General features: G+C 44.3%; 1 protein-coding gene across 3 annotated transcripts; it reads right to left on the bottom strand.

Moving 5' to 3' along the window:
* Positions 1-20105: 20105 nt before the first annotated feature.
* On the bottom strand, positions 20106-52486 carry Ercc4 (ERCC excision repair 4, endonuclease catalytic subunit). 3 transcript variants are annotated; one of them, XM_076937447.1, is made up of 13 exons: positions 52017-52486; positions 50413-50593; positions 40248-40443; positions 39139-39346; positions 37236-37416; positions 36115-36243; positions 34965-35075; positions 32186-32783; positions 30247-30339; positions 24941-25053; positions 22081-22591; positions 21459-21591; positions 20106-20292 (listed from the first exon to the last, which is right to left on the bottom strand). In XM_076937447.1, the coding sequence occupies exons 1-13, from the start codon at positions 52221-52223 to the stop codon at positions 20287-20289; spliced, it is 2667 nt and encodes an 888-aa protein (XP_076793562.1). In that variant the 5' UTR covers positions 52224-52486; the 3' UTR covers positions 20106-20286. The 3 variants fall into 3 exon arrangements, with proteins under 3 accessions (XP_076793562.1, XP_076793561.1, XP_034362361.1); XM_076937446.1 differs by having other exon boundaries at positions 20106-21591; positions 52017-52485; XM_034506470.2 differs by lacking the exon at positions 20106-20292 and having other exon boundaries at positions 21355-22591; positions 52017-52481.
* Positions 52487-72089: the final 19603 nt, after the last annotated feature.

Genomic DNA, 72089 nt, shown 5'->3' with positions numbered 1-72089 from the left:
CATCTGTCATGGGATCTGATGCCCTCTTCTGGTGTGTCTGAAGACAGCTACAGTGTACTCACATGCATAAAATAAATAATCTTTAAAAAAAACAGTTGGTACCTTGCTGATTTCAGTATATTGGTCATTTGGCAAGTTGGGTTTCTGTGAGTTAGTCATAAAATGAATTGACTAAAAGCTATATCATCAGTGTATTATTTAATTTTTCTAGTAAACTTGTGCTTTCTGTACTATTGTCACCCCTTTATGAATGAAAGCAATGGATGCTTTTGTGGGTGGGGCTGTGCAAGCCCAGAGCTCATACTATAAACCTGACCTTATGGTCAGTACTCTAGGTCCGCAATAATTGAGTTACTGTATGAGCTCTGGCTTCACCTCAGGCTTCTCTTTCTCCAAGAAGCCTTTGCCGACCTCCAGGACCAGACATGGGCATGTGTCCCAGCATGTTTACTGCTTTGGAAGTGGGAAGCCACCACTGTGGGTGTCTGCCTTGCCATGATACCGAGAGCTCCTCGGAGACAAGGCCATTACTTCCTCACTGTGGAGGCCCCGCTCCAAGTAAGCACTCTTCCAGGGTATGCCGCATGCAGCAGGACTCAGTATATTAAGCCTTAAAGTAAGAAGTGTAACTATGTTTGTATCCTTATCCTGGGTGAGGGGATAAGTGGCCTGGCTGGACACACTCGGTCAGCTGTTGAATGGATCAGTGCCTGAGGTCTCCTTCGATGAGGGTGGGGGCAGTTGACTGTGTCTGTATTTGGTGTCTCTTCTGGGAAGAAAAAAGGCTCAAGGAAAGGGGCTTCTTAGTCTCTCCCTTTCTCAATTCCTCATTTTTTTTTTTCACAACAAAATTGGTCTGCAGTGCTTTGGCTTTGTCCATCCCTCCTCCAGCCTTGAAGGAGTTTCTGGAAAGTTCTGTAGTAAGGTGCTAGGACTAGCATAGTAGGCACCACAGAGATGGTGCTGTGCAAACTTCACTTGGGGTTTCTCTCCTGTCTCCAAGCTCCCTACTGTGGCTTGACTTGGGACTCCTCTGGGGATTTGGCTCAAAACCTCCTAGCAGATTACAAGGAAGACAGGAGGGTTTGGATGGTTGTCATGGTGCATGCCTGTCATCCCTACTCCAGCAGTTGGAGGCAGAGGGCCTTCTGTGAGTTCTATGCAATGCTATCTCTGAAAACAAAACAAACAAAAAATGCTGAGCTGGTGAGATGGTCAGCAGACAGACGAAAGTGCTTGTTGCCAAGTCTGATGACCTGTGTTTGACACATGGCCAAAGGACAGATGTTGTCTCTGATTCCCACACATGAGGCATGCTGTGCCTCACACAAACACAAACATAAACACGTAGATAACTGCAATTTTAAAGCAAAAGTATATAAATAAAAGGAAGAAAGATGAGTAGGGGCAAACCCAAGCCTGGACTGATTGACTTGTTACACTGCGTCCTACACAGGCACTTGCTGTTTGAGCCAGGCTCTCCCTTGCTTGTCTAGGCTCGCTTGGAATGTGCAGCCCTTCTCCCTCGGCTGCTGAAGGACCAAATCACAGGCTTATACTTTCTCACAGCTTATGATTCATAAATATCCTGACAGAAGTATCTAATATACTGAAATTTAAATAGAGAAGCATCGCTTAAAGAGCTCCCTAAGGAGATAAAGAAGCGAGGCACACGTGGTGATGAGCTACAGGGGCTCCGGAGGCTAGCTGCAAACCACCACACTAAATGGCTGCAATGTAGCTCAATGGTAGAGCACTTGGCTAGCATGCCGAGACCACAGGCTTGTTCCTCAGCAACATACACACCAAAATGTTAAAAATATTCCCTTATGTCACAATGCAAGGGAACTTGATACCAACATTTCATCCAACAATGTATAAGAAGGTGTCCAGGACAACTTGATAGGAAAAAGCAGGATCAGAAAGGAGGAATAAAGTTGTCATGATTTAAAATAGCAAGGCAATATGGAGATATATATATATATATATATATATATATATATATATATATATATATATGTGTGTATACATATACATCTATGTATATATGTGAAGACAAATTGTTATAAATGGGATTTAACCACGTTCCTAAATATCACATTCAAGTGAGAATTCTGGTTGCATTTAACACGTTAAAGCAGAAGAGATCAATAGTATCAGATAATGTAAAATATCTTAAAATAATTTGAATAAAATGTATCTGTGATCCCTGCTTAAGAAGTGATAAAGTTTTGTTAAGAGATGTTGAAGGAGGCTAAACAGGCAGAGAGACATCCTATGCTCAAGGGTAGTGTGAAGACTGAATTTAGGTCAAGGTCATTTCGATTAAAGTCACAAGAAGGATCTTAGGGAGCTTGATAAGATGATTCTAAATTTTATTTGGGGCCCGCAGTCACTAAGACATTTGAAGAAAAGCAAGAGAGATCAGTCTGGCCCTACCGTGTACTTGGACTATGAAAGAAGCTTTAGCAAGTGAGACATCTGTTAGTGAGGGGGGTGGCAAGATGGCTCAGTGGGGAAACACACCTGTTGCCAAACACAGTGACCTAGGTTTGATCTTCAGGAACGACATGGTAGAAGGAGAGAAACAATTCCCAAGTGTATTGTTTGTTTGCTTGTTTCCTTCCTTCCTTCCTTCCTTCCTTCCTTCCTTCCTTCCTTCCTTTTTTCCTTCCTTCTGTCTTTCCCTTCTCCCCTCCCCTCTTCCTCCTCCTACCCATTTCCCTCCTCCTCCCCTTCCCTTTCTTCCCCTTCCCCTTTTTCTTCCCCTTTTTCTTCCCTTTTTTTCTTCTTCTTCCTCCTCCTCCTCCTCCTCTTCTCTTCTTCTTCTTCTTCTTCTTCTTCTTCTTCTTCTTCTTCTTCTTCTTCTTCTTCTTCTTCTTCTTCTTCTTCTTCTTCTTCTTCTTCTTCTTCTTCTTCAGGCTCAACCTCAAAATCACCTATAAAAGATGCTTGGCACTACTATGGAGATTCTAGTATCAATCATGTGATACTCGTTAACATACAATTGCTAGGCATAAACTAAACTGGATGACACCAGAGGATTGTTTCAGAAGATTCTTACAGACCCAGTGATCCTCATAATGTTTTGATTTACTGTTAATAATTGGGACAATCAGGTGAGATGGTTAAAAGTGGGTAAAAGCACTTGCTCCTCAAGCATAATGACCCGGCCTAGATCCTGGAACCCATGTAGAACTGGAAGGAGAGAATCAACTTCTAAGCATTGTCCTCTAACTCTGATGATGGGCACCATGGCATGCACATGCCCATAATTATACTTATTATACACACACAGTAATAATAAAAATTAAAAATAGATCTGGAAGCTTCAGCCCTACTGACAAGAAGTGTTAAAAGGTGCTATCTATGGCTCCCAATGGAGAAGGAAAGCAACAGTTAATTTTCCCAACTGTTAATCCTATGAGCTATGGTATCATCTGGCCTAGCAAGATGTGCCTAGCAATAGAAGCACAAAGAGTATGGGAGCAACCAGTCACTTTCTATTGGATTGGATTTAAAGCCCACCCACTCCCATACCCAACCTATTACTGGGCCAAGAACCTATAGCTAGGTTCTCTGGTCACAGACCCTAAAGAAGAACCCATTATTATGTTACTAAGTGGACATAATATTAAAACAACTCCTAATGACTTAAATTATACCCATATGTTGGAACACAGTCCAAGAATGGAGTCATGTGAAGAGAATTCTGAGCATTGTGAGCCAACTCCAAGAAAACAAGACAAGAGTCTTGTGACCTCAGTTTCTTCAAAACACTGAACTGCTTGCTCTTGGATTATGTTTTCCCAAGTGAAGTGGACAGGAATGAGTTTACTTCCGATTGTTCATTACAACTGGCTGTAACCTATGAGATTTTCTCATAGGAACTTAATTTGTGATTACAAAAATTATTCAACGTTCTCTCATGTCACTTATATTATATTACATTGTATTATATTATTGAGAGTACATCTAAAAATATAGGAGGAATTCATAGTCCAGATATTCAGCAAACTATTAATAATTCTTTTTCCTCAGCTCAACAGGTGGAACTGCCTGTTGTAATTCATTTGTTACGGTTAATTCATAAACCTTTAAGTATTGTTGCAGATTCTGTTTATGCTGTAGGATCACTTATAGCAATAAAAACGGCTTTACTTTTGTCTTCATATTTTGTTATTCTTCCGTTACTTTGGGAACTACAACCTCAGGTCAAAACCTGCGCACATCCTTTGTTCATCACTCATACTCGTGCACACACTAACCTCCCAGGTTCTATCACAGAAGGAAATAAGCAAGCTGATGCAGGAACCTGAACTATTTTTACATCTCCAGAAGAAAACTGGGAAGGGGTGTGCATCTGTCATTGCAGATGGATCCACTGAAACACTATGGATTCCTATTTAGCTCTTCCAGCCACCAAGGATAAGAAGACAGTGAGAGTCACCAGAAGGATGACAAACCTCCAGGTAAAGGACAAAGTGAGATACTGACCATGTCGTCAGAAGTCAAGCCTGTGCATCTGGGATCACATTAAGGCCCTACGCAGTGAGGGAGAAGCCATCCTACTAATGACTCTGGGTCTATGGCTAGACCGTGGGACCATAGTAGACTCATTCATTCATCTGGAGAAGGAACTGTGTTTAATTTTTCCTCAGGATTTAAATCATTTCCTATTTGTACAGGACATCATAACATTTATATTCCTATTAAAAGCAAATATGGGTTCATGCTCTACAAGAGACCAGAGCTACTAATCATATAGATCTCCTTTAAAGCTGTTTTCTACACTTTCTAATCAATATAATAATGTAACCACTAGTACCGGCCATAGTTTGGATACCCGCTCTTAGTGCCTGAGCACTACACACAACGCTTTCGCTGTTCTAATACCGTTCGTTCATCATCATGTTGATAATTTGATGCTCACAGGATGTTCATGCCTCAGACAATAATTAGATTTATCTACAACATCTCAAACAAAAACCACTCTGGATATGCTGCTATTAAAAACAGAAAAGGGGTGTGTGTGAAATGTTGCAACATGGTCCTAGAATGAAGTTGTGTAAGGAGATTTCTGAGTGCTTTTGAGAAAACTCCAAGGAAACAAGAGTCTCTTTCCTTGTGACCTCAATTTCTTCAAAACATAGCATTGTCCTTGGGTTATGCTGTTGTACTGCTCCCAGGTGTAGCAGATAGGAGTGAGTTTCAGATTATTTATACAACTGAATGTTATTATTTATTTATATGCTTCAATGAAAAAAAACATGTTTCTGCCACATGCAGCTTGCCCACCATGTGGGGTTTGTCTGCTAAGTACAGCTTGCCCTGGTAATTGTACATTTTATTCATATGACTCCTATTAGCCCCCAGAGTATAAATTGTCTGATGCTCTGAATAAAATTGGCTATTTTATGAGACTTTCGCTGAACCACTCTTCCAGTTCCCATCTCCTCTAGAGCACTGACACCAATGGATCAAAGCAATTCTCAACCCCATCAGAGAAGCTTCTATGTGCAGAAAATGGTGATGACACACAGACATACAACTGGCCGAGGTGCATAGAATAAGAGGCTGTAGGGTGCTCACTCATAAATGCTACATCTGTATCAAATCTCCTCCTCCTGAGGCTCACAGATAATTTCTGAAGAAGGGACAGAAGGAGTGTAAGCAGTGGTGGATGGCTATAAGGAAAATAGTGTCTTCTGGACATAGCATGGTGGTTGCACATATAAATTCACAGCAGCCATGACAATAAGTATAAGACCCGTGCTGGCTCAAGCCAGAGCAAATCCTAGCATGTATAGAGGAACCAGGCACAGAATCCCCTCCCTAGCCAAGAAGCTGTTGGCAGCTGGTAGATGATGGGAGATGGAGAGTCAAGTTTTTCCAAGAACACAGCCCCTGATAAGTCTCCTACGTTCCAGTAAAAGGCCACACATCAAAGACTATTTGGGCAGTACCAATTGGTCTTGATGGATTAAAAAAAAAAAAAAGACACAAAGATGGGTGAATAGGGAAGAAGGTTGTTGATGCTAGTGAGATGGCTTTGTGGGTAAAGATATGTGCCGCCAAGCCGGATGACCTGAGTTTAATCTCTGGGACTCACATGGTGGAATGAGAGAACTAACATTCACTACTTATCTTCTAGCCTTTACATGTATGCCACGGCAGGTTTGTGTGCACTCAGGCACACATGCACAAAATAATTAAATAAACATAAAGAGAAAAAAGGGACTACTATCAAATGGGAAAGAGAGCAAGCAGCAGTAAACACATCCATCAGAATGCAGGTTGATGGTGGATTGGCAGGGGGAGGGAGATAGGATGGACCACAGATATACACATAGATGACTATACACACAGACAGATATACACATGGACAGATATACACAGAGACAGATATACACATGGATGGGTATACACATAGACAGATATACACATAGATGGATATACACACGGATGAATATACACATAGATAGATATGCACATGGATGAATATACACATGGACGGATGGATACACACAGACAGATATACACACAGATGGATATGCACAGAGACGAATATACATTCAGACAGATATACACACAGATAGATATACACATGCACAGATATGCACATGGATGGATATACACCTGGACAGATGGATACACACGCAGACAAATGTATATATGGACATACATACACATGGATGGATAGACACACAAACGGATATACATTCAGACAGATATACACACGGGGTTGCATGTAGGTAATAGTCTTGTCAAGGTAGAAGAGCATGGGTATTTTCTGCATTATTAAAAAGCAACTAACTAAATTAAAGTAGGTCATGCTTGGATCAATGATGAGCTTCACTGACTCCACGTGTGGTTACTGTTATTCTGTGCACTGGTGGCCAAATTAAAAATAAAGTAAACATTAGATAACAAATGGAATGTGTTTATCTATTAGAGGATCCTGATGAGCCTTATGTGTAGACCAGATACTAAAACATTTCATTCAAAGAGACAGGACAACAGTTCGGAGCCCTCTACCAACAAAATTGTAGTAATGATTTCCAGAACACCTCTGAGGAATACATTTCAAAGGCCTACCTGGGAATCTTCTTTTCTTTTATAAAACTTCTCTTTCATCTTTAAACCCTTCTCTACTACCCCCAAGGGAAACCAGTGAATATCACTGAGATCGGGACGGATCCTTTACTCTCCCACCAGTCAGGACACACATCTTTGCTCTTTTATTTCTACAAGGAATTAAATGTGAAATGGGGCCTTGCCCAGTGGTTTGCCAGTGAGTAGGATCTGTTTACAACTTCTACAACCTGTTCTCACAGCACCCCAGAACCCTGGGAAGCCATCAGAATACTCTGTGTGTTGGGTCATTCTAAGGTACCCAGAATCTGTCTGTTAAAAGTGTCTGGAACATCCTAGTGTGAAGATTCTTCGAGGCCGGGAAAATATCAATCACATCTTATCCCCAGAGTGCGGGCCGTGTTCTGTTCTGGCTCACAGTAGACACACTGGTGTGTCTTGAATACTTGGCATGATTTTCTAAGGAATAGTTTTGAAGACCCTGGGTTTAAAGAGAAAACACTTGCTGAGGACTGGGGAGATGGCTCAGTTGGTAAAATGTTTGCTGTGTAAATCAAAGGATCTGAGTTTGAGCCCAGAATGTATGTGAAAAATACCAAAAAAACAAACCAAACCAAACCAAACCAAACCAAACCAAACCAAAACCAAAAAAGAGCCCAAAACCCAAACTGGCACCACTGGGTTGACGGACACCTCACTACTGGGTGGGGGACAGTAAGGGGAGACTTGCTGACAGATAGCCAGGCCTAATTGGTGAGCAATATCTAAGCAATGATACTTGAAGTTGACTTCTGGCCTCCACTGACAGGTGTATACACACACACACACACACACACACACACACACACACACACACACACACACAAAACACTTACTGATTGAAACACTTGCAAAAATAGATCTAAAAAAATGTGAAATGCTTTATGACACTTGTCAATCCAATTAATAGTGAAAATCTGGGGCTGTCTTTGGAGATGAAGGATGTAGCCACTGTGTGAGAGGTTGGTTACTATGTAAAGGGCACACCTTCAAAGTTTGTATAAAATCGAGATACAGACACATACACAAAACTACACACACACACACACACACACACACACACACACAGGAACAGTGACAGAGATCTGAACACAAATACAAGCCACTTCCATGGGGCTGAAGATGTCTCTGCAGTTAAAAGCATGCACTGTTCTTGCAAAGGACTCAAGTTTGGGTTCCTAGCACCCACATCTTGGTACTCACAACTTCCTGTAACTCCACCTTCAGGGATCTGATGCCCTCTGCTAGCCTCCCAGGCATCTACACTCATATATCCCACATAGATACACATACACATAATTAAAAACAAAATAAGTCTTTTTTTTTTTTTAAGATGTGCATATATGTTAAAGACAGCCATAGGAACAGACAAGGGCTACATGAGAACTGTGGGGAGGAAGTGAAAGAAATAATTAAGCCTTTGGGGTGAGGAGAGCAGTCAATCTGAAAGCAGTAAAGCCCTTTCTCATAAGGTTAGTGGACAGAAGCAGGTGTCTCCAAGAAAATATCTATTTAGAAAAAGAAAAAGTCTCTTGACTATCTATTGAGGGTGTTTTAGAAGGCAGAAAAGCCTTACATATCTTTTAGAAGCTCATAAGCAAGCCCATATGTAGACACATGCTCATATTTTTCCAATCGAAGATATTTATATAAAAAAAAAATCTGGGCCACCCCGCCTCTGAGGCTGTGTGCTTTTGATTAACTCCACCTGCCAAGATGCATATTTTTTGCCGCCATTTTAAGCGCATATGTGTTCATTTTCCCCTAATTTAATCGGCTTGCTGGTGCGCACACCTCCAAGTGTTTAGTAATTTCATGTGTGTGTTTTGCAAGCACAGGTGACAGCAGCCCTCAAGTGCACTCAGTCTGGGGACTTGACTCAACTTGCTCTCACTGGATCAAGAATGGGCTTCTCTGTCTTGTGGCTGCCTGGAGTGGGGAGGGGCGGGGTACACTCAAGGTACCTCAGTTTTCTATTGCTACATAAGATCTCTGTCCACGCCGTCTCCAGAGCCCAGAGCCGTTACCAATCCTAGCTCACTTGATCCCCCTGGCTTCCACTCTCTGCAGGCCAGTGAACAGGGAGCTGAGTAAAAATGAAGAGTGCATGCAGCAGCAGACACTCTGGAAGGCTAGGCTTGGCGCTCAGCCCTCTGTGGTATGTCCCTTTGCACTGGTTGTTTTATGTGTCTTCATTAAATATAAGCAACAAATCCCTATAGACGGGCAAATCAGGACGTCCCCTACCCCCCGGGAGATCACAACGAATATATGTTGGGCAGCTGTTTTTTTCCCTCCACTAAATTGCCTGCCTGCCTGTCTGTCTGTCTGTCTGTCTGTCTGTCTGTCTGCTGTCTATCTGAACCACTGGGTCATGGGCATGCCAAAAAATTACTTACTACTAAGTTACATATCCACAACCCTCTTTTTTACCTTTCCTTTTGAGGTAGTCTCACCAAGTTGCCCAGGTTGGCCTTAAACTTACTCTACAGCCCAGTTACTTTTTATTTTTCTTTAGTGGCTGGGATTGCGAGTCTGTGTCACCAGGCTTGGCTAACTATATTTTTTCTTAAAAAAAAAAAACAAAAACAAACAAAAAAAACCAAAAAACAAAAAACTAAAAAACATCAAGTTTAGTGTTGGTGGTCCACTTCTATCTTAGCACTCAGGAGGCTGCTGTAGGAAGATTTGGCATTTGAGGCTAGCTTGGACTGTCTCAAAAACAAAACCAGTACAAATGGAACAAAAATCACTGGTCGGGGTTCTATGCATCCAGGCACAGCTGATAGTTTTGGGTTTGTGTGTTGTAGAACCGCTGCCGATAAGGTCACAAAGCTTTCTATCTATTTTTGGTGTCTTTGTGGAGGAGGACAATTTTTTTTATCTTCAATCAGGAAGCTTCTTGGTTTTGAGGGATGCGACTTCTCCTAGAAGCCCAGGGTTTAACATGGGGTTGCCGACAATCTTAAGAAATTCATACCACTTCCCCTAAATACATTTCTCCCTCAAGGGGGAAAATGCTCTCTGACCCAGCAGACTCAGGACTTCTGGTCTGACTCAGGCTTGTCCCGGGGCATACTGGGGCTCCGATAAGAGGCAGTGAGTCTGCCCTCTGTTTGTTCATAATGAGTCATGCTGCAAGTCAGGAATCTTCTTCTTCTTCTTTTTTCTTTCTTTCTTTCTTTTTTTTTTTTTCTTTTTCCGCTTTCCCATGTCATGCTTAGGCAAGAACCAGAGGTAGATACGCCCTATTCAAAGCGTCACCATCCTTAAGAGTCCAGTAACCCCAGCGTAGTGTAAAACGCGCGACTCAATAGGGACCCCTACTGTCGAGACCTGGAGGACAGCGTGGGCGCGGAGGTCTGCTTTGAGCACACCTCACGGGCAGTGTCCGTTCCCGCCCACCCTCCCCACCAAAGTATCCGCGCATTTCTGTTCCTTTTGTTTTAGTTAGTGAAAATGCTGGGTTTCATCACGGCGTTTTCATATAGATCACGGCGTTTTCATACATATCATAGTCCTTTGCTCACATTCACTCTCAATTGCCTTCTCGTGTCTGTCTCTCCTTCCGCCCCCCCCCCCCCCACAGTCTTCTTCCTTGTCTACTGTCATGCCACATATATTTATAGTTTAATTAATTCTTTTTTAAAAAGAAGTCCAGATTCCTCATATGAGAGAAAAAGTAATATTTGTCTTAGACCGGCTTCTTTAAAAACAACAACAACAACAACCAAACAAACCAAAACCAAACAACAACAACAAAAACAAAACAAACAAAATGCCAGTGCCTACAGTTCCACCTATCTCCCTGAGCTGACAGGAGTCTTCTTGGTGTCACAATTCACTGATGAGCTAATAGCAGTCCTGGCTCTTGCCCATAGTGTAGCGATGACCATGGGTGTACAGTGACCTATTAGGTGCTGCTCCAGGCAGGAGGCCCCAGAGCAGCAGCTGGATGACCAGTACAGGCCCACCCTCATCCACCCCACCCTCATCCCATCTATTACTGACAAGAATGTGGTCTGAATCTCAGTTTTCAGCGCCTGTCCGCACTGGAGCAATTAATCGTACTTGGTTCCGGGATGGGATGAACCTTCCCCAGGCTACAAGCCTTCCCCAAGGGAGAGCTTCAGGCTGTGAGCCAATGGTTTTCAGAAGTGTGAGGACTGAGAAGACCCAGCCCCAAAAAGCCAAAGCTGCAATTTTTTAACCAGTGTTTTTGGGCCCTAATCCCAAATTTCCCTTCCACGAGTCCTGATGAAAGTCTGGGGATGCTCCAGCTAGAATGAGTGTCACAGCCATGTCAACCTGAGATTCATCTGCTGTGTGGATGTGTGGAAGCACAGGGCTGTTTTGAGACCCAGTCACCATAGCAACCCAGCTGCCCCAGTTACAATACTCTCTGCACCACCAAAATAAAAATCCTCTCCAAGCTGCTGAATGTTGACTTTCAGCTTCCAGGTGACATTACCCAGCACATATTTTGATTTCATAAGTTTTTGGAAAGAGGTTTCAAGTAATAATAATAATAAAAAAAACCTATAAAGCTGGGCTACATGCGTAAAGGGGTTCTAGGCTGATCCTTCTTCGTCTTCCAACACCCACAGACCATAGAGCCAATAGCAACGTTGTTACAAAGCAGCAGGCAGGAGAAAGGAGCCCACTGTGATTTACTGGGGCTTGCCAGTTCCCTCCCAGGTTAAGGGTAAACGTGAGAACATAAACGCTGATCTTTAGAAGAGGCAACTCAGACAGGTTTTCTGTAGGTGTGACAAATTAGAAAAGCAAAATCTACCTTTATTTTTCCTCTACCCAATCCCCTTCTCAATACATTTATTCAGTGTGTGTGTGTATGTGTGTGTGTGTGTGTGCGCACTTGTGTGTGCTTGCATCGTTGCATTCAAGCCGTGGTGTACATGTGTGGTTTGGAGGACAACTTGCAGGAGGTGGTTCTTCCCTTTTACCATGTGGGTCATGGTGACTGAACTCAGGCCATCAGACTTACCTGAAAGCCATCTCGGTGACCCGGCATCTTCTTTCCTTTAGTCGCCTCTGTTCCTTGTCTTGGTCACCAGCTAGCAAGACGACTTTCACTCTGATGCTAGCTGACTCTCTTCCCTGGCCTTCACCCTTTCCACAGTTTCTCAGTCTCCCAGGCTGTTCTCCCTGGGTTCTCCATACCTGTCACCCACAATGACCTTCTCTGGTGGCAGTGTAAGCTGACCAGCACTCTCTGCTGACTTTCTAGCATCACAGTGCTACCTGATTCATCCTCCCCTCCTCTAGATGGAGCCATTTTCTAAAGTTCTATTGTTCCTCAGAGGCCTTCAGTATTGCTTTAACACCAGCATCTACTACATCTCCATATGACACTGTCTTCTGTCTCTGACGTCCAATCAAATAATCAATTTAGAACTATCTTTCTTTAAAAACAAAAACAAAAAAACCCAAAAAACAAACAAACAAACAAACAAACAACCCTGTTCCAGACTTCTTTTATTTTTGTGAGATAGTCTTATCATCTCTTGAGTACAGGCTCAAGACTGGACAGCATTAAGATTTAGCCTTTCCCTAGGCATTTTGCTGCACAGAGTGCCCCTCTGTGTGTGTTTGTGTGTGTGTGCATGGTGCATGCATGTGTGGGTTATGTAAGCCCAGGCAAGCACATGTGGTGCTCACAGAGCAGGGCGTCATCAGGTGTCTTCTCCTGTGTTCTCCGTCTTACTGCCTTGAGGCAGAATCTGTCACTGAACTCCACCTCTGCGCTGGGATTCCAGGAATGTACACCATGCCTGGCTTCTTATGTGGATACTAGGGATTTGAACTCTGGACATGTCTTGTAGAGCAAGCTTTCCTCCCTAGCACATGATGCGTCTTCAGTTTATGTCCTTCTTTTCATTTCTGAAGCCACAATACAGTTGTGAACCTCATTTCCTGTTGCTGAGGCTGTTACAGTGATTCTGGAAGTGGTTTCAGCCCCACTTCCCACTCCTCCAAGGTAGCCAGAAAGCAGAAGAAAGGTGAGCTTTGGAGTGGGGAACCTCTACACATACATGGTTTTGAGTTTAAAAAAAAAAAACTTGTAGTGATTTAAGAGACCCTCGGAGAGTGAGCACAGTAAGTGCTCAGGGTTAGTTCCTTTCCATTTCAAACGCAGATTCATTTGATTTTATGCTGTTTTCAGACATTGCCCAGGGTGGTTTGGAACTCAGTAGGTAGCTGGGGATGATTCCTGCTTCTACCTCCCAGGTGCTAGGATTGGAGGTGTGAGCCACCATGAGCCACCACACCCAGTTTTAATTTAAAAAAGGGGTGTTTGTGATTCTATACACCACGTGTATGCCTGCTGCCACAGAGGACAGAAGAGAGTGATGGACCCCTTGAAACTAGAGTTATAGATGATTGTGAGCCACCATACTGGGAATTGAACTCAAGCCCTCCTGAAGAACAGCCAGAGCGAGCTCTTAAATGCCGAGTCACCTCTCCAGGCCTGCCCCCACCCTTGTAAGTCAGGATCTCCTTATGAAGACCAGGCTGGTTTCAAACTCACTCACTATTAAGCAGACTAGCCTGGAACCTGTGGTGTTCCTGCTTCAGCCTCCTGACTCCTGAATGAACCACCAGTGAGAACAACCAAGCCCAGCAAGCAGATCTCTCAATGGCACACTCCCCTTAGTAAGAAGCTACCCCTCCTGCTAGCCCGAGCCCCTTCAGCATGGCTCTTTGAACAGCACAGCTCAAGTCCCATCTGCTCCTCTGCTAATCTGGTCCAATGGGCCAAGTGTACACCCCTACATCTGTCTGACAAAGTCCTAGCCATTTCCCAATTCAGTTGCTCTGAGTTGGCTGGCCCCATGTGGATGACTTCTTCCTCTGATCTCCGGAGCCCTTTCATGTCTCCTGTGGCCTTTTCTGCCTTTGGCTTCTCTTTGAGGCAGGACTGAGTGAGCCTTGATGACCTGGACTGTGACACATCAGAAACAGAGGGCTCTTCGCCAGATGCAGAAAGCAGACTTGCCCCGTCACGCTTCCCACGCTCTCTCCTCAGCAGCCGCTGCATGCAGCTCTGCCCAGAACTAAAGCCGTGCAGGGAGACAATCCCTGATTAAACCAGAGCTACTCTCTCACTGACGGATTCTGGAGTCAAAATGACAGGAAAAGGATCCCAGTTTGACTTCGACAGGCTGGGCCAACATTTCATTAGGCCTCGTTTGTTTGCCATTTTAAAATATAAAAAAATTACATTTATTTATCTTGTGTTTGGGAGTCAGAAGACAGCTTCCAGGAGTTGGTTACCTCCTTCTACCATGTGGGCTCTGGAGACTCAGGTTATCAGGCTTGGTGGCAAGCACCTAGGCCTGTTGAGCTAGCTCCCTGGTACCATGTGGGTTCTGGGGACTCAGGTTATTAGGCTTGGTGGCAAGCACCTAGGCCTGTTGAGCTAGCCCCCTGGTACCATGTGGGTTCTGGGGACTCAGGCTATCAGGCTTGGTGGCAAGCACCTAGGCCTGTTGAGCTAGCCCCCTGGTACCATGTGGGTTCTGGGGACTCAGGCTATCAGGCTTGGTGGCAAGCACCTTGGCCTGTTGAGCTAGCTCCCTGGCTCCTTTTTACCATTGTCTGGAATCCCAGGAATCCCCTTTTTTTTGTTTAGCCCCAGCCCTCAGGGAGCTGTGTTCTCTAGTGGAACCAGAGGCCTGGATACTGGTTACAGTTGTTCCTTGTCACTCACGAATCTGTGGGAACAGAGACTCCCCTGATGCATGCACTGAGCAAGTACTTAAAAGCAAACTATAATTCTTAAAATAGGTACTGCTGGGGTTGCAGAGATGGATTAGTGATTGACAGCATTGCTCTTTCAACCTGAATTTGGTCCCAGCACCCTTGCCAGGCAGCTCCAGGGGCCCTGGTACCATCTTCTGACCTCCTTGGTTACTGCACTCACATGTGCACACGTTCACACATAAACACACACACACACACACACACACACACACACACACACACACACAATAACACAAATAAACCTTTAAAAATAAGCATTAACATGTAGTTTTAAATATAATAATGTCTTAGTACTAAATCATATTTCCAGAATACTGATGATCATACTCTGAGAACAGAAAGGGTTCTCTTAGAGAAGCAAGAGGACCCAGAGGAGGAAAGATGGGTGAGGTACAAATATGGGCCAAGTGTCATGGGATGCACGTGTAACAATGTTGTAACGAAACTAACTAAATGCTAACTAAAACGTTAAAATGTTTATTTTTCATTCTATGTTTATTTTATTATAGATTTATTATACAAATGTATATCTATTTTAATATATTTTTATTTATATTGTTTACCTTATTACATGCTTATTTCATATATAAATTTATATAAATATATATATGTATTTATATAATAAACATAATAAAATAAATACACATTTTATATAAATTTTAGTATATATAACTGTACATTTATATGCTTCATACACTTATTAAAATGTTTATATATATTCAGTATATATATTCTTTCAAAAATGTATTTTTTTATATTTTATGTATATGAGTGATTCATCTGCATGTATGTCTGCGTACTACATGTGTGTGCTCTAGAACAGTGTGCCAGTCTCCTGGAAATGGAGTTGCAGATAGCTGAGCTAACATGTTAGTGTGGGGAATTGAACCTGGGTCCCCAGGAAGAACAGTCAGTTCTCTTAACTACTGAGCTATCTTTGAAGCCCACATGCTCACTCGCTCTTTCTCTCTTTCTCCCTTTCTTTCTTTAATGAGGTGTAACTTTTTGCTATATAATGCTGAAAGCAGGCTTTATCCCTGGGAGTCATGGGAGCTTGTTTGGCGTTGCTATCAAAAAGTAGTTTTCAAAAGTTAAAGCCATGATTCATAGAAAGAAAAAAATTAAGTTAAATCTTTTTTTTTTCATAAAGTATTGTTTTGTGCCACCTATGGCAAACAGGAGATCTGGCCCTCACATGCGACGGCACTTGGGAGAACAGGTCATGCACCTCGCCTGGGCAGCACAGTAGAGGTGGCCCTGGATTTGGGAGTTACAGGTGATCTGTCCTGAGGTGGAGGGTGTGAACTCAGGAGAGCCAGCCATGCCTCTTATCTGCTGTGAGGTGGTCCAGATGAGGAGAGATGCCCTCCACGTACCCCCTGGCCACCTACAACAGGCAGAAGAGCTGGCTCCTAGGTCATGAGACTGGGATAACTGGCCATGTACCTCACTGGCTGCAGGTCCTGTACTGCACCTAGGCAGCAGATTAGGGCTAGCTCTGGTTGCCTGGGGACAGCAGAGTAGGGATAGAAGTGGGGGTGGGGAGTGGGAGTGTGTGGGGTAGGGGATGAGACTTGTTGGTGAGCCAGCCCTGGGGTGTGAGAGCAGGAGAGCCCACTTCCATTTACCCCATTTGTGAATTGGCTGGGGTGCATGAAGGACCAGATCCTACAGGATTTCACGGCACAGGGCAACAGAAGAATATCCAAGAGGATTCCCAGTGAGTGTAGCACAAGTGAGAGGCCTCGAACCAGACCAGCACAGTGCACAACTGCAAGCAAAGAAGTGCGGACAAAACAGTATTCTGTGGGACACGCTGTGACACACTACAGTTTCCATGAGATATTCTTTCTCTGTTGTTGAGGAGGTTGCAAGGGTGGAGGGTGGGCATGAGAGAAGGGAGAGATGAGCGGATTGTGGTGTATGATGTGAAATTCACAAAGAGCTGATGGAAAGAAATTGATGTAGGTATACATGTCCATGTACTTGCATGTAGAAGCCAAGGGAAGACACATGGGTACTTTCCCGTTGCTTTCTTTATGTTTTTGAGATAGGGTCTTTGCCTGGACCTGACACCATTGCAGATAGGCTGGCTCATGAGTGAGTTATGGGACTTGTGTCTCCACTCAGCAACACTGACATCGCAAGTTGAGTGATGCCCAGCTGTTACTGGAGTGCTGGGGACTTGAATTCAGATCCTCTTACTGGGGCAGCAAATACCCTTACTCACTGAAGCCACCTCTCCTGATCTGGGTAGCTCAGAAATCTAGGGCAGAACCAAAAACAACCTGTAAAACAACCAAAATCAATGAAGTGATTCCTAATGATGGTCTGCTATGCTTGGTGCCTTGTCCAATGGACACTGGAGAGGCTTCCTCTGACAGCAGATGGGAGCAGGTGCTGAGGCCAGCTTTACTTTGTGGTAAGTCTAAATTGGAGGTCTCCGTTGGGTCCCTCCTCAGAGCTCAGGGAACCCCATGGAATAGGGGAAGAGTGTAGGAATCGGAGAGGATGGAGGACCCAGGAGAACAGGCTCACTGAATCCGGTAAGCAGGGCTCGTATGGCAAGCCAGGGTCTGTAAGGGTCTGCACCAGGTCTTCCGTGTAAATGTTATGGCCATATATTAACTTGCATTAACTCCTACAATGGGAGTGGGTGTATCTTTGACTCTTTTGCCTGTTTTTGGGACTCTACCTCCATTTGTATTGCCTTGTCCAGCCTTGATATGAGGGCTTTTGCTGTGTCTAATTGTATCTTGTTTTATCGTGTTTGGCTGTCATCTCTTGCGAGGCCTACTCTTTTCTGAAAAGAAAACAGAGGGGAGTGTCTGAAAAGGGATCTGAGAGTGAGGGGAGCAGGGGGAGCTAGGAGGAGTGGATAGAGAACACTGTGAAATTTTTTTTTATTTTCAATAAAAAAAATGATTTACTTTTATATGTATTAGTGTTTTGCCTAAATGAGCACTGTGTGTGTGTCTGGTACTTGAGGCCTGGAGAGGGTGTTTGGATCCTCTGGAACTAGAGTTTCAGATGGTTGTGAGCCACCACGTGGGTGTTGGGAACCAAACCGGGGTCCTCTGCAAGAGCAGCCAGTTCTGTTAACCACTGAGGTATCTCTCCAGACCCAACACCGAGTCCTGGTTTTTGCAAACTGCTTAAGCTCTCTGGCTACAGCTTTGTTACCACAAAGGTCTGTGGCGCCTGTGTGGCTTTGTGCTGGAGATTAAATGAGCTAGGGCGCCAGTGGTCCATCAACAGCGCCTCAGCACTACGTGAAGAAACAAACGGTTCAATAGCTTGCCAGTCTTTGTTCAGAGGGTACAACATTGAAAAATAACTGGTCTCCCGGGCATTAGAAAGGGCTGTGCACGGACATTCAAAGCAGAGGCAGCAATGAGGACACCACTGTGGTGACCCAATTCAAAGTATAAGTAAACTTGCTTAAGAAATAATAATAAATTCCTGTGCTATCAAAAGAACAATTTGCTTCTTCCAACTTGTGAGTTAAAAGGAGTAAAAATACAGGGGCTGTCCCATTGTCTGGATGCCCCAGACGCCACAAGCTCACCATTTTCAACAAACTGACAGGGGCTGACCCTTTGTCTGGATGCCCCAGACACCACACGCTTGCCATTTTCAACAAACTGTTATTTCCAAAGGACAGCAGCTTTTCTTCCCCAGCTTCTGTGGGAAGGCGACGTCACAGTATGTTAGGAAGGGGACAGCCCAGGACATCACATTGATGACACAGAGCATGTGCTACTGAGAGCCAGGCAGAAGCAGCGGCTCAGAGCAAACCTGTGTTAACCATTTATTCTGCATAATGAACACCTTCACTATGGACTGGTGTGTTGCTAGTGACATGTGCCCTCTGACTGTGCACTGCTATTTTTATTTTGGCTAAGAAGCCGAGGAAGATGCTAAATAATCCACCCCCTCCACACACACATTATGAGTAAATATATTTCAGTTTTTTTCTCCCATTTACTAAATCTTGGTTTATGGAACCATAAATTAAAACAACAAACAAAAAGAAACAGACCTCCCACAGCCCAGTGGTGCAGACTACCAAGTGCTTGCTGAAGAAGATGGAAACTGTGTGCTACAGCTCATGATCAGACAGAAAATACCATCAAAATGAGAGCGAAATAACCAAGGAAAGTGACAATTCTTGTCAAAGCCTGGCTGCACTGTCATCTTTTTCTTAAAATTCTTTTGAGGGGACATTTTAAAGTCAAACTAAACTAACAGAGACTTTCCCTCAACAGGTTCTCTAAGGTAGTGTGACATAAAATCCACTGGAGAAGCAAAAGGGAAGTCCCTGCATCTCAACAACCCAGACCTTGAGTTCCCGACCTGCTGGGGGCTGGATGAGAGCATTTTTTTTTTTTTTTTTTTTGTTCCCTGTGAACTGGGGATTATACCACAAGGCTCCCAAACAGCTGCGGGCCTACAGTCCAGTGAGTGTTCCCCAAAGGGAGTCAGGACTACCGAGGACAGTGCTGATGGCCACCACATTTGTTTGTTTTTGAGACAGGTCCTGGAACTCACTATATAGAGCAGGCTAGTCTTAAAATCACAGAGATCCGCCTGCCTCTGTCTCCCTAGAGCTGGGAGCTCCCTACTTAGGGCTGTGGGCCACCAGGCTTGCCTTGATGGCTACTATTAAGCAGGATATCTCCTCATATAGTTTTAAGAACACCAAGAGAGGTGCTAGGATCTAAGCAAGGATAAATTCAAAGATGATTTCTTATAATCAAGGCTCTATGTAAACAGCGTGTAACCACAATGCTGACCTAGCTTTTAAAGGTCTTTTAAAGGCTACCCAGAATCATCAGTATTTATGATTTTGAACAACAACAATATCATCAAAATGCTTCTGGAAAACAAAGTCAGATTCTAAAAATGTGTAAAAAACCAAAAGTGTGGAAGTGTGGGAAGCCTTCCACTCTGGCAGTGCACAAGACAGTCAGCAGAGGGCGAGGTCAGCGGCGAGGAAGTGAGGCAACTGGAGCCCCCAGTCATGGATGTGCAGAGAACAGCTGACTTGAGCTGACAGACACTGGAAGCCCTTGGGTCACACTAGGTAACTAGCCCGCTGCACTAGGTAACAAGGACTGTTTGAAACACTGTCCAGAAGAACTTCGAAATTCTAACTTTGAACAAAACACCCATCATAGCATGTGCTATGTTAAAATTTTTATTTTATGGAACAAAACAACAGAAAAGGGAGGCGGAGTTACATGGAAGAAGGAGACTGTTACCATAAGTGGAAGTGGACATCCGTGTTCACGAGCTGGGAATGACCACACCGTCCAGTGCAACTCACCAGGCAGTTCTGTCCTGGTCCAGAAGGCGAATATATTTTTAACCCTGGGTTGAAACAAGTAGCTCAGATCATAACAAACTTCCCATCATAAGCTTACTGCTTTATCTTTCCCGCTTTCCATGCCTCCAATAATCGACTATGTCTCGACACCCCTGACATTCATCCCTGAAGGGCCCTGAACAGGATGCTCAGGGGAAGTCCTCCGCATCCTTGGGTTTAACTAACCAAGGACTGAAAATACAGGAACATCTGCATCTCTGCTAAACACGCAGGCTCTTTTCAAGTCATTGAGGAACACAGGGAAGCGGCTGTTACACACCACCTGTTGCCGCAGCTGCTGGAGCTACCTAGAGATGGTCTGAGGTTCACAGGGGGATAGGCAGAGGTTATAAGCAAACACCACCGAAGGACTGCAGCGTGCACAAACTGTACCATCAGAGAGGGTCCTGGAAGGAAAGTCTCATGGACACTGAGGGACAACTGTACTGTTAAGTACCAATAAACAAGATGCCAACATGTAAGGTTTAGTTCAGTGCTTTTGTTAAAGTTGGAGGAGACAGTATTTTTGCTACAAGGTCCACTTTTTCATCAGTTCAGCCAAAGATGGCTGACACTGATGGAACACTCAACCATGCGGCAAGGCTAAAATTCATGCGGCATTAGCTCTTGAGGTAGAAAATTTACTGCTTGTCACTTAATACATAAACAGCTAATACCCAAGTATCAGTTTGCAAACAGCATAAAGATGAGGTGAGTCCCATTTTAACACAGAAAATCCAGTCTAATCAATCATGAGATTGGTTTGTGGGTCTTTAAACACCTATGTATTTCTTTTGAATTCTTATGTGTTCTCTGCATTGATTTACCCTTTTATCCACAATCCTTTAGTAAGAAGCACATCTAGAAAGCACCTGGCCTGCCTTTGCTCACACTTAGTCCTTACCCAGGCAAGGAGAAGCAGTCAGGACACAACCATGGGCAGGGCAGAGATGGTGAGCTTCTGGTATGGCACTGGCATCTTATGCCAGTGAGGTCTGGGGGACACTTTGACTTGTCATTTGGGCTTAGAGTAGGGATTTGTAGGTCAAACACTGAGAGACCAAGAATTCTGAGGAGCCCTTTATTACCTCATCAAATCTTGTCCATAAGCAATTAATTCTGTTAAAAACACTGGCTTAAACAACCAAGTCATGGTACATGTTACATATACCTGGTGACCAGGAGGGCTAGTTGGTTTCTGTGAGTGCGAGGTGAAGAAGCATGGTAGGAACAGCAGCCCCGTCTCAGGCCTACCCTGCCCTGTGCAGCCAGTGTCAGGACCACGATGGAGTGCTTTTACCAGCCTGAAAAGCAAATGTGGGTTATGTCTGCTTCAAGGGGCACGATCTCACCACGCTTTATTGAAAATGGATCCCTGCAGACCTGGCATACCCAGAGCAGAGAGGGGCAAGAGCCAGCAAGGGGAGGCAAGCACACACCTTAGCACAGAGCCCAGGGGGAAATCCTGGCTTCTGGACAAATGCCTTGGGGGACAGAAGCCAGTCCCTAATTTCCCTGGGAAAGAATGAATTGCTATGCAAATGATCAATCAATAGCCAGATGAGAGCAGTTACTTTCTCACTCTGCCTTTGGACACCAAGTCTGCATAGGCAGTGTGCAGGAAGTCGTGCAGCTGCTTGGCGTTTCCCGAGTGCCCCAGGATGCTCGTGAGCCGCTCCAGGGACAGGGTGGCCAGCTCTGCGATGTTCTTCACTTGATTCATCAGGGAGCGACAGTTCTTGGCGTTGACCCCAGGCATCTTTAGCACAAAGTCTTGGGGGCCAGGGTTATACCTGTCTGACTCCGGCAGCGTTTCTGAGTCTGCGGTGATGGCCATGGCTGTGGCTGCATCAGGCTGTGGCTTGTTCTGCTTCAGCTCCTCAAACAGCTCGGCGGTGGCATGGGGTGAGGGGCACCAGAGCAGCCGCAGGCGCGGGAAGTGCAAGGTGAGGAGTGTGAGCTTGGAGCTCACGTCATTGCTGCTCATCTCTTGGAAGAAGGCACCTCGTGGTGCCAGGGAGAAGGGCTTGCCCGGGTCAAACTCAATGAGCAGCACGGGCCTCCGGTAGTAGCGGGACATGGCTAGGCACTGGCTGTACAGTCGGCCACTGTGCAGAGAGCCAATAAGGTCACTCACGCTTTTGCGCTCCACACACAGCTCGGGTGTCAGGATGTAATCACCCACCTCCAGGGTCACTGGCTCTATGTCAATGCCCCGCCGATGGATCAGGGATGGGAGCTCACTCCGAAACTCACGCATGTCCACCACGATGCTGGGCTGCGTGCCATTCCGCTCCTGGCCACCTATGAAAGGGGGAATTTAGGTCGGGTCAGGGAAGAGCACTTAGAGATGACTGTGTATAGGTTTAAAGTGTTTCTGTTGTTAAAGTCGGATGAATTTAACACTTAAACTATAACACTTCCTATCATTCTAAACAGAATTTATTAAATGGAGTCAATATGAAAGTTAGACTGTGCTTGTAGTTTACATCTTACAATGGCACACAAACACCTTTGCTCTGGTTCCTCTCTGCTCTCTCATGGAGAATACGTATGTATGTATGTATGTATGTATGTATGTATGTATGCATGCATACATGCATGTGCTGGTCCTTATATCTCTAGGCCCTATGTGCAATAGGGGTTAGGAAGACTGCCTTCTGAGCTATTGTCTTTACCTTTGGGTCTAGAGATGGCAAAGGGGAGGTGCTGGGAACAGCTTCTTACTTGCTGATGCACATACCTGGAGCTATGCTAGCGAGCAGATTCTGAACGCGGCAGGTGTGTGGGATCAAAGACTCAAAAACTGCTTTTTCCACAAACTCCAGGGATGTTAATACTGTTGCTTTAAGAACAACCTCATTTGGGTATGTTGTCTGTGTGTATGTATGTGAGCATGTGTATGTAAGGCTTGTATGTGTGGCATGTGTGTGTGTAGCTATGTTGAGCCCATGTGTGGAGGCCAGAGGAAGGTAGTGAGATGAAATCACAGCTGAATGGACTGCTAGGAGACAGGGCCATCAGAAGAGACAGACCACTGGGGCAGGCCACCGAGGTGTCCTGCATTTACCCCGACATTTGTCTGCTTGTTGCCATAGCCTTCCACCACGGTGTTCTGACTCATCATAGGCCTGGGAGCAATGAGGCTGGCTGGGCGTGGACTGGGACCTTTTGAGATAGGTCCAATTACTTCCTCCCTAAGTTGTTTCATGAGGTATTCGTCATAGCAACAGAGAACTGTCAAAGTGGCCTGGTTAAGCACTTAGGAAAGGGAGAGGCACCAGGGTCAGAGAAAACAGCAACATGGCTGTGAGATAGAGGAAGGGCCATGAGACAGGAATGCACGTAGTCTCTAAGGCACTGGACAAACAAGGAAATGGCTCTTCTACAGACCTGCCAGCATGAAAACAGCCCTGAAGCTAATGAGTGACGACAGCCAATGGGAATTCTTTGTAGCCTGCAGACCTGCAAGGTCAATGTGTGCCTCCAAGCCACCAAGTCTGTGTAATGTTTTACAGAATCAACAGGAAACTCAGGCTGCCACAGGGCAGAGCTCTAGGAAGTGCTGTGTGTGGTACCTACTGCATGACCTCACTTCCTTCATCCTGCCTTAGCTGTGTGTGGTACCTACAGCATGACCTCACCTCCTTCATCCTGCCATACAGGCTACAGTCCTTCCCAAAAGTTCACCAAGCAAGGCAGAGTTAAGTATCTACTTCAAAAAGGGTAGAGATATTCTGAAGCAGTGCTCCCCAGAGCACACAGCCCAAAGACCTTCTCCGCATGTACCTTTGGGATGTGACCCCAGTTCCCATGCACAGAAGCAGAATCTCTACTTTAGAGGCCAGCATTCTCACAGCTTTAAAAGACATCTCAGGCTACACGTGCACAGCACATGTGTGGAGATCAGGACAATTCTCAGGGTGGCTTTTCTCTTGCTACCCAGTGGGATGGGCCACAGAACTCAGATTTTCAAGCCTTCATGCAAGTGACTAACTCTGAGCCATTTCTACAGCCCTCTCTCTCCAGCCCCTGACAAATACCGATAGAACAAGGGAAGGAAGGGAGGAAGGAAGGAAGGAAGAAAGGAAGGAAGGAAGGAAGGAAGGGAGGAAGGAAGTCCTTAAGCTCAGGGTTTCAGTGCAGGAGCAGCTGGGTCTGTTTCTGAACCCATGGCAGGCAGTGCATGAAAGCTGTTCACCTTAGGTCCACTGAACTCAGCGGCCCAGTGGTCTGAATGTGCTCAATGCCAGCAGAGGCTAAATCACCTTTAACCCTACTGTTTCTCTCAGGCTGCTTGGCTGATGGCAGCTTACATGGAAGTAGAAATCCTTGTGAATAAGGGTGCTATACTTGGAGTCCAGCGGACCTCGGTGGCATGCCAAACACCCGGGACTGGATAGATACCAAGGGATTGGGGAAACCGTCCTTCAGCTATTGTGTGAGCCAACCAGCTTCCTCCGGCACAGAGCCCTCACAGCTCTCTGACGGCTTCACTGGTAGAGTTTCTCTGCTGTCTCACCAAATCATTTCCTTTTAATTAAAAACTCAATTACTATTATAAGTTTATATAGAAATCTCAGCTACGTGGGTCTGGGATTTCACAGCTTCCTCTGAAGGCAAAAATGGTGCTGGGCTCAGCGTGGGGCTCACCGGCTTTCCGCGTGTCAGTGGGAGCGTCTGTGGCTGCTGCGCCTCTTGCTAGGTCCAGGTTGGTTTCATCTCTGCCTTCCCGTTCTTCGGGGACAACCATTTGAGCTTTTTCCCTGGAGAACAAATGCCATAAGCACCACTTGACTAATCTCAACATTCTAATCTTAAAAAAAAAAAATCTAATCTGTAAGACAATCTACATGCTGGCAATAGGGGTGCCTGTAATCCAGGACTCAAGAGGCTGAGGCAGGAGGATGATCTTTGACACATGAATAGAGGGTAAGGCGAACGCAAAAGATACATTAGAAATACAGAAGCGGGAAGACTGGCTGGAGGAGTCCAGCTGATCCGCTGGGCCTCCTTTCCCACTCTCTAGAGTACAAATAAGACTCTTTCAGTGTCTGTTATGACTGAGCTTGCCCCAACCTGCTGTAAGGCTAAGGCACTGTCAGCATTGAAAAACAAATTAAGTCTTTTAAGGTCAGATATTTTTCAGGTCACAAGGAGAGAGAGTTCAGTCAAAGAAAAAAATAAAATTCAGGCATGATGGAACTCTGATCCATTCCCTCCTTCCCCCTCAGGTGGAAGGCCCATCAGCCACCTTTAGTTTCAAAGAGGAATCCAGGTCAATACAAGAGTAAAGTTCATGTCAGGGATTACAACAGACAGCTGGCATCCCGGAAAGAGCTGTGCAGCAGCCCCACCTCCAGGGTGTGCTTGAAAGCATTACTGAGTTCCCTCTTCTGGGTTAAGGGATCAGGATATAAATGTGACCACTGGGCTGGCAAGACGTCTTAGTGTGTCCAGGGGCTTGCCACTAAGCCTCACTACCCAAATCCAAGCTCCAGAACCCACTTGGTGGAAGAACTGACCACTGCAAGTTGTCCTCTGACCTCCACATGGTGTACACACATACATGCATGAATACAGACACAGACACAGACACAGACACACATGAAATACACAAACAAATGTAACAAATATGATCATACAATCCTTCTAGTCTTCAGAGTAACCCAGTATCTCATACACATGTGTTAGGAGGACTGTTCCTGGATCACAGAAGGCTGGGTGGTTCCTGCTTAAAACCACGGAGCATGTGATGATTACCTCATGAGGCTTAAGAACTAAGAATCTAATCTGTGCTTGGTGCCAGCGCAGTGCAGCTGGACTGTTTTCTGTTGAGGCCTGCAGCAGAGCTGAGGAAGCAAAGTAACCATGAACAAACCACAGAACTGAGAACTGCAGCAGACGGGGCTAGGTAAGACAGAAGAAGCTGCAGGAGGGATGTGTTTTCCCCAGGCCTGAGGTACTCCAGAGCTCAACTCCCTGAAACACTGTGTAGAACAGAATGTTTGTGGTATATGGTTTTTCACCCTCTAGGCCAGGGCCAAGGGCTCTGTGAGCAAACCCTTGCCTGGCATTGATCCCAGCAGCAACTCCTGGTCACACCTAATGTGCCCAAGAGAACAAAGGCAAACTGTCAAGAACACAGTATCATTTTCTAACATTTTTGTGTTTTTTCTCTTTCTACCACTTTCACAAATTTAAGCTATAGATCACATGGGGGTGTTGAGGGGGCTTCCTGATGAATGTGCTGTGAGTGGATAGCACAGGCAGGAGCAGAGAGCTAGTTCTTATTGGCAGTGTTACCTGGAATAAGTCATCCAGTGGCTCCCTGCCTCAATTTTCTTATCTGTTTTCTTATCAGTAAAATGGGATAAAGCCAATAAAATCTATCTGAAAAGACTAGCTACAGGGTGCACGCCCCTCACTGGGTGGGTTCTTGGCATCTTGCATCTGCTATGGTTATCCAGGGTCACATTGAGACACCAAAGGTTTGCTTTCAAACGGCTGTTCCCATCTCTGAGAAAGTTTCCACCCCAGGAAGGAACTGCAGACCATACAGAAAGCAAGTCCTGCCGAGCAGCACACATTAGCAGTGTCAGAAGCACCCATTTCTTACCTACATCAGGTACTGATGTTTTCTATTGTTGCTTTAATATGTCAACGTTTCCCTTTTTCTCACTGTGTAGCCCAGGCTTGCTTGGAGCGCTAGGATGTTCAGTGCTATGTGAACGGCTATGGAGGTGCTCAGGAGCCTCTGTGGATGGCATCCAAGCTTCCAAGCAAGCCCCCTTCTGCAATACAAGTTTCTCGCAGCAAAGTCAAGGGACCTTGACTCTCCACTGTGACCTGCTGACCTGTTCAGCAGGCAGCACCTTGCCCTTACTCTCCAGCAACTGGATCTGAGCTCTCTACTTGTCTGCAGTCTACTTCTCTCTACGCCGGCTAGGCAGTCCTCACGTGCGGCCTGCCTGCCTGACTATTCCTCTCTGGTTAGTCTAAATAGCAGCCCAGTGCTGGTCTTTAATATCTCCCCTGGAGGTCTTGGCAAGAGTCTGCTCTCTTACTGTCACAGTAAACTTTCTCCTAAGTTCAGGCGAGGTGCAAATGCCATAATGGCAGTGTGCCACATGTGTAGCTTTGTGTTTTAGAAACAAACAGCACCACCCAATCTTCTGGGAGAGTATGCATCCTAAGGCTCTACACAGTGTAACCACTCAATTGCTGGGCAAAGTGGACGACTTGATTTATAAGTGGACACTGAGGTTTTTTTTTTTTTTTTTTTTTTTTTTTTTTTTAAAGTGATGCTAGGTTTTAGATGAAATACCATTAAAGTGGATGTGTATTTTCTCATGGGCTGGGAACTAACCTGGGATACATGGATGTTACATGGGCCCTCTACCCGGAAAATGGTTTTGTCTCTGATGACCAGTCATTTGTATAAGCCAATAGTCGTATAAAGGTGCATAGCACATTACCGATATTGACTCCAAGCACCCTTTTCTCCTTGATGAACCAGGGGAGAGGCAGCAAGTGGAAGACGCAAGTGTGGAGCATGAAGCCATCCTCTAGGGGGTCCTAGCCTCACAGCCTATCAGCTCCCTGGCAACAACAGGTATCAAAGAAAAGATAACTGAGCAGAGCAGGGTGCAGGTGCTGAAGCTTGGCAAAATTCCAAGAAAGGCCTGCATGCTTATAGCTGGGCCAAAGCTAGGTCCCAGGGAGGAGCACCAATCTCTGGAGCACCCTTAGTGTGAGGGCGTGCTGTACCTGAGGTCTGGGGTCATAGGGACAAGTGTTTGATCAGTGTCTGCTACCTGTGATTGCTGCTGAGAGCCTGATTTTGCTCTGGCAGGCTGTAGTTGGAGAGACGAAGGCAGTCACATGGGTGCTGTGGCTGAGACCAAGGCTGCACAAGTTTCCCTGCTGCCATGTCTGCATGCGCTGGGGCCTGTGGCTGCAGGTAGACTTGAGAGAACCTCCATGGTTCAGACAACTTCACTCCTGCTTGGCTTCTGAACTTTACTCTGTGACTTTCCCTGCTGATGCTTAGCTGTGTCCTTGGCTGTGACAATCTATCTCTAACTGGAGAGTGACCTTGGGGACCCTGACACTGGAAAACCAATGACCTAATAAGGACACGTAAGCTCTAGGTGTTTAATTGTAATTTGGTAACAATTACTTTGTTACCAAAGAAAAGTCAGACACACACTATTTTTAAAGCAGTAAGAAGTATGGGAGGTGCTGGTCCACACCTGTAGTGCTGTATCTCTGACTTGTCTCCTAGGCATCTCTCGCATCTGCTCTTTCTTAAACTATCTTTGCTGCCAGTTTCCTTTCAGCAGACAACTGCATCCCTGTCTCCTTTATAAGAGCAAGAGCCGATGCCACCTGGAATGTGCAGTGCTGCCATAGAGTCCCCAGGCTCCAAGCTTTTGAACCTCTGGTCAGTGTGACCCCTTCTTCACAGTATTTGCATATCCCAGATGCTCAATAAGGAATGTCACTGCTGGACACTAAGAGGACAGTCAGGGATCTGAGAACTGTGAATAAGAGGTCACTTGTAGAATAAGATATTACTTTTGAAATAGCTTTTAAACACCTTCCTACACACTCACACCCACACCCCTCCCACACTCACACACACATTCACACACCTACACCATCCTCCCCCCCCCCCCCACTCACACTATACAATAGAAACAATTGCATATACACTTCCGTAGGCTAAGAGGATAGAGTAACAAAGCTACTTGTCCAGCAGCTTCAAGGCAATGCCCCTGTCCTAGAAGATGTAAAGGGAAGGGCATCATCAGTGGACTCAACTATAAATACCCATTTCTAGAAATGTCTGCTGGATTAACCTGGGTATACAGATGCTGAACACCCACAGCCAATCCCATAGGTCGCTGTCCACTCTGGGATTCTGTCTAGCTCCATGCCAGGCTTACTGCCACTGGACACTGCCCATGTCCAAGGCATGGAAAGCCCTTTATGAAGATGTAGCTATTGTTTTCTTTAGGCTTTCTCTGGCTCAGCTCTGTGTCACCCCTTACATCATCAGTCCACTACAATTGTTTGTATGGCTCCTGGTGGGTCATCTCATCTCCCAGATGCTTAGGGGGAAGAGGGTAGCCAGCCAGTTTGTGACTGTCCCATAAACAGCTCCTTCTGTTAAACTGCCTGAAACCACTAGGACTGATAATACAACATCCATACCCCAAACAGATACACATGTTCAGAACAGCATGCACTTAGTTACAGTGGGAAGGGGGTGGGGCGGAGATTAAAAGTTCTTTCCAGACACAATAGAGTGGCAGCCCACCTGCAAACCAGAGATTTTATAAGGAGGGGAACCCACGATTGAAAAGAAGGAGCACAGGGTGCAAGGCTGGAAAGTGTCCCTCCTAGAACAGTGTTTTGTGGCATGTCTGGTGCCGACAGTCAAAAGCAGTTTCCTTTACACACGTTTCTGATATGAAAAATCTGAAATTCAAAATGCTACAAATTGTAAGGTGTTTGGCTGGGCAACACAACAGCACAACAGGAAATCCCATGTCCAGTCCTGTGCTGGTGGCACTTACAGAAGTGCCCAGCTTGCTGCCTCCAGTGACCTTCAGGCTACATGTCTAACACACACATGAACTTCATGATCAGGATTGGATCCCATCACTAACACATATATTACATACATGGAAATATCACAACATTTGAAATATTTCTGGTTCCAAGAATTTCAGGTAAGAGATACAACTTGTATTCTACTCATAAAACCCATGGTGAGCAACTGCAGGGGTAAGGGAGAGGGAAGAGAAGGGAAGTGTGTAGCAGGCAGGCACTGGGCACCAGCCATCCCCCAACTCATGACTGCACTCTCCCTTCTCCGGAGCCATTTAATATTCCCACCAGCTAGGACCCAGGACAGGCGCAGCATGATTCCCGCAGGCCGCCCGCCTCACCTTATGAGCTTTTCAAAAGCTTCCTTTTCTTTCCGCAAAGCAGTCAGGTAGCGCTGCTCTTCTGTGGAGCCTCCATATATAAGAAAGTAAACCCTGTGGGTTAAGACAGAACTCTTTTAGGCTGCAAAAATATAATCTTAGTCCCTGGAAGGTACAGCACAGTGGCGCATCTAGAGCAGCACCCTGGAGGCTCAAGACACAGACACTGTGGAAGAGTAACCCCCCCCCTTCTGCGTGCGCAGCTCCCCCGCCCCACCCAGCGCGCAGGCTCCCACGGACTGCACCAGACCGGCCTAGGGGTTTCACTGGGGGAGGTTTTTCTTTTCAGCAAAAGGAGAAACATAGTTCAGGTAAAATCTGAGACAGAACTAGAGGATAAGAATTCTTTCTTCAAAACTATAAACAAAAAACAAAGCCCACAAAATCTCTTAAAGGCTTCATTTTTAACTTTTTCTTTGTACTTCTGCCAAATGATAGCGTAGAAGTGGGAAATCATTATTAGAACCAGCTTAGAGAAGTTCAAAGTCCCTTTATCCATGTCACAGCAGAAGGGAGCCAGGAACGTTTTACATGTGGATAGTATCAGGAATCTTAATCCCCCCCCCCCCTCTAAAGGGCCTTGCTTTAGGGCTGAAGAGATGGCTTGTTGGTTAAGAGTGCTTCCTGTTCTTTCAGAGGATCAGAGTTCAGCTCCCAGCACCCATGTTGGGTGGCTTATAGCTGCCTCTAACTCCAACTTTTACACCCTCCTGTGGCGCAGACACACACACACACACTCCATTAAAAATGTTCTTTCTCACTTGTGGCTGAGGCTGAATCACTTCGTCCTACCACTACCTCATCCCCATTAGAGGTATTTCCTTTTAGGCCTGCTTTACTTTTAGCACAAATCTCCCAGACCATCTTACTTTGAAGTTAGAGAGGGGAAAGGTCACTGGCTGAGTTAGGAGATTTCAGCTGCTCCATGGATGTGACTGACACCAACCACTTCCTCTGAGCCCGGGCTTCTCACTGACCAAGCAGGCAGTTGAATTTCCAGAGCTCTTCTGCCCTTAACCGGGCAGTGTCCTGCTCGTGGGCAAGAAGCTTAGAGCGCACAAACTGCCGGGAGCTGAAGGCTGGCAGTCTGTAGCTGACTATCGGACACTGCTCTTCCTGCTAGGGTCTCCCCGGTCACCTCTGTGCTGCCTCTGCTACGAAAGGCTGCCTTAGTCACCCTGTTCCAAAGGCTTCTCTTGGCTGTCTTTCTGGTTCAGACTGAGTTCAGGATGTTATTTTGATATTTATTTCCCTTTAGCTAGCTGGAGAGCGAGAACACTGCATTCTTTCTCATTTGATAGACTGGTAGATTTTAAAGATATTTCTAGAAACCCAAGAAAACTTGGTACAGTAATTCCTAAAACATGTTGGTTTTATGAGAAAGGCACTTCTTAAGTTTGTAAGCCGTGAGATGGTGGGATGGCTCAGTAGGTAGAAGTGCCCTCTGTCTAATATGAGTGTGGCCCCTGGAACCCACAAAAAGGAGGAAGGCATCAACAACTCTTGCAAGCTGGAATTGTGTGCACACACCCACACATGTAAGGAAAAATGTTTAAGATTTTACAGGGTGTTCTAGAAGATTAACAACATTTAGCTAAGTCGTTATTATATTACCTTTGCTATTGCACAGAACATTATCAATTTCCTAGACTTTCCAGATACTGTACCTGTGGGAGACACACTCAGACATAAAGAAAGAATACGAGCAGGGTAAGGGAAAATGCCAGGGGTGCTGGAAGCTTGCAGTTCAGCCTGGGCGGCTGACATCCATCTGGAGCATTCTCTCATTCACCAGAAAGCAGCGTCAAACCAGCCTCATCATGGGTTAAAGGTAAGGAAATCACCATGCAGGTCAGACAGTTTTTGTATTAAAGCCCGCAGAACTGTCAGGCGGACTTGCCTCAGAGGTTTCCCAGGCCTGCTGGCCCTGTAGATCTCCAGCTGCCGAACAAAGGTGAGCTCTGCATCATACAGAACCACGTATCTGGGCTCCACCTCGTGCAGTACCCGCGTCAGGGTATAGGGGTCGCTGCACCCCAGAAGCGGATGGATGATCGTCAGAGGTTCTTTCAGGATGCCATAGGCTGCATCGGATGACACATTTAAATCAAATGATTCATGCTTAATCTCTCCCCCACAGCCTTCTGGACTACTGCCGGTCTGTCTGCGCAGGTCTTCCTCCGCAGCCCCTTCCTCTGGCGGCTCCTCAGAAGTCCCCAACACTTGCGTCAGAGTCAGTTCTCGCTTCTTTCTTTTGAGAGCCCCCCTTTTGGCGGAAGCACGCTCTTTGTTTTGGGAGTCTTTTGTTTTTTTGTCAGATTTCATAGTTCTCTTTGGGCCGTCCCCCTTTCTAAAATTTACCCACACTTCTTCAGCTTTGCTGTCCTTCTCATAGGTTTTCCTGTAGAGCCGCAGCAGGAAGGCTTCTGCTCCCGCGGTCAGGTAGTCTCTCAGCTGGCAACACGTGCGGTCATCGCTTGCACAGATCAACACTTGGCCTGCAATCAGACAGAACACATGATTGCTTGCTCACTCCCATCCTGGGCTCCTTTGGGCCGCCCTGAGTCCCCTTCTAAAGGACGGCATCTTACCCTCGTTAAAGGACCCAATTTACACATTTTTCAAAACGGGCTTGGGTAGCAACTACAAGCTTTCACCTCTGGACCCATCCCAGGACTAAAGCTGGAGCCATAACTACTTAGAGCCAAGGCACAGTGGAGGTTTTAATGAAGCTGCAAATGAATCGTTTTTCTCGAGGCTCTTAGATGCTAAAGTACATTTCAAATGGATTATAGAGTTAAATGTAAAATCTTAAATCACAAGAAAAGATTTCTTGTCTTCACTTCCAAGATGGAGGTGGTTTTCTAGCCTTAAAAGTAGAATAATTCTCAGAGAAGATTGTATCTAATAGTTAATTTTAGAGCAATAAAAACAGCATTTAAAACTCCAAAGACAGAAATTGGCAATGACAGATGGTACCATTACGAAGAGAGAGCAAATTAACTGGTGTAGTTTAAGTTGGCGAAGACAAGACACCATGCATTAAAGACCCAGCTGAAAGCAGGTCACTAATATAAAAACTTAAGATGTCTCAATACAGTTGGTGTGCATGTGTAATTTCTGGTTACAGTTAGCTAAGTAAAATGAAAATGAGTATTATAAAAACCAATGTCATGACACACTTTGAGTCCCAGTGTTTAGGAGGCAGAGGCAGGAGGATGGCTCAAAGTTCAAGGCCAGTCTGCCTTACAAAGTGAGTTTCTAGTTAGCTGCTTGAGAACTGTGCAATCAGATCTGTGCAAAAATCCCCTCAGTTTTTTAAATAAAAGTTTTAATTACATTCATTTTATTTAATTTACTTAGTGTGTGTGCATAGGTCAGAGAACCCTGTTCTCTTCCACCACCATGTGGTTTCCAGGGAATGAACTCAGGTCATCTGGTTTGGCAGAAAAGGCCTTCACCCATGGAGCCATCTCACCAGCCCCCTCATAAAGCTTCAAGTATAAACTTTTGTGTTGGGTCATATGCGAAGCTATCCTTGACTGCAGGCCAACGGATGGGTGCATCCTAGTGACACTTCAATGTGAAACAGAAAACACGTGAAAGAAGTCTAGAGGGAAACACTAACGCCAACATCCTCATTGTCTGCTGGAGAAAATCCTGCCCCACCTCAGATTTTATTATTTTTTCACTTTACCTAAGTGAGCATGTGTGATGTTGGGTTGTGGGTCACAGAACTGTAACTGGGTAATTATCACCAGGATCTACTAATGTAAAGATTGAATGCCTTTTTTAAAAAGTGGGTTTGTGTGTGTGTGTGAGCGTGAACATGCAGATATGCCTGTGGAGGCGGGGAGAGGGCGCTCGATCCCCTGGAGCTGGAGTTACAAGTGGAGCTGTCTAATGTGGGTGCCGGGACTGACTCTTCTCTGCAAGAGCAGCCAGTGCTCTTAATGGCTGAGCTATCTCTCCAGCCCCTTGAGTGACTTTCGGTTAGTGCACAGTCATTGGTTTTCTAGAGACTCTTCAGTGTCATTTCCCCGGTGCCCATCACCCCACCCCGCTTGCCTTTACTACTTTGCAGTTCAAAGATTCAGTCTGTATTTTCAAACATGTATTTACCCTCTATCTTGCTTTATTTGTAATTTACATGTCTGTCTTAGTCTACAGTGCTCATCTGTTAGCATGCTCGTGTTTGAAGGCAGAAGGCCTACAACTGGAATTGTTTTTCTAGGGCTCAGTCAATAGAGGCATTTAAGCTTCTTTGGGAAGATACTTGACTGGGCATATAAAACAGAAAAACCATTAGCTGATTCCTGGGAAAGTCCAGATTAAAAACCTGGTGAATACATACATGGGAATGTGCTAAATCTTTAAACAGAAGGCCCGAGAAGCTGAGCAATAAAGACCGTGCTTCATGAATACAAAATGACTCAACCTGGAGAAAGCTCAGCGAATGAAGGAACTGAAGTAGCGCTGGCTCCAGGCGACTGACACTGAGCGCCTGTGTGCCCCTGTGGGGTTTGGTGGCACCTGCCTGGAATCTAGTGCTAGGAAGCAGAATCAGAATGTCCAGGCTGGCCTCTGATACAAAGCAAGCTCCAAGCCAATCTGGGCCAATGAGATCCTGTCTCAGAAACAACAGAGTAGGCCAATGCCACCAACTCCTTTGTTCCTACCTGGGCCACCAAGGGCTTCGCTCTCCTTATTTTCTGCTTCGATTTCTTTCAGGACTTCAGTCAGCGCCTCCCACTTTGGATTGCTTTCTAGAACCAGTTCTTTTTTTGTTTCTGTACAGAAATAAATGATAACCTTGTTCTGTATGATGTTCAACCAGAACCATGCCGAAGCTTTCCACAACAGAAAACTGACATCACTGTGAATGGACATGTCCTTCAGTTTCCACCACTCGACACAGGAGCTACTTCCCTAGAAAAGCCTGCTGACAAGTTGAGCTGAAATGTGCAGAGGTGACAGGGTGGACAGACCATGTGCATGGCCAAAGGAGACTGCTCTGTGTTGTCAGCTGTGGTGCTATACATAAGCAGCAATGAAAGGGACAGGTGCCGTCAATACTTACTATCTTCCTCCCTTCCTCCCTCCCTCCCTCCCTCCCTCCCTCCCTCCCTCCCTCCCTCCCTCCCTTTGTTTTGCTTTTAGAATCAGGGTTTCTCTGTGTAGCCCTGGCTGTCCTGGAACTCACTTTGTAGACCAGGCTGGACCGGAACTCAGACTGCCTCGGCCTCTAGAGTTCTGGGTTTAAAGACATGAGCCACCACTGCTGCCGCCTGGCAGTATTTATTATTTCTAATAGGCCTATGCTTTCTACAATCCTGAACATGGGACAAAGCAGGTAACAAATATTTTTTATTCTATAAGTATTTAGACATATGAATATACTATTTTGAATAGATCTTTAAAGTAGGCAGAAACAAGTATTAAATATCCCATCTCAGGCCTTAGGAAAAGTGATACTTGATGCTTACTAGATAGACACTGGAATCAAACCTATAGTTACCTCTATCTATTGTATTTATATTCTTTAAAAGTTACAAAAAAATGCTAAAATGTTTCACTAAGACTATAGTGCCCAAGATAGTAACAGTTGAAATGTTTCTAGATAAGCAGTAAGAACACTCTTGGTTGATATCTGGCCTTTGACACTGGTGTTCTCTGGCCGTGGATCTCATTCTGGTTTCACTGTGTATTCTTCCCACACACATCTCCATGCATAACAGAAGATGCTACATTTGCTTTAAGCTGACACCTGCTTCCATGCCATTGTGACCACAGTGGCCACTGGGAACAGAGACGCATGAAAGGCCTGACCTTGCCCTTCTGGACTTGCCATCTTTTCCGACGTTTTGACCTTTTTGCTCAGTTTGACATCTGGAACACGGTAAACTCGGGCACGAGCATTCACAAACATGGAGGTGCTGGCGTCCAGGAAAAGCCAACCTAATAGATTTTTTTTTTAAAAAAAAGAGCTTCAATTAGTGGCAGTTAATACTCTTAATGGCCACATGACCCACACAGACCACTGGCTGCCAACTTTCTTTCACATTTTACTGTTATAGCCTCTGCTTGGCTAGACTACTGGTTTTCAAAGTGTGGCCCAGGGCCTCCTTTAGGACTCCTCAAGAGGTTTTCATGGGTATGAGATCTCAAAACTCTGCTTATAGTAATTCTAAGATAACTATACTGACATTTCCAAGGTGGTGCTGGGGAACTCTCTACATGTAACTTTGCATAATCCAAGACAGTGGTACCAACTAATGAGTCCTTTCTTATGTAACTCTGTACTTCATCACTGTTGTGTGTTCATGACACTGGATACTACATTCAGGGCCTTCCATGTGCTAGGCATGTGCTCTACCATGGTGTTATATCTCATGACATGGGGACTGTATCCAGGGTCTTCCATGTGCTAGGCATGTGCTCTACCATGGTGCTATATTCCCAGTCTGCACTTTGCTTTTTGAGAAAGTCCTGAACAAGCAGTGAAAATTATTAAATGCACATATTTTGATCCTACAGCTCAAGGGTCTCAGGTAGTTAGCATGATAGTCACTGTACATGTATGTACTTCTAAATGTATCTCATAAGTCTTTGGATTTCTAGTGGATGAAACCATCCCTTAGGGCTTTGAGTAAAATTAATTTTAAGTTTCTACCAACCAAACTCCCAGAACACAACCTATTTCCAAGTTAAGCTGTCTGTACTACGACAAAAGTCTTCTCTGGAAATAAAACTGTTGAGAATGGATATGAATATTTATTATACAGAACAGAAGTTAAGTAGGTGGGAACGTTAGCAATCAATAAAGCTCTGCACCCTTGTGCAGTGAGCATGAAATGCAGTTTGTAACATGGGTTGAATACAGCACTCCTTCCATTAATACATTATTCAAACCAGTTCCTAGACGAATATTGGTATTTTTAATCTCACACCTGAATTCTGACCAAACGCTTTCTCTGTTGCTCTCAGAGATTCCAGAAGATTAAGAAATGTAACACAATCATACTGAGAGAGATACTGCAGTAAAGTTCTTAGTATCTTCAAATCCTGCACCAAGGATTTAGTCTTGGCTCCAAGCTGGTGCCACAAAGGGTCCAAGTAATGGCGGATTGTCTGAAAGAGAATACAATTTACTGTTGTTAAGATATGTTCAGTATAGCTTTTCTTAACACAGCTATACTTTCCATAAGAGTTATTCACTGGATATGTAAAAACATATTTAAGATGCTAAATGTTTTGTTATTTGTATTTTACTACAACAAGATTCTCTAAATATTTCTTTCCAAGGAAGTAGCTAGAAAGTTTCAGGTCACTGAATCCTAATAATGTTTTAATTTTTCAAGCATAACAAAATTGCTACAATTTTTATGACCAGATGGAGTTAAGTTCCCTTAATTATTATTAGCATTACTGTCAGGGGGCTGGGAGATGGCTCCATGGGTAAGAGTGTCCACCGTGCAGAAGAAGGACCTGAGTTCAAATCCCAGTACCTACATAAAAAGATCGGATGTGCCTCTAACTCTGGAGCTATGGGAGCAAAGACAGGAGGACCTGTGGGACATTCTGGCTGTTAGCTTGAAAGACCCTTTGTCAATGAAATGATGCAAAGAAATGATAGAGGTCACTCCATATCTCCTCTGACCCCTGTACACTCAGGAGCATGTGCAACACATACATACATGTACACCCAGCACACACAGACACAACACACAGTGTTGCATGTATGCAGACATACACAAACATGCATGGTCATACGCACTATAGACAGAAATGGCCTGGTATATACTGGAAAACCAGCGACTTGTTCTTATGAACAGAAATAGCAGCATATGGGGCATCTCATCAGACACACTGAATAGAAGTGGCATATGGTTCATGCTCCAGACTGGGATGTGTATGCACAAGAAACCAGTTGCATGGGGGGGCGGGGAAGGGGGGGGAGGGAAGGAGGCTAGAGCCAGTCTACAACAGCAGACACTTTGTTAGAAGATGTATGGATCTCAAGGCTTTGTCTGACCTGAGGCAATCTCCAGCTACATTTACATGTGATTAGTGCAAGAATGTCTAAAGTAATCCTTGCCTCTCACCTGTCACTGACATCGGACAGAAATCAGTGTTCAATAAAGCTTCTGCTTTTCTAGGACAGGTTTGTTATCAGCACACACTAAGCTCTACACACTTCAGGATGAAGGGAGAACACAGAACACACGAAATCCATTCTGCACATCAGCATTGCACAGTAGACTGGTCTCTTCTGCACACCCACACACTGCTCCCGGTGACAGAGACTGTCCCGGAACTTAAAAGACAGCAGCAGCATATGTTAAAATAAATGTGACCTGAAATTTCTTAGAGATAGCATTTTGGAGGTCGATAATTCACTACAACACATTATAGGGCCACATAGTGAGACCCTGCCTCAAAACAAAAACAAAAACAACCTCCACAAAACCAAACCAAACCCAAAACTAAAACAAAAAAAAAAAAATTGCACCCAACTTTCTATTTAAAAAAGACAGTAGATTCAGGGATGCCCAATTATAAGCATTCCTTTATAGACTTGTTGTCTACAGATACCCAGATACTGTCAGTATGGAAGAGAGACATTGATTATACTTACAATAAGACATTCACTCACTCCATAACTGAAAAAGTCAGTCTTTTTCACGTATGTCATTGCGACCTGCTATTTGCCAGTGGTAGGCAAAGCAGCCCCACGTTAAGTCACCTACAATTTAATTCCTACAAAGAACACGGTGAATATTGAAATACCTTCCATTCTCTAAAACAACAACCTAACTAGCTGTGCAGCAAGAGGAAGAAAAAAAAGTGGACCTTGTCAAATGGCTTCCCAAGAGCATTTTCTAATGATAAATCTTCTACTTCTAGCGACGGGTTGTGGCACTTCAGTTCCTTCAGACAGGCATTTAAGATGTCTAATATGGCCGTCTGGATGGCAAGCATGGCGGGGGTCATGGACACGTGAATCTCTACGACTTCAGGCTTGTGTTGTTCCAAGAATGAGTTGACTGCTACATGGAACCTATGGAGACAGAGTTTCTAAATCAGCTTCAGCAGCTACAAACAAAATGGAAGCTCAACGGCAATGCATATGAACACACGGGGCCTCACAGTGGAGAGCCATCACTCAAGCAAGGCAGGCACAGAAAACCTGTGCCAGCCCAACTCAGTGCCTGCTTTCGTAGTGTGCGTGAACATGGCCCCAGGCCCTGGGTCCTTACTGTGTACGGCAGCTTAGTGCTCTTAAAAAATAAAATGAAACAACAAAAAGACCTATCGTACTTACTTGGTGTGCACATGCCACAGTGCATGTATGGTGGCTGCCGGACAGCCCTGTGGGTCCTGGGGCTGGAGCCTGGGTCAAGGCTGGTAGCACTCCTTTTACCCAGTGAGCCATCTTACTATCCTCGCCCTAACTTTTTGAAAGATTTATTTATTTATTTATTTACTTACTTACTTGTGGTGTGTGTCTGTGCACTCAGAGCTCAGAGAACAACCCATGGTTGGTTTTGTCCTCCCATGTGGTTCCCTGGGATTGAACTCCGGCAAGCACCTGTACCCCTGAGCAATCCTGCTGGCTCTGCTTTTGTGCCTCTAACGGCAGAGCTGAGCTGATTGGGCCTCCACTACCAAAATATTTGCCAATTATGGGAGGTTTTTAATTCCAAAAGAAGAAACAAAAGAATAATTGTACAACTAGTAGTCTTCATAAAATCGAAACACACACACACACACACACACACACACACACACACACACACACACACGTGTTTAAAAAGAAGAGGAGGAGGAGGAGGGAGAAGAGGAGGGAGGAGTCCTTATAGACAGGATAGCACATTTCACACTGTATTCCATCCACTGCATTAAACTGCGGCTCAGTCAAGGCTCCTCTGCTCACAGCACATGCCCCATGACATCATTACCTTGGCCACAGGTAGAGCTTCCTCACAAAAAGGTTCCTCATCACTCTCTCCACATGACAAAAGCCAGTGTCAAAGGCAACAGCGTTGTCGGTGAAAGCTTTGATGAAGCCATGCTTGTTTTTTTGTCGGAAGAGACGCAGGATGAAGGCTTCCTGGCAGGACTCAATGATCCTGTGTGCTCTGTACACGAGGATGCCTGTTGGGGTTGTATTAGTGAGGGCTCTCTGGAGTAACAGAACGTATAGGGTGAATCTCTTATATATAGATAAACAGGGAAAGAGGATTTATTAGAGTGCAATGGTAACCTTTGTGGTCTCTTATTCAAGGGTGGTGTCCTAGTCAAGGTCACTATTGCTGTGATGAAACACCATGACCAAAAGCAACTCGAGGAAAAAAGGGTTTATTCTGCTCACACTTTCACATCACTGTTCATCATCAAAGGAAGTCAGGACAGGAACTCAGTCAAGTAGGGCAGGAACCTGGAGGCAGGAACTGATACAGAGGCCATGGGAGGTGCTGCTTACTGGCTTGCTTCCCATGGCTTGCTCAGCCTGCTTTCTTATAGAGCCCAGGACCACCAGCCCAGGGATGGCCCCACCCACAATGGGCTGGACCCTCTTCCATCAGTCACTAATTAAGACAATGCCCTATATGTCTGCTTATAGCCTGATCTAATGTAGACCACTCCTCTCAATGACTCTAGCTCGTGACAAGAGGACAAAAACCAACCTGCCAAAGTGGTGGTCTGTGTTTTAGCTCCAGTGACGAGTGTGCACAAGGGAGGTGAAGTGAGGGACTGAGTCTCCGGAGCCACTGGGAACACCAGTGTCTGGACAAAGGGGGCAGGGCAGGCTGAGGGGGTGATAGAGAACATGGGTCTTGAGCCCACTATGTGAACAGATGGACTACATAAAATAGCTTCATTTTAACAAGTCTGGGTAGCAGCTGCATCCCACTAGATGAAGTCAGCTCTGAGGATATAGTCAACAAAGAGCTAAATTACACAATTAAAAACAAAAACCTTTAATGAACAAACTTAATACAACATTTTGTTTTGTTTGTAGACACAGGTACTTGATATTTAACCTAGCTTGGCCTTAATTAAACTCATATCCTCTTGCCTCAGCCTCCTGAGTACTGGGGATTTCAAGCATGCATCAGCATGCCTGGCACCATGGCTTTTGTGGTCTGTATGGTACAGTGCCCCCAATCTTAAAAACAAGAGCAAGGGCTGAAGAGGTGGCTCAGTGGATGACCATGTCGGTGTGATGACTGGAGCTTGTACCCCTAGAGCCCACATAATAGTCAGGTGGCTGTGGGTCTACCTGTACCGGTGAGCTACTGACTCTGCCTCAGTAAATAAAGCAGACACAGATTGAGGAAGACATCTGATGTCAAGTTTTGGGTCTCTACACACATACACACATGTGCACATCTATCCACGTGAGAGCACACAAATATATGCACATACAAAAAAAGATAGTAATTACAAATGTTTCCTAATTTTAAATATCAGATGCTAAACAGGAGAGCTGTAACATACTACCATTCTTATTTCACTCATTTCTTTGTTGTGTGTGCACATGTGAGGGAGGCATGGCCTGCATCTGTGGCGGTTACAGGACAACTTCTGGGAGTCAGTTCTCTCCTTTCACCATGTGGATTCAGGTCAGGCAAAGCACCTTTACCCACTGAGCCGTGGTTTTGGCTCTGTGTTTAGTGACAATCTAGAGAGAAGCATGAACTATAACATGTCAGATGTAATTTCTGTCAAACTCTTCCTTCCATCAGGAGTCTCAGTCTTTACATTGGCATGTCCCTGCACACATGTGCACTAGGTTTTGGGCCTGCCTGCCTCACTCACAGGGTCCTGAAAATGACATGCTGACACAGGGCCCTTTCTGTTATTCAATAACTCACTGAATAGTGTATTACTTTGCTGGTCCAGCATGGCCTTGGTAAGGACAAATGACATGGTTCTTGCCCCTGGGGCAAGGCCAGCAAGTGTGGGCGAGTGTGGATGGTCGCTGTGGGCTAAGGCTTGTTTGTATAATAATGAACATATTTTATGTTCGTCCTTCAAGGAATGTCCTCCTTGTTAACATTAGTGACTCCATGATAATCAGAGACAGCAGTCTGGGAAGCAAAGGTGTGGCTAATATCTCAGCAAAATGGTAAGTGCTGGGACCTTCAGAACAGCTCTTAAGGCTGTGAAAAACAACTCTAAAAACATGAGTTCAAAAATATATAATTTCTCAACTATACAAAATAAAAGAATGCAATATGAATTAGGGGCTTCATGAATCTAAAGGGACAGAATCAGCTGTACGGTGAGCCAGCTTGTCAGAAAGATGCTAAGGAAGGAGTGTTGTAAAAAATTTAAAATACCCAGACATGGGGTTCCTTCCTGCCTTTAACCATTTATATTCCTGGATGAAAAACACACAGCCTTTACATTTTATATGCCTTGAGCAGCGCAACAGCTGGGCAGCTGCCTACCCTTCATGTTGTTAGCATCTACTTTCTCATCCATAACCCCATTCCATCTGGGCTGCTCTTAACCCAGCTGGCAGCCCTCTGGGCCACGTTTTCTCGGTCCCTAGCCCATGGCAGCTTCTTCTCCCTCAGCTCCTTTCTCCTTTAGCCCAGGAAACCCAAACTCCAACTGTGTCTCTTCTCTCTGGCTGCTGGCATTTCTAGTTACCAATCAGAATGGGGCAGGGCCCCTCAGGTTACCTGCAGACGCCAAATCTTGGAGGCCAGCACTTGGCATTACAATAAACAGTAAAAGACAGCACCTTGACCAAGGAGATAAAGAGTGATGATGGCAGGAGATCCCATCCAGCTAAAAGTTTTTGTTTATGCTTATGAAGGCAGACAGAGTTGACCTGGGACAGAACAAGATTAGGCCCTGTTGTGGGCTGGCCTGATGCTGCTTATATTCTTTCTTTTGGTTTTTCGAGACAGGGTTTCTCTGTGTAGCCCTGGCTGTCCTGGAACTCACTCTGTAGACCAGGCTGGCCTTGAACTCAGAAAATCCGCCGGCCTCTGCCTCCCAAGTGCTGGGATCAAAGGCGATGCTGCTTATATTCTAATGCTAATTTGAGGCCCCCAAAATTGTTTGCCCCAAAGGAAACAATGCTGCTGCCCCTAGTTAATTGTGACTGGTGAATAAAGATGCCAACAGCCAACAGCTGGGCAGAAGAGACATAGGTGGGGTTAGGTTTTGAGGGCTTAGAGAGAGAGCACCACCAGAGCTGAGGAGAAAGAAGACGCCATCATGTAAGAAGAACTTGTAGGAGAGGAGAAAGGAGGGCCACCATGGGTTAGCTGAGCCATAAAACCATGGCCATGTGGGCTGGCCAATTGGAGCTAAGAGCAGCCCAGATGAAACACAGTAAGCAGTAACTTGGGTTATTGATAGGTTGATTTTAACAGCACGGAGGGTAGGAGCTGCCCACCTATTGTACTGCCTGAGGCATATTTAAAAAATATAAAGGCTGTGTGTGTCTTTCGTCTGAGAACATAAATGGTCAAAGTCAGGGAAGAAGCCCTGAGCAGGGATTTTTAAAATATTATTTACTACAGGCCCAGGTGTAATAGAAATGGTAACTTCAGGACAGGGTCTCACCCAGCTTATTGTCTGTGCTTAACAGAGGCAGGCAGATCTCTGAATTCTTCTGCAATGTTAAAAAAAAAAATGTGTTGTCTCCTAAGGATCAAAGGGCTGGGGTGCTGGGGTCACAGGGTAATCAAAAGGGAACTTGGAATAAATGACTGGATTGACATGCAAAAATAAAAGACTCTTATGATAGAGATGAGCTATCCAGGGAAGGTTTTTAGAATAGCAAGAGAGGCCAGCTTGGAGAACTGGCATGAGGAGGAAGAGGAGGAAGAAGAGGAGGAAGAGGAAAAGGAGAAGGAGAAGGAGAAGGAGAGGGAGAGGGAGAGGGAGAGAGAGAGAGAGAGAGAGAGAGAGAGAGAGAGAGAGAGAGAGAGAGAGAGAGAAAGTATTCCCCTGAGATCTCCAGTGAAAGCAGAACAGAGAGAAAGCAGGCTGGAAGCTGTCTCCAGCCTGGACCCACAATTTGACTTCCAGTCATTTGTTTTTTCTGCTCCCAGACACCACTTCTTTCAGAATCCCTCTCCAGGCTGAAGCCAGTCCTCGGCATTACTTTATTTTGAAATTCTGGACCAAAGTGGCTGGCACTAAAATTTATTCTCACTAATCACCTAGCTTAGCAATTATGTGAAAATTCATTTACAAGCTTATGAACAAAAGACCTTCCAATCACTTCATTACACATGACATACTCGATTCCTGCTCAGAGAACATTTAAACCTAGCAGCTGACTTTCCCAAGGATCCCACAGGCCACACTTGGTTCTTGAGAGAGCATTATACAGGGAGCTGTGTGTGTCTTTCATCTGGGAACAGGTAGCCCAAGAGCACAGGGACCCGAGTTCAAAGCCTCAGCACCTACACAGAAAGCCAAGCATGGCCGCCCTGTACATGCTGGCAACTCCAGATCTGTAGGAGACAGAGACAGAAACATGGCCACCCTGTGCATGGCAACTCCAGAGCTGTAGGAGAGGTCAGTGGCTAGCTGCCAGCCTGCCTCCAAGTTCAGTGGGAGAGAGACCCAGTCCCCAGGGAGTAAGATAGGGAGTGACAGAGCAGGACACCGCATATTTTCCTCTGGCCCATGTGTGTGCACAGGTGCACACACCTACACATATACATGTGTATACCACACACAACAGAAATATCACATAAAACTGAAACAATAAAACTGGACTTTCAAACTATAGGTAAGCCTCAAATTAGTACATTGTGCTCTAAAAGGTCCTCATTGTTTCAGAATCCAGAAGAAAGGAGATTGTTAACCCTAACCCAAGGTGCAGGCTTTGATACAGGCTCAGGTAGGCCTTTGGAGGCTGGGTCACCCTGGGCCATCTGATGTCATGATTTGGATATGAAATGTCCCCAGAGGCTCATTGCACAATCAGGGCTTGCCCCTGCAGGTGTGCTCAGAGGACTCTGTGTTCTCAGTTTATGGAGGTATTACCTTAAGATTAAAAAGAGGGGAGGGGAAAACAACCTGACTGAGATCATCCAGAAAGAGGGTGGACACAGAAAGAGGTTCTAAACCACATGCTTCCTGCTGAAGCCTCTGTGGGGTCCTTGTAAGAGCAGCATCTGAGGGGCTGGAGAGAGATGGCTCAGAGGTCAAGAGCACTGATTGCTTTTCCGGAGGTCCTGAGTTCAATTCCCAGCAACCACATATTGGCTCATAATCATCTGTAATGAGATCTGGTCTGCAGGCATACATGCAGGGGAACGCTGTATACATAATAAATTAAAAAAAAAAAAAAAAAAAAAAAAGAGGAGCATCTGAGCAGGGTGAGTGGAGGGTGGTGGCAGTGCTATAGGTGTCCGTTGTGAGACAGGGCAGCATGTGTTCCAGGATGGACTCGACTTTGTCAGTTTCAGTCAAGGACCCACCTGTAAGCTGGGCTCTGAGGGGGTATTGATCCAGACTGTGCAGGCCTATTCTGGGTGACTGATGGTGTAATACTGACATCTAGCGGTAGTTTCTAGACAATGTTAGCAACTCATGTTAGCAACTTAAAAACCACTTACGCAACATGTGCTTTAGGTGTTCTAATGTCTCCAGCTACAATGCCCTTGATACTGTTTAATAAGAGTTTACTGTGTTCAAGCAGTACAGTAATGCTACCATTCTAACATAGTGGGCTTTTTCTTTTAAAAAATATTATTTTATGTGTATGGTGCCTTGCTACATGCGTGTATGTCTGTGTACAACATGTATGGACACCTGATTTTTGATTAAAAACAAACAAACAAACAAACCCACCCAGAAATATACACTGGAAAAAAAGAGAGCAACTTGAACAAATAGTGCCTGACTAACTGGATGTGGGCACACAGAAGAATGCAAATAGATCCACATCTATCTCCCCTGAAGAAAACTCAAGTCCAAGTGGATCAAAGACCTCAACATCAAGTTTCACTGAGTCACTGAACCTGATAGAAGAGAAAGTGGGGAAAAGCCTGGAACGCTGGAGACACAGGAGACAACTTTCTGAACAGAACATCGATAGTGCAGGCATTAAGATCAACAATTGATAAATGGGACCTCATGAAACTGAAAAGCTTCTTTAAGGCAAAGGGCACCGTCAATAGGACAGAGACAGCCTATGGAATGGGAAGACTTTTACCTATTCCACATTGACAGAGATCTAATATCCAAAATATACAAAGAAGTCAAGAAACTAGATATTAAAACAAAACAAACAATCCATTAAAAAATAAAGATCTAAACAGAATTCTCAATGGAAGAATCTCAAATGGCTGAGAAGCACTTAAAGCCATGTTCAACATCAGTAGCCATTAGGGAAATGCAAATCAAAACAACTCTGAGATCTCCATTCCATCAGAAAGGCTAAGATCAAAAATAGAAGTGACAGCTCATGCTAGCGAGGATGTGAATTAGGGGGAACACTCCTCCATTGTTGGTGGGCGTGCAAACTTTCCACTATGGAAATCAATATGGCAATTCCTCAGAAAGCTGGGAATTGATCTACCTCAAGACCATATAGCAACCATTCTTGGGCAAATACCCCAAGGACGCTCTATCCTACCACAAGGTCACCTGCCCAACTATGTTCAACAGAGACTTTATTCACAATTGAAAGAAACTGGTAACTACCTAGGTATCTCTTAACTTGAAAGAAAATGTGGTACGTTTACAGAATGAAGTATGACTCAGTGGTTAAAAGAATGACATCATAAAATTTGCAGGCAAATGGATCCAACTACAAAAAAAGAATCATCCTGGCTGAGGTAACCCAGACCCAGAAAGACAAACATGGTATATATTCACTTACAAGCTAATTAACTGTTAAGTAAAGAATCAAGTTGTAATTCACGGACAGAGAGGTAAGAAGAAAGGCTACAAGGGGAAGCATAGATCTCCTTGGGAAAGGGAAATAGAATAGATTCTGTGAGTGAATTCTGGGCAGAAGGGGATGGGAGTGGAATGGGTTGGGGATGGAAGGAGAATGCAGGGAGAGAAGCTGGTCCTGGGGGACATTTGGGGGATGCTGTGGAAACTTGGTGCTATGGAAACTTTCTACAATCTATGAGGGTGAAACTAGTAAGATCCTAGAATGGAGAATACTAGTCTGAACAGGCCAGCTTTTGTAGGCAGACAAGATTTTTGGTTGTGGGTTACACTTGGTTAAGTAGTTGCTGAGGAGGTCTGGTGGAGATCCCTAAACAATCCAGGCTGATGTTAAGACAGAAGGCAACCCTCTGAAAACTGTCAGCAGGGTTCCCTTGCTGAGGACAACGTCCACACAGCTCACTGAATGTAGAGAGATGGAGCTGGTGTGGTCTTGGAGCCTTCACCTCTACACTCCAGTCTCTTTCATACAAGAATGTACTCAATCCCAGACGCCAACTCAGCCATAAAATCCTCCACCTACAATCTGTTCTGCCTCTAAAATGTTCTGGGGTAATGGTGGTGTAGAACATGTGGGAGTGGACAATGTTTGATTTAAGCTGAGATCCACCCCATGAGAGTAAGCCCTTGTCCTACACTGCTTGGATGGCCAGAAACCAGAGACTGGGTAACCCAGAGACTCAGGGGTAAGAACCAAATACGACTGGCCTTAAAAAACAAGATCAATGAAATGATTCCTAATGACATGGTGCTATACGCATAGAACAGTGCCTTGTCAGTTGTTATCAGAAAGGCTTCCTTTGGCAGCAGATGGAAGTGATTACAGAGACCCACAGTCAGACATTATGAGAAGAGTCTAAATGTGAGGTCTCCCCTTGGAGATTGGAAAACCCTGTAGAAGATGGTGAGGAAAGACAGTAGGAATCAGAAGGGATGGAGGACACCAGGAGAGCAAGGCCCCCTGAATCAACTAAGCAGGACTCACGTGGGCTCCAGACACTGAAACAGCAAGCATGAAGTATGCATGGGTGCTTAATATATATGCAGGCCTTCTGCATATGTTATAGATCTTAGCTTGGTGTTTCTGTGGGACTCCTCACAGTGGGAGTGAGGCTGTCTCTGACTCCTTTGCCTGCTCTGGAGACTTTTCCTCCCACTAGGCTGTCTTATCCAGCCTCGACAGGAGGGCTTTTGCCTTGTCTCAGTGTTATCTTATTTTGTATTGTTTGTCTGTTGCCTTTTGGAGTCTTCTCTTTTCTGAAGAAGAAACAGAGAAGGAGTAGATCTGGGGGATCCACTAGGAGGAGTGGAAGGAGGAGATACTGTGGTTGGGATGTATTATATAGGAGAAGAAAAAAAAATTGAAAAAATGAGAAAAATGAAGTTCAGGAAAACTAAGGATCTTGCTTGAGTAGGGTGTTAGCCCTCACGGTCAGGTGCATCTGGCTGCAGTGCTCAAGACACTGTCTAAGACAATGACATGCTAGGCAAGACTGCCAAAACCTGATTCAGCCAGTCAGGTATACACAATGGGAAGTGTGCATATGAATTTGTTTCCTGCCATTTGAACACACTCACCACTGAGCACCATCCACACAACTCAACAGCGGCTATCAAATAAGTGTTAGCGACACATACTGGCTATTCAGCCTGAGATGAACAAGTGCTTCCTGGTACAAGCTTAGCTTATAGGTGAGCCAGACAATAAACAGGCAAGTGTAATGTAGTGTTTTCAGTACTCTGGGTAGAGAGGCACAGGGTAGTTTTATGGCAGACTGGCAGGGCTTTTATATTAGCCTCAGGGCAATCAGAGATTTCTGAAGGGACAAACAATGATGAAAATCAATTGCTTCTACACTACTCCTAGATGAAAGTATCTCCCACCTTTCCCCTCTGAAGTATTAAGTAAGTATTTAGTTTAATTTAAATCATGGGAAAAGGAAGAAAAGCAAATTTACTTAGAGATTTATGAAGAGTATTGATAAACACATCAACTCTAGCTATACCCAAAAGGCAAATGCCTGCCAATTACAATATTACTGAAAGTCAGACTGGAAATAAGAGGCCACATCTTACATACAATCACACACTGCACAGCGATGCTTCAACCCATAATGGGCTGCAAGGTTAAAACAAAGCAGAAAAAAACCCAAGTTCCAGTGGGTCTTTCTCTGTGAGAGCATGGCCCTTTCTGGGTTTGTATGCCAATACAAATACCATGGCTAGAGAGAGGCTTGGTGATTAAAATAATTTATTCTTTCAGAGGACCAAGACTTGATTCTCAGTACCTACATGGTGCTTACAATCATCTATAACTCCAGTTCTATGAACCTAACTTCTTCTTACCTCTGCAGGTACCAGACACATGTGGTACACAGACATACGAACAGGTAAAACGTCCCTGAACATAAAAAATAAAAATATCTAACACAAATATGTCACTAGTTACACAGCATACAGCATGTACAATTACATGCAATGCACAGAATACTCAGCAATCTATTAAATGACTATCTAGTTAATTTACTATACTGTCCTCTTCTTCCTTATTTTGGAGGTCTCCCTTCTACTTATAAAAACCAACTGTAAAACAGTATGCTGTATTAATGGTGGCATCAGGCCCAAACAGCTCTGTTTATTATGCCTCTTGGTTATAACAAGAGGTCAATGTCTAATTGAGCTATAATATCCAGGATTTTTAAATTTATTATTTTAAAAATTATGCATATGTGTTTGTGCATGTGTGGGGGTGGGGGACGGTGTGCATGTTGAACCCAGTGCTCCCAGAGGGCTAAAGAGGGAATCTGATCCCCTGGAGTTGGAATTATGGGCAGTTGTGAGCCACCTTACATGGGTGCTGGGAGCTAAGCTTTGGTATTCTGTAAGAGCAGTGACCACTCTTAATCTCTGATCCACCTCTCCAGGGCATGCATGTGGGTTTCTGTATGTAAGCTCTAAGGCCTTCATACAATAGCTAAATCATAGAGCCTCGGTCCTAAGTGACATGTAGCCATACTTATTTATGTCATAGATATTTGCTGAACCTCTACAATTGTCAGGTAGTTTGTCAACATTTCAACTACAACATTGAGTGACAAGAGCAGAGCACTTAGCAGAGGAGATAGACAAAAATAAAAAATGTTCACATTGTATATAAGGAAGATTTCAAATTCTTACCAGTTATTAAATCTGAAGGTATTCTACCTGTCAAGAAATCAACCACAAGTATTCGACTTGTTGCAAATATAATACCGCCCTGCGTGTAGACTTCATAGCGACCGGAACTTGCGATTTCATTTGTCACTCTTCGAGGGAGGTGTTCAATTCCTTCTATCTTCAACTGATTGATAAAATATTCCTAAATCAAATTAAACTCATTAGTAAGCTGCTTAGTACAGGGCAGGGTACTTTTAAAATAGATTACAGAGGTTTAAAATGATGTCTCCATTCTCAGAGCTCTTGAACATCGCAGAGAATATGCAAACCAAGTTATTCTTTTATGCCCATCAGCCAATCAGGTCACTTTAAGGTTTTGTTTTATAAGATTAAGTTGTGCTTTGGTGTTTATTATTAAGAAATAATTGTGCTTCAGTCATTATTTCCATTACAACATTAAGCCACAGAACCTTTTAAAACCTTGGTTAAAAGCTTTCTACTACTTAGAAGCTACTTCCGGCCAAATCCATGTGAGACAAGGGATTCCTCTCTGCAGACAATGCTTTAGACTATTAGGTCAGTATTGATGCTTCCTAGAGAGACCGCAGAATGTCCAGAGGTCCAACGGCCCGTTAATCCCTCAGTCTAATGCCACCTTTCTGGGCATCTTACATTGCACGAAGTTCCATGCCAAGCACTGGAGATTCCTAGGGGAAGCCAACAGGGCCTCAGCCTTTGAAGGAGTTATCGGTGACTCTTCGCGGCTGACACTACACCTAGGGGGTCATCAGATTTATCATGCTAAGCTATGTCCCCATCTCTCAACATCCCCAGCAAGGCACATCTCATTCCATTGACCTTGGGATCACCTGTTCTCCTTGACCCTGATTAACTGCTCTCTTAGCTTTAACTTCCGGTCTTCTCCCCCTCACCCCCAACTATCTTTTTTCCCTAGCCCCTCTTCTTTTGTAAAGCCTCAAGATCTCCTTTTCCACTTTCTAATCACTCTCAGAGACCCTGTCATCCCCGTCATTGTCCTTTTAGGGACCACACTGTCCCCCCAAATACCCTTAATGTCCAACTTCAAACCCAGATACTATTCCTACCCAGATTCTGATACCTTCTTTTCTTTGCAATGCAATCTAATCCACTCCTCTACCTCAATGTGTAACCTAGTCGCCCCTCTCTTTTTCCAGTGTTAGGGAGTGTGTGGGACCCTTATTCTCAGTTTCCTTGAACTGTGTCTGGGCCCTTTATCATCCTCAAGGACCTCTAGTCAATGCTCTCTCATGTCAACTGAGGAATCCAAGAATTCCTTGGGATGCGTTCCATACTTGGCAGAGTCATCTCACAGTGTCAGAGGCCTGGATCTCCTTCAAGGACCCTCACTCAACGTTCTCCCATGTCGTGGCAGCCACTGGGACTTCCCTGGGTTCCCTTCCCTCCTTCACAGCGACTTGGAACTGTGTAGGTGTCTTGCATTTCCCCCCGGGATCTTAATTCATTCCCTTTCGTGCCTTGTTTGAGACCTGCATGGGTTAGGGGTCCCTGCAACCGTCCCTGCCGCGCGGATCTCCGCTCGGATGTCTCCCAAACCCTCGGGTTCACCCATCCCGCGGTCGCACCTCCTCGGCTGGCTGCGTGTTGAGCACCAGCACCAGGCAGGCCGGGTGGCAGTGAAGCCGCAGGAAATGGTAAAGGAGCCGGTCGGCGCCGAGCCCGCGGGCGCACACCACCAGCCCGTCGCTGTCGAGCAGTTCCAGCACCTGCTGCCTCTCGTACTCCAGCAGCGGCGCCATACTCTGGCGTTCCCCAGGCAGGCCCCGCTCCATGGGCGCCCTTCCGGGACCGCGGCTGCACGGTGACGGAAAGAGCCGAATTGAGCCGAACGCTGGCCGAACGCAGGGGAGGGACGCTAAGGCCGAAGGAGCGCAGAACCAGGTAGGCAGCTGAGAGTAGGCCGGATGTAGACGAAGGGAGCCGAGTTCAAGAGAGCCAACCGATTGTAGCCGAAGAGGAGTCAAGGCGGGGACAAGTGTGGCCCGAAAGTGCCCGAGCCAGAGGGCAGGTCTAAGCCGAACTCAGCCGAGAGGCGCCGAAAGCGTTAGCGCGCGGAAAGGCGTCTAGGTTCAGACGGCAACTAGGGGGCGTCGGGGTTCCCCATCCTTTAGTTCTCTAGGCCTAGACATAAACTAACAAAATGCAAACCGAGAAGTCTAATCTGGGTAATCCTCCAATACCGACAGTTCAAAATGTTAGCTGTCAGTATTCCAAGTGCATCCAGAATCGACACCGTTTTCCTAGAGTCCGGGTTTAGTCCCTACCTCTGTCCCTCCCTCGCCTTGAAAATTTTGAATAAGCATAATACCTTATGAGTTTCAGTTTCTTGTTTGCAAAGGTCTTGAATACAATAAGCTGTTTTACAAAGCCGCAATCAGGTGCCAGTTGCAGCTGCGGTTTGCCTGCCACTAGAGGGACATCTTGGGTCGTGTTTGTAACTACCTAAAAACCCCAGGTAAACAATCTAGGACACATTCTCTGTCAGAATCCCCCATTCTCCTTTATTTTCAGCCCATAAGAAATACAAATGAAGACAAAATATGATTGTTCCATTACTCAGGAATAACCACGGTTAATAACAACGCGAAATTCATACTTTTTAAGTGCACCCTACCTCGTGCTGCTGTTCAATTTTTGTGCACGCTTTATCCATGTGAAATAACAAACAACTAAGATTCGAAACTCGAGTTTTGGTTTATCCAGGTGGGACAGGCTATTCCACATGCTGAAGTAAATTCAAGGCCAGCCTGAGCTAAAGATGGGGATCCTCCAGCACAAATATAAAGAGTGCTGGGATATGTTAGTGGAAGACCCTGAGTCCGTCGCTAATTTTCCCCAAATCTCTGATGTAATAATCTTTTAAAGCCGTTTATGTGGCTGGGTTTTCTGTAACGAGGAGGCATATGCTTGTCTAGTTACTTACTTGAGAACATTTAATTCCTCCCACTCCTCCCCAGCAACATTGTACATAGCATTTCACTAGCTGTGTTTATACAGAAGTTCACCCAAACCCTCAAGATAGATTTCTGGAAGTGGATGATTAGTGGGAGAAAAAAGGACACATTTATTTGAGTTTGCACAACCTTCGTTACGCTGTCTGCTAGTCTACTAATCTCCCTTCACATCAGCTGCTTGTAAGTGGATCTGTTTTTTTCTCCTTCCTCTCCTTCCTCCAGCATTTTCCTCACGTTTAGTCATAAAGAAAACAGCAAATAATAATTCCTGAATCTTCTGAAGTGGACAGAGATACCTGCAGATGCTTCCCATGCTGCACTCTTGGGAGCCAGGAGATAATGCCTGTAATTCAGCAAGCAGGCTATATAATCAGGCAAGGCCACAGAGCCGGATGGTATGTTTCTTAGCGTTAGTTCAGGGTACAGTAAGTAGGCACTCACACACATTCAGAGGTGGGTGCATGGTTGACAGTGTTGATGTTTACACCCTGTTCCTCCCAGGCTGTGGCAGGCAGAATAATGCAACCCAAAGATGCCCACATTGAATTCCTAGAACCTATTATTTTTCATGGCAAAGGAGACCTCATAGATGTGATTAAGCTAAACTCTTGAGATGGAGAAATGATATTGAATTATCCAGGTGTGGCCTATATAATCATAAAGGTGAGCTTAGGGGCAAAGGGGAGGCAGGGGCTTAGCTTCAAAGGGGACTGTGAAAGGGAAACTAAGGTCAGACTGAGGTAGAAAGGGCCTGGAAAGGCCGTGAGGAGCCAGGAAACACCTGGATTCTCCCTTGGGAAGTTACGAAGTATCCCAGCCACCTCCAACAACCCATTGTGCATTTCTGGTGCCTAGATCTGGAAGACATTGCATTTGTGTTATTTTAAACCTCTGGGTTTGTGGTGCTTTGTCTCAGCAGTAATGGGAAAGGATGCACAATCTTTTCTTATTTTGACTACACTGAACTTTGAAGATGAAGTTCTTGGCCTATCAAAACAAACAAGCAAGCAAGCTATAGCTAGGACCATGCCAGGGAGCACTTATTTTAGAAGGTCAAGGTTCATTGAAAAGTCAAGCATACACAGAGTGTTGGGTATAGCTCAGTGAAGAAAGTGCTTACTGTGGAAGCATAGGTGCTTGTGTGTGACCCCTAGAATCCAGGTGAGAGGTTGCACTGGAGACCGGAGCTCTGCTGGGAGGCAGTGACAGTCCCTGGGGCTTGCTGTCCAGGCCAGTGAGAGAGCCTGTCTCTAACACAAGGTAGTTGTCATGATGGCTCAGCTGGTACAGATGTTTGTTGCCTAAACCTGCTGACCTGAGCTTGAGCTCAGGAATTACCATGCTGGAGGAGAGATCTGACTCCTGAAAGTTGTTCTCGGACTTCCACATGCATGCTATAGCTCACACCTTTTGTAAATAAATGCATGTAATTAGAAAAAACAACCAATGTGGACAGTGACTGAGAATTGACACTCAAAGTTGACCTCTGGTCTCCACATGTATGTGCACACAGTACATATACACGAGCATATGGGTGAGTTCACACATGCACACACAATAGCCATAGAGAAGTATAAATGCATGTTGGGAGCCGACTTTTAGCTGAAAGCAGCTATCATCTTTGCAGCCATCTGGAGCCATATACCCTGATAAGAGACTTGTTTTTCAACAGCCTACAACAGCTGAAGCACACTCTAATATCCCACATATCCTGTTTTGCTGTTTAGTGCCTCCAGCTGCAAGGCGCACGTGGTAGCCATGCCTGCAAGGCATGCAGTTCACGTGCTGTCCATGTGCTATCCATGCCATACATGCCTGTAAGGCGCACGTGGTATACATGCCTGTAAGGCTTACGTCATACCCACACCTACAAGGCCCGTGGCAAAAGTGTATAAATACCCCAGATTTCCTTTCAATAAAAAATAGACAAGAGACTTGATCAGAACCTCTGTCTTGTCTCCATTCTTTGCGTCTCTTCCCCTTCTTCCCCCCACTCTCTCTCTTGCTAGACCCGGACCTGCGGAACAGAGTGGGCCCGCTACAAATGCACATGAAGCATTCCCTCTTCCAGTGAATGTTAATTGAGCATACAGTGTGTCAGATTCTGTACCAAGTGCTAGGGTCTTATCAGGGAGCAAAACAGGCAAAATCCTTGTCTTATGTTCTTCTAGGGAGCTAGTGTGTGAAGAAGTCTGTTGATTCTCTCATTATGTGAACTGTGGACATTCCTAATTGTCCAATCACAAGAGAGTACCTGAAAAACTTTCATGAAGCTGTAGTAAGTGGACTATCAGAGAGCTATGAAAACCTGGTGTGGGAGGGACCAGTGTCTAATATACATCTAATATATCTCTAACATATATACACTGAAGAAAGAGAAAGTTGTAAAGCAAGAGTGGACAGTGTGGCCCCACTTGTCTAAAATATCGATAGTATTCCACAGGACTGCATGGGAAGGGCTGGAAAGAAATGAAATCTTTGGGAGTTGAGACAGGAGGTCAGCATCTCCTGTGAACTTTACGTTTTCTGTTTATTCCCCTCTATTCTGTCAGACTTTCCTTCCCTGTACTTACACTGCCTTTATAATGAAAACAAAAGAAGAAACTCCCCAGCTACTGTGTAAGCACTTCATCAGTACCAAAACATTACCCTAGGAAGTCTAGGTGACAGCTAGTGTTTCAGGTTGGCACCTGACAGAGGACCTTTTCACACTTTGACCAATCGGATCTGCAGTTCATCTTTGTTCCTCCATAAAAGTTTTCAACTTAGTGATGGTTTCTTTCCCTCTGATAGCCTCACAGTTCCCCAAGCCTTTGCTTCTTAGTGGCTTCCCCCTCCTCCCTCCCTTCCTCTTCTGTTTCCCTCTCCCACCCCTTACCCTTTCTTTCTCTCATCCTTCTTCCTTTCTCCTCCCTCTTCCCTTTCCTCTCCAGTCCCTCTACTTCTCCTTTCCCCTTCCTCTTCTTCAGCCTTGCCTCTCCCTCTCTTCCTTCTGATGAACAGACTCACCTCCTTTTAATTTTGTCCACAAGGACACAGGCAGGTCTTCAGTGGCCTTTCACATGAGGCTGGCAATTAGTTTAAGCATCATTTTTTTTCTCTTGCGTACCCCAGTCTCATCACAACCGCCAGAGGGAGGCCACTGACATCTCTCTCAGCATGTAGTCCTTCACACTGTAGGCAGCCATCCTTTGGTATCCATGAGGGATTGCCTTCTGCCTCCCTCCTCTGACACTGCCTTAAATACGCAAATGCTCAAGTTTGCTGTACAAAGTGGCACAGGGGCTGGGAGCAGATCACGTGCTTGCCAAGCATGTGCAAAGCCCTGGGGTTTATTTCCTGCCACAGAGCAAAATTGTGAACTGGAAATGGCGTAGTCTTCTCACCAAACTCACAGAGTCTTGCCGTACAGTTTTGAACTATCTATCACTGGAGACTTGTGATGTCTAACACGATGCACATGCTATATAAACATTTGCTGTGGCACATTGTTTGGGGGGGGATATTTTGATAAGAGAAAGTTTATTTCTGTTCAGGATAGTTGCAATTCTTTCCAGTATATCCTGCCTGTGATTGGTTGGATGCATGGATGTGCAGCTTACAGATACAGAGAGGTGTTACACCCAAAGCTCATCAAATCGAGACCCTAAACTCAGTGCTGAGGATTCAGGGATGATCACTCCAGGAGAAGATGCTAACCAAATGTTCTAATTTTGTTTCTGTCGCTATGATGAAACATCCTATTGAAAAGCAACTTAGGGAAGAAAGAGTTTATTATAGCCACAGTTTCAGGCTGCAGCCCGCCGCTGTGGGGAAGCTAAGCCAGGAACTCAGTTACATCACAAAGTAGGAGTAGAGAGTAGCTAATGCATGCATGCTTATTTGTCTGCTTGCTTGTTATACTCAGCTTAATTTCTTGACTCACAGAACCCTGACTAGGGAATGGTATCACCCACAGTGAGTTTGGTTTTTCCACATCAATGAACTTAATTAAGACCAATTTCCCATAGAAATCCACAGGCCAGCCCAGTGTAGATAATCCTTCTTTGAGACTCTCATCCCAGGGGAATCTAGATTTAGGATGTTCATGCGTTGGTGTTTTTGCCAAGTTGACAATTAATGTTAAACATAGCACAATATTAATATTAATAATTGGGTGCAATAAGGTACACAAGCATCAAGAGTGAATGCTAAGGGTTCTTCTGGTCTGGTTGTCTAGTGTGGTTTGTCTAGTGAGGTAGTATCTGAGCACAACTTTGAGGCCTGGCTAAATAGGGAAGGAGACAAAAACATGTCTTGGGTAGAGGAACCAGAAGTAGAAATTCTCTAATACATAAAGGAGACCAACTAGGGGGCAATTGATCACTGGCTCGCCTGATTTTAGGGCCAGGTCACCATGGGGCTTTGTAGTGTTTACAGAAGTGGTTTAAGGGCTCAGTTGGGGGTGTGGGGTGCTTTTAGCACTAGATGAATGTTGGGTGATGGCTGGAACATGACTTGATTCTTTGTAGATTGATCTTTATCAGACTCCTCTGTTGGGCATGACAGATGTAATACCAAAGCTTTGTGAGACACCTACTATGTGTTAGAGAGGAGACTAAGCTCATTCCCTCATTTCTCTGCTAAGGTGGGGAGTATTACTCTCTTCACTTGTCAAGTGAGGAGAATAAGACTCAGAGATATTAAATAAGTCTAAGTCTACTTGGCTAAGCATGGAGCACAGAGCCTAGGATGCCTCTCTACCTGTTATCCACCCTTTCCAACTTGCTGCCCAGATGTCTGACTTAAATCAATGGTCTGTTAGACTTGAACTTGAGACACTTGGGTTGTTTTCATCCTTTTCTTGCTTAGGCATCCCTCTATCATTAAGTCAGAGTGGTTTTGGATCAACCCATCATGACTAGAGTTAGATTTTTTTATGTCCACTAATATTTACAAGACTTTTAATAAAGATTTCTCTTACATGCATATTTTGCCTGCACTATGTGTGTGCAATGTCCAAGGATGTGGGTGCTGGGGACTGAGGCTGATTCCTCTGCAGCAAATAAATACCCTAAACTGCTGAGGGATACCTGCAGTACTGCGGTGCCATAGGACTTTTATATAGCAACACTTGCATAGATATTGTGTCTTATTAACCCAACAACATTTGTAAATGTTTAAAATAATTTAGAAACTGTCTTTAGGTTATTATTATTATTATTTTTTGGTCCGCCTGCCTCTGCCTCTCAAGTGCTAGGATTAAAGGTGTGCGCCACCAATGATAGAGATAAGTATATATAAATTATATGTAAAATTATATAAGTATATATAAGTATATATAAGTATATATAAATTATATGTAAAAATATAACAAATAGGCAGTAGACAAATAGTTATATGTCTATATATTGTGGTTCTGTTATAATAGCCATGTTTGTCTAAAATGGGAGGGGGAACCCAGCAGTGTTTATGTTAATTCTCTGTAGAGAAAGTCACCTGTGCACTGATCTGTATCTATTGAGAGGAGACACTGTATTTGGTAACTAATCACCACTAAGAGGTAGAAGGAATTTTCTTATTAATTCTATTTAATTTAATCATTAAATCTATTTAAAAGGATTAAATATGCGTGGTAAATATACACAATAGAGTTTTATTCAGCTACAAAGAAGAATGTAATTTTGACATTTGTAGGGAAATGCATAAAACTGGAGATGATCATGTTAAGCAAAATAAAACACCTAGAAATCTAAATATTGCATTTCTGTCATATTAAAAAATCTAGGGGAAAAGAAGTAAAAATAGAAGGGGACTACTTGGGAGGGATCCAGGGAGTGTGGAGACAATTGCAGTCTAATGTGCTGTGGCTGAAGCGCAGTGTGTACATGTGAAAGGAAATCAAACAGGAAGAAGTGCTTGTGTGTTATCTGGGTATCCAGAGAAACTGGTAACAAATTGTACATATACATGGATATTCATTGTAGGAAATTGGTTTACCAAAGTGGTCAATGAATCTCAAGATTGGAGAGAGGAGGCCATAGGCTGGAGACCAACATCCTAGATGGCAGATGGCCAGACAAGGCAGGAAGAATAATAAGGTCAAATGCGGCCTGTTCACATTGAGGATTAAAAAAAAAGATTTACCTGGTTTATATGGTTAAATGTTAGAAACACTCACAGAAAGAAAGCAAGGAAACAACACCCTTCATAATAGCCTCGAATAATATATAACATCTTGGGGTAACTCTAGTCAAGCAAGTGAAAGACTGTATGATAAAAACTCCAAGTTTTTGGAGAAGCTTTGGAGAAGATATCAAAAGATGGAAAGATCTTTCATGCTCATAGATCGGAAGGATTAACATAGTAAAATAGCCATCCTACCAAAAGCAATCTACAGATTCAGTACAATCTCCATCAAATTTTTAACACAATTCTTAACAGACCTAGAAAGGACAATTTTCAACTTTATATGGAAAACTGAAAAAAAGCTAGGATACCTAAAATAATCCGGAACAATAAAAGAACTACTGGGGGTATCATCATCCCCGATTTCAAGTTGCACTACAGAGCAGTAGTAATAAAATGAATACAATGGTATTAGCTTACATACAGACATGTTGAAAACTGAAAACAGTTCAATGGAATTGAACTGAAGATCAAGACATAAATTCACATACCTATGGACACCTGATCTTTTATTAAAAAAAAAACAAAAAACAAAACAACAGTCCAGAAATACATACTGGAAAAAAAAAGCAACCTCAACAAATGATGCCTGTCTAACTGAATGTTGGCATGTAGAAAAACGCAAATAGATTCATATCTATCTCCCTGCAGAAAACTCAAGTCCAAATGGATCAAACACCTCAACATCAAGCCAGATTCATGGAACCTGATAGAAGAGAAAGTGGGGAAATCCTAAAGCACATAGCATAGGAGACAATTTTCTGAAGAGACCACCAATAGTGAAGGCACTAAGATCAACAATTGATAAATAGGACCTCATGAAACTGAAAAGCTTCTTTAAGGCAAAGGGCACCATCAGTCAAAGAGACAGCCTATGGAATGGGAAAATTTTTTTTACCAACCCCAGATCTGACAGAGAGGACTGTTCTCTCTAACATATAAAGAACTCAAGAAACTAGACACGAACAAACCAAATAATCCAGTTAAAAAGTGGGGTACAGATCTCAACAGAGAATCCTCAACAGAGGAATTTCAATGGCTGAGAAACACTTAAATGTTCAACATTTTTAGCCATTAGGGAAATGCAAACCAAAACATCTCTGAGATTCCTTCTTATATCTGTCAGGATGGTTAAGATCAAACTCAAGAGACAACCCATACTGGTGAGGATGTGGAGAAAGAGGAACACTCCTCCATTACTGGCGGGAGTGTAAACTTCTATGGCTACTTTGGGAATCAATATGGCAATTTCTCAGAAAATTGGGAATCCACTGACCTCAAGACCCAGCACTACCTGGCCCTGGTGGCAGAGCACACCTGAGATGACTCCAGACACCAGAGACACTGGGCACCACTATGCAAGTGAGTGTGGAGAGATGGAAGAGAAAGAGAAGCTGAAGGATGTGTATACATAGTGAAGAGAGGCTGATCAACTGGAGTATTGATCGTGTAGCAGGAACTAGAGGCCTTGAACTAGACCATCGACTCATTGCAATGAACATTTGCAGATAAAGTTGTGTGGACAAAAGGGTGCACTGTGGGACACACCATGACACACTACAGCTTCCACAACAAGATATTATTTTCTTTTTTGGGGGGAGGGTTGCAGGGGTGGGTATGAAGGGATGAGGAGATGAATGTGATTGGGGTTCATGATGGGTAAATCACAAAGAATCTGTAAAAAGTTAAAAAAAAAATCCAGCTTACCACTCCTGGGCATATACCCAAAGGACATTTCACTCAGCTATGTTCACAGCAGCTTTTTAAATGATTGCCAGAAACTGGGAACAACCTAGATGGCCCCTCAACTGGAGATCGGATAAAGAAAATGTGGTATATTTACACAATGGAGTATTACTCAGCTATGAAAAAAAACATCATGAAATTAGCACATGAATGGATAGAACTAGATAAGATCCCCAGTGAGGTGTCCCAGACCCAGAAAGATAAGATGGTGTGCACTCACCAGTGGCTGTAAAGTAAAGGATAGCCATGCTACAGCCCACACACCTAGAGAGTCTAAGTACAACGAGGGGTTGGGGGAATGTAAGGATCTCCCTGGGAGGGGAAATAGAATAGATTTAATGGGTGGACTGCGGTGGGTGGGAATCTAGCAGGGAGGCGTGGAAAGAGAATACTGGGAAAGACAAGTGGAATTTTGAGGGTGAGCTCAGAGAGTCCTTTGGAAGAGGCGGAGAAAGCTTTGGAGGAACCAGAGGGATCAGGCACAGGACAAAAGTACAGTCCACAGAATCAACTGACTAGGACTCAGGGGGGCTTACAGAGACCAGCAAGCCAGTATGAGTCTGACCTCCATCTTCTGCATATATATTACCACTGAGCAGCTGGGTTTCTTGTGGGAATCCAAACAGTGGGAGCAGTGACTGTCTCTGACTCTTTTGCCTGCTCATGGGATCCTTCTTCTTCTACAGGGCTGCCTTGTGCAGCCTTGAGGTGATGGCACGTACCTGGGCTTATGTAGCCTGTTATGCTGGGCTTGGTTGATGTCCCTGGGAGGCCTGCTCCTTGCTGAGGGAAGGCAGAGCAGGGGTAGGGGTGGGGTAAGACTTGGGGGAGTGGTGAGGTGGGGAGAATGACTGAGGAGTGGAAGGAGGGGAAACTGCATCAGGGATGGAAAATATGAGAGAAGAATTTAAAAAGAAAAGAAAAGAAAAGAAAAAGACCCTTATACAAACACCTAGAATGATAAATACCGCAGCAGCCACATCACAGCCTGTCCAGGCTGACAGAAAATTAACCATCATAAGCTCTGATGCCTCTGAAGCTCTGCCCAGGGTCTGAGGTCCATAGGAGACTCTGGTGTGTGCACAATTTACACTAATTCTCTGAAAATGGGGGGGGGGAACCCAGCAATGTGTATCAATCATGTTAACTTTCTGTGGAGAAAGTCAGGTGCACACTGAGCTGTGTCCACTGAGAGGAGACACTGTGTTTGGTACCTAGGTGGTGGGGGTGGGGGCATTTAATCATAAAATCTTTTCTCAGGAAAAAAAAAAGACTTCTGATGACTAATTAAATTAAACTTTTTTTTTTTAAACAAGGGTTGACAAGTCATTCATCATTAACAGAAAATGGGGAGAGAAGCTGAACAGAAATACCAGTTACCCCTCTTTGGAACATGACAGTATTTCATATGAATTAGGCAATTAACCTGTAAGGATTTACCAGATGCCTCAGAGGGAAGCTTTTCTGTGGAGAAAATAGCACACAAGTCAGATGGGCTTTGTGAAGTTTTTTGTTGTTGTTTTGTTGTTTTCTCCCTATTTGGGGGAATATTCATTTTACATATTGCTTTGTCCTTCTTGGTATTTATTCTGAGAAGAGGCAGAGGAAAGAGCTGGTTACACAATCTCAGTCTCACCTGTTAAAAACTATTGTCAAAGGGCTGGGAAGATAGCTTAACAGGAAGCTTAACTTGTAAGCTTGGGGACCTGAGTTCAATACCCAGAACCTACCTAAGAATTCTAGGCATGTCACCGGGAAGGTGGAGTCAAGAGAATTTCGGGGATTCCACTAATTAACTAGTCTAGTCTACTTGGGGTGCTCCAGGCTAATGAGAGCTCCTGCCTCAAAAAACAAGGTGAATGGCTCCCATGAAACAACTCCTGAGGTTGACCTCTGACCTTTACCTGAATGCCTGTACACACACACACACACACACACACACACACACACGACCATGCACCTACATGTATACACACAAATACACACTTACTGGTATTTTTGAGATAGTGACATCAGAGCAACTAATTGAACAAAGTCCTTTCTAAATGTGTCTACACAGGTTACTCACCTTGAAGCCCATTTCTATGACAGATGAAAAGAAAAAAGTCATGTATCAGACCCACCAAGTGATGAGCACAGGAGGCTGCTGTCTTGGTAGATTGAGAGCATGGCCTCTGGACATCATGGATGAGGCATAACTAGGCAAGGCTGGCTGTGGACTAGTACCATCCAGCGCACAGGGGAGTCCTAAGGGAAATAAATGCCAGTCTATGATACATGCCATGCATAAGAAGAATAGGTCTTGGAAACAAGGGGTGGGGTTCCTGTGACTCACAAGAATTTATGCATTCTGTCCACACAGATTGGAATCTTGAGGATTTACTTGTCCCGACTCCAAAGATGGAATATTTAGACTAGAGGGTACAGTAAAAGCCATTACAATGTTCTTGGGCACTGAGGCTTGTTCTTAAAAATTGATGAGCAAGGACAGGGCCACCATTTGGACAGGTGTAGCCATAACTAATCATTGGAAGGATGCTTGCTTCTGTGTACATTAGGGGTGGAGAAGAATGCTCTTGACACACAATGATTTCCATGGGTGCCTTTCGGTTGTTTTTGCTCCAGTTTTACTAGAAAAAGGACAGAAACAGCAGCCACTTCTAAGAAGCACAGATGACCAAGTGCTTGGACCTCTTGGTGATGGGAATTTCTATTTTCTCAATCAGATATCTGTGCTATCCATGGTAGGGAATCAAGAATAGCTTCTGGAGGTAGAAATAAGGGACAGAAGGAAGGGAGGAAAGAAGAAAGGAAGGAAGGAAGGAAGGAAGGAAGGAAGGAAGGAAGGAAGGAAGGAAGAAAGGAAGGAAGAAAGGAGGGAAGGAAGAGGAAAGAAACAGTAAAGGAAGATGGAAAAAAGAGGAGGAAAGAGACAGGAAGGAGGAAAGAGGGAAGGAAAGGAAGAAAGGGGAAAGGAAGAGAGAACAAAATAAGAGGGGAGGAAGGGAAGACGGTAAGAAGGAAGCAAGCAAGCTTTACTGATGGATGGAGTCATAGTTCAGTATATTAACTGAACTATGAACTCTTCCAAATTCATCCCAGAAAAGATGGCCGGTGGAATCCTGGGAAGCTGTTTCCAGATTTGATTATGGTAAGCACACAACTGATCAGGAGAAGTGGTAGACAATTGTGGGTACTGCACAGTACTGAGCAGATTGCTCCACTCCAGTAGTGCAGACTAATTCTCTCAGCTGCTTGGGTTTGGCAGCTGCAAGCTCTTAGCCAAACTCTTTTCAAAGATTTGCCTTCAGCTAAAAACTGCTTTGCTCGTGATTAAGGTTAGGTCATGTATAATGCCTTTTTTTTTTTTTTCCTCAAGGACTAAGCTGTGGTTCCATCCCAATTCAGGGTGATACAAATTCCCCTCAAGTTCAGAGTCCCTCCTGGAGTTTTTGTGATTCTGGGTCAGTTCAACTCATCCATTGGGTGATGAGTTGGCCAGCTCTGGTTCTCTGTAGCCTTATGGGAGTTGAGAATTCCCTGATGAATTTTCTATATGCAAACTTATTTCATAGAGTCAGCTTTTGGGAGACTGTGATGGTGGAAATACACTTATCAATTATTAAGTATTTTAACATTATTATGCACATGCACACTACATAATAATCAGAAAATAAAGAAAAGTCAAAGGAAGAAAATAAAATCATTTTTATTTTCTTAAATAAAATCATTGTTTTGTGGGTAGTTTTTATTTAAATGATACCATAAATACTGTATTACATTTTCGCCTAGTGACATTATTTGGGAATTAGTTGAGACATGTTGAATGGCTAGCAACTGAAACAGATTCTGGCTTACTAAAAAGCCTAGGAATTTGTGGCTAGCTATTGTGTGATTCACATAATTGCCAAGGAGATGAAGAACCAGGTTGCTTAAAAAGAACCAGGTTGGGAAGACAGCTTATTCAGTCAATTGCCATACAAGCACGAGTATCTGAGCTTGATTTTCAGAACCTATGCCAAAAAGCTGCGTGCAGTGCTGTGCACTTCTAATCACAGCGCTGGAGAGGTGCAGATGAGGGTATCCCTGGGGTTCTGGGCAGTCAACCTAGTCTAGCTGGTGAACTCCAAGCCATCGAGAGATCCTGTTTCAAAACACAAGCTGGATAGCTGGATAGCTCCTGAGCAATGGCACTGAAAATGGTCCCTTGGTCCCTACCCAAAATGCATACACGTGTGTACCTCCACCTGTAAGGGAGCTTGTGTGTGTGCATGTACACACACACACACACGGCAGGGGTTAGGGAGGAGAGAGAGAGAGAGAGAGAGAGAGAGAGAGAGAGAGAGAGAGAGAGAGAGAGCATAGAGATCAGGAAAGCACTTGGCTTTGTGGATGCAGGATGCAGTTCTCTGCCTTTATTATCTCTTGCTGAAGATTTGAGAATCTTTATGAAGTGTCTGTGAATAAAGCAGCAGCTAGGGAGTCTTGGGGAACTTTTTAGGGTCTGGAAAGAGAAGCAGTGTAGCGTGCAGTTTTAAAAAATAAATCCTGCTAGCCACCAGCATCAGAGATCTCACCAATCCCCATGGCCAGCCCATCTTTCCCAGGTTCCTGCAGCCAGCCTGCTGCCAAGCCGCTTGCACTTCCCAGGCAGGCCCTGTGGGTGGCCTGCAGAAAGCCAGCTACTGCTCGCTCAGATCCCCTTAGCCCTGTGAAGTGATAACACTAGAGACTTGAATATACCAACCAGATTTATAATGGTAAATCTCCAACCCCCCCAATGCCCGCGCAAAGAACACAAAACTCAATTGAGATAAATACAAGCTGCACACCTAGATTGGGCAAATGTACCTACACTACTCTATTGCCCATTATGAAATCCCTCGCTACCTGCAGCTCTTACAGACCTTGTGGTTCTGGTTCATCTTCTTTCTCCATCTTCTTCTGTCCTCATCTTCTTCCTTGTCTTTTCTCCCTCTCTAAAACTTTCAGCTCCACTGCTCTTTTATCTGAACAATTAAGATTTCATCTGAGCACAGGCACCCCTCTTGAGGGAACAGAAAATACAAACAGTAATCCACAACAAAGCAGCAGCCATTTTTTTCTAGAAGTTTCTTTTCTTTGGTTCCATCTTGCCTGCTGGAGGTGCCTGGAGACCTGTGATTCTGTTACTGGAGAAGGGCAGGATAAGGGACCTGGTAGACGGCTTCTTGGTTTTCTTGAGGGATCTCTGGGCCTCCCACCTCTAGGATTTTCTTCTTTACCAAGTTTGTTTCTATGAAGATGAATCCACTAGCCTTCTACAAGCCTAACTCTGGCATCCATAGTCTGAAACTTGGCCATCTTTCAGTGGATCCAAATTTAATGACAGCCACGTTTCCTGCCCTCCCCCCATCTTTAGAACTGTTCACTTTGACTTCTGTATGCTTCTGCTCCGGGATAGTTTCATATACCACCACACTTTTCCTTTTTAAGGTATATGAATTGGAAATGAGTGTTGAACTGTATAAATTATTTCAAACACTTATTGCCGTGAACAATTGAATCTCTCCTTTGACCTATCAGAGAAATAGGCTGAGCTTTGAATGTCCTAAGATTTATCCATACTTGATTTTTACATGCCTTTTAGCTAATTAGGTAATAGTGCTTTTAGAAGCCTATAGAAGTACATGTGAGATGTTACCATAGTAACCAAAGATGATACTCTATTCCAAGGAGTTTCAGCATGATCTGCGGGAGCCTGAAAGTATGTGACCATGCTTATCTTTTCAATGTATCCATGATATGTACACAGATACCTTTAGTGTCTATCTTTTTCCAAGTAAAATGGGTATACTGAAATGGAGTGCATCTTATGGGAATGTCTCAAGAATCAACTATAGTATAGTCAGAGATAAGAGAGTATTAGGAGAAAGACACTTTAATTAAGTAGATTCCTGTAAGATCAGAGCAATTTGTAACCATACGTTTTTAAAAGACAGTACATAGATAATTTTGTTGGAGTTGCTACTTTGAAGAACCATATTGTGTATTATACACACATTTTGGGAAGGTACATTTTCTTCATCTAGTGGTTATTCACTTCTTATGCCAGCTCACATTGAAATATGTTATTAAGGAGTTGGAGAGATAGCTTAATGGGTAAGAACACTGGCTGCTTTTGCAGAGGACTGGGCTTGTTCCAGCATCTACATGGCAGCTCACGGCCCTTTATAATTCCAATTTCTGGGTCTCTGATGCCCTCTTCTAGATTCCAGATGGTGTACATACTAAAATACAGGCAAATAAAAAAAAAGTAAAGAAACCCTTTTAAAAGTTTAAATATGTTACTGAATTAAATAAGAATATATTTGATTGAAACTTCCCTGCACTTCTTTCTCCAGAAAGGTAACACACAAAAGATGCTGGGAGGGAGAAGGTTAAATGCACAAGGGACTTATTTTGAGTTGCCAGTAAATCAGAAGGAAGAAAACATAAATAGGGATTCAATTTGCTTTAAATATAGATGCATCGTTAGTTCATACACATATGCACAGTGTAATTTTGTGCTTTACCAGTGAGCAGCACATAGAGGGTGTGTGAATACAGCTATAAATCAGTCTCGCTTCTTACGTATATAATAATCGTGCTTTGTTATTTTTGTCCTAGTTGACTCTCATCAGTGCAGATTCTGACCTTGATGTGATCAGCAGTAAATCATAAAGACTAACTTATCTTTTTTGTGTCTTGCTACCAAACATAGAGCCCACCATCTTGTGAGATATGAGAAATTGCTTATTTATTTTGATGAAGAAAATAAATTACTTGCTATGATGTTAGTGTAGTTCTTTAATCTTATTAGATGAAGAACTTGAAAGACTCCAAAATGATTCAAATGAGTTAATAGCATCTTAATTATCTCACATCATTTTAGTGAAAGCAAAAGTGTCCCTCTGGGATGTATTTTGTCTCTGTAGGAATAATGACTGATGGGGGTCTAGGGAACGGCTGTTTATTCATGTATCAAACTCTTCAAGAAGAAACAAATGACTCAAGCCAGATATCCTAGCTGGGCTCCAATCAGAGCCGAAACAGTAGTGAGTAGGAGGGAGGGCCAGATGTTAAGAACAGAGTGGAGAGGCTGTGGACAAACAGTTTGCAGTACAACTAATTAGACTGCATAGTTTAATTATCTGGGACTCCTTTCTCCTTCAGGAAAGAAGTGAAGTCCCACTTATTTGACAGACACCATTACCTGCATATGCAATGGCCTTGGCATAGGTGCTTTTTCCAGAGCAAGTACAGGAGAAAAGCCAACCGACATATGAGAGAACCTAGGTGCTGTGGACTGGGTGTAAAATCTCCTCCAAGGCTCGTGTGTTTCCTTACTTGGTAGATGGTAGAGATGTGATAGGAGGTTATGAAACATTTGAGGTGGGAGGAGTGGTTGGTGGAGGTGGGCCACCCCCATCCAATGGCTGGCTTTGAGGATTAGAACCTCTTTCTGCTTCCTGGTTGGTCATAGTGTGAACAGATTGCAAAATCTCACCAACACGACCAAGCCATGGTATAATGTCATCCTACCATGATGGTCTGTATCCCCTAACCTATGAGCCAGAATAAACTGCTGCACCCTTCAGTTTTGTCTGTCAGAAATTTGGGCACTGTCATGTAAAGTATACCATCCATAGTACACAAAATGGAGAGATTTGGATGAAAGTCAACACTCAAAACCATCACTGCCCTGTGAACTAGAGGAGCTACAGGAACTGAGAAAACACCTTTACAGATATTGCTGCATCTATCTTGACACTTTCTGGAGCATTGCACCTGTAAGTAAATATTATATATTTGTAGTGTTCGTAGGATGAAGGAGAAGACTGGGAAGGAGTGTGTGGAGAGGAGAGGTGACCTATAAACTCTGGCAAGAATTCGATTGCCACCCATTTACAGGCATGCAGACAACTTCTCCCCAAACTCAAGGGGGAGACAGAGCCTAAAGACACACATGTCGACTTGAAGATGGAAGAGAAACATGGACAGCGGGACAAGAGTGAGAATTTCAAAGAATAGTTCAGAGGAATAGTAGATGGGAAGTACTTTTAAACAGACAAGAGCTTAGTTGCTACATTTATGGTTTGCCAGTGTAGGAAAAAGGAAACTAATGAAAAAAAATTAAAAAAAATAGTATAACACACATAGCACCAGGCCTAGAAAGGGACTTGGGGTGGTTGTTCAGAAGTGTCACCAGACAGGACAGTGATGCAATTACTGTGTGGCACTCCACTATACCATGCAGTTTCAGAGTGGATAACACTGAGGGAAAAATTCATCTTTGAATCCATGGAATGGGCTATTCTGATGGAATACTGGAATTTTAAGGTAAAAGAAAATTGATAAACACTTAGAAAGGACAGCTCCACGAGGAAGGAAAGAAAGTGTGAGGCATCTCTGCCCCATAGACGTCAAATGATCATAGGGCAGAGCAAGTTGTACAGAATCTGGAGCTAAAGATACTTAGTTGTTGAAGGGGGGTATGTATCAGAGACATTCTCAGTACGGCTGTGTTGGTTTGAATATGCATGGCCCAGGGAGTGGCACTATTAGAAGGTGTGACCTTGTTGTAGAAAGTGTGTCACTGTGGGTGTGGGCTTTGAGACCCTCCTCCTAGCTGCCTGGAAGCCAGTCTTCTCATTTTTGCCTTCTGAACAAGATGTAGAACTCTCAGCTCCTCCAGCACCATGCTTCCTGCCTTAATGATAATGGACTGAACCTCTGAACCTGTGAGCTAGCCCCAATTAAGTGTTGTCTTTTATAAGAGTTATCTTGGAGAGATGACTCAGCAGTTAAGAGCACTGGCTGCTCTTCCAGAGGTCCTGAGTTCAATTCCTAGCAACCACCTGGTGGCTTGCAATCATTTATAGTGAATTCTGATGACCTCTTCTGGCATGCAGGTGTATGCAGACAGAGCACCCATATACATTAAATAAATAAATAAATAAATAAATAAATAAAATGTAGAAAAAAAGAAAAGAGTTGCCTTGGTCATGGTGTCTTTTCACAGTAGTGGAAACCCTAACTAAGATAACAGCCCTTCCTTTAAAACACTGTGCCCTAAAATAATCTCTGAGCATCGTGTCCCAGACTGACAAGAGATAATTAGAAATGCTAACTAGCATACCTCCAAAATGATGAAAATATTTAGAAAATTATTTTCAAAAGCAAAAACTTTGTAACAGAAATATTAGTTGATGTCCTCCAGATAAACTGAGGCAAAATGCATATTTACTGTTTATCTCAAGATATTTAGGAAGTTGACTCATGATTGCAAAGATGGACATGTCTAAGTTCACTCTATGGCCCAGGAGGCTTAAGACTCAAGAAAGTTTCATTGAAATCGAGAGAAAGAATACTAGCTAGCTGGTGCTGCAGGGACTCAGGAGACCAAGGCAGAAAGATCATAAGTTCAAAGTCTGTCTGGGTTAGAGAGTTCAAGGTTACCCTGGGTAAGTTTAGAATTCAAAAGAATAGAGGGGCTGGAGATATGGCTCAGCTATTGCTTATCTCAGCACTTGCTGATCTTCCAGAACACCCAGTTTGCCAGTGCTCACATCAGGTAGCTCACAGGCACCAGTAGCTCGGATTCCTTTATTAGCTGAGCCTGCTACTGTTACATAGTATATACAGTGGAGCTTGGTAATTGGGCAGTATGAGAGGTAGGCGGAGTGAGTAGTTGGGAGAGAAGGAGAGGAAGGGGAGGAAGAGAAAGGAGGCTAGCAATGATGGAGGAAGATGCATGGTTCCAGAGCAGTCCTGGGTAGCTACTTATCGAAAGGTTAGATATCGGGTAACAATTCCAATTGTGTGGGCATCTTGTTATTTGAGCATTTCTCAATATATAAATTCTTTATATAATCACTAAGCTTTAAGAGTATCATTTCTACCGGGTACTGTGAGGATGGCAGATATTGTCTGGGATCCAGCTGAGCTTTGTGGCTGCAGCGTGAGGGATTGGCAGAGCCACTGAGGTTAGAGCCTACCTTGGCAGGTAGGCTTGGGTTGCATTAAAAAAAACAAAAAAACAAAAAAACAGTCTGAGCACATCACGAAGAATAAGCCAGTAAGCAGAGTTCCTCCATGGCCTCTGCTTCTTTTCCTACCTCTAGGATACCACCTCAGGGGTAAGCTGAAATAAACCATCTCCTCCCCAAGTTTATTGGTCATGGTATTTATCACGGCAAAAGAATGCAAACTGGGAGACCATGACAATACAATCACTTCAGTAATCATGACTAGGGTGTGAGGACGAACAGTTTACAATAGAACTGAGAAATGCCTAGCAGATGAAGGAAGTTGCTCATGCTAACACATTGGTAAATGCACCAGCTCAGGCCAGCAAACCCACCCAGCTAACCCTACAACCCAGCTAACCAAACAACCCTCTGCCCATGCTAAGCATTTTGTTTCGGTAACAAACACTTTAGACAATCAGCTTTAAACAGGTTTATATCTGCTCATAGTTTTAGTTCATTGCCTATGAAGAAGCAGAACAAAACCACTCAGCTCATTACTAGAAGGTGAAAGACAGAAGAAAAAGACAGTCCCACTATATAGGACCCACTCAATTGTCCTAAGATTTCAAATTAGCCAGCCTTCCTTTTGAAGGTTCCCCACCTCCCAGTAGCATCACAGTAGTAATCAAGCCTTCGCTACACAGACTTTTGGGAGAGAGTTAAGACTCAAACTACAGCACTTTTCTCAAACGGAAGGAAAACTTCTTCTAACCTATAT

The sequence above is a fragment of the Arvicanthis niloticus genome, chromosome 6 (assembly GCF_011762505.2).
Source record: "Arvicanthis niloticus isolate mArvNil1 chromosome 6, mArvNil1.pat.X, whole genome shotgun sequence".
Lineage (NCBI taxonomy): Eukaryota > Metazoa > Chordata > Mammalia > Rodentia > Muridae > Arvicanthis > Arvicanthis niloticus.
This window is presented reverse-complemented; position numbering and strand designations above follow the sequence as displayed.

Excerpts from the sequence above, each read along its gene's own strand:
- Ercc4 (XM_034506470.2), bottom strand. The coding sequence starts at position 52,223 with ATGGAGCGGGGCCTGCCTGGGGAACGCCAGAGTATGGCGCCGCTGCTG. Across the intron at positions 50,594-52,016 it reads ACACGCAGCCAGCCGAGGAG|GAATATTTTATCAATCAGTT; the intron begins GTGCGACCGCGG and ends AATTTGATTTAG. Across the intron at positions 36,244-37,235 it reads AGCGTTTGGTCAGAATTCAG|GTTGGCTTTTCCTGGACGCC; the intron begins GTGTGAGATTAA and ends AAAATCTATTAG.